The sequence below is a fragment of the Scardinius erythrophthalmus genome (genome assembly GCF_964197995.2).
Source record: "Scardinius erythrophthalmus genome assembly, chromosome: 25".
Classification (NCBI taxonomy): Eukaryota; Metazoa; Chordata; class Actinopteri; order Cypriniformes; family Leuciscidae; genus Scardinius; species Scardinius erythrophthalmus.
Genome location: NC_138245.1, coordinates 13306098 through 13378186, shown reverse-complemented (window position 1 = coordinate 13378186; position 72089 = coordinate 13306098). Strand labels below are relative to the sequence as shown.

At 38.5% G+C, this 72089-nt stretch overlaps 2 protein-coding genes across 2 annotated transcripts; one reads left to right on the top strand and one right to left on the bottom strand.

The window, feature by feature from the left end:
* Window positions 1-48440: 48440 nt before the first annotated feature.
* Window positions 48441-65576, top strand: abcb11b (ATP-binding cassette, sub-family B (MDR/TAP), member 11b; the record flags this gene model as incomplete). The annotated part of the gene is made up of 28 exons (XM_081357215.1): window positions 48441-48516; window positions 48609-48627; window positions 48728-48748; window positions 48836-48890; window positions 49958-50202; window positions 50623-50710; window positions 50856-50989; window positions 51072-51243; window positions 54558-54682; window positions 54795-54969; window positions 55106-55219; window positions 55968-56078; window positions 56166-56291; window positions 56365-56568; window positions 58091-58261; window positions 58343-58544; window positions 58985-59066; window positions 59450-59579; window positions 59657-59824; window positions 59906-60010; window positions 61957-62118; window positions 62229-62432; window positions 62518-62759; window positions 62836-62992; window positions 63961-64158; window positions 64268-64474; window positions 64851-64997; window positions 65087-65576. 28 exons carry the CDS (start codon window positions 48441-48443, stop codon window positions 65285-65287), a joined length of 4041 nt encoding a protein of 1346 aa, XP_081213341.1. The 3' UTR covers window positions 65288-65576.
* Window positions 65577-69255: 3679 nt separating this feature from the next.
* LOC308685608 (uncharacterized protein) lies at window positions 69256-71084 on the bottom strand. Its single transcript, XM_081357493.1, has one exon. The coding sequence runs from the start codon at window positions 71069-71071 to the stop codon at window positions 70106-70108; it is 966 nt and encodes a 321-aa protein (XP_081213619.1). The 5' UTR covers window positions 71072-71084; the 3' UTR covers window positions 69256-70105.
* Window positions 71085-72089: the final 1005 nt, after the last annotated feature.

Genomic DNA, 72089 nt, shown 5'->3' with positions numbered 1-72089 from the left:
GAAAGGTTTCATACTTCCTCTTAAGATTGTACATACAGAATAATACGTTTTACTGTAATCTAATACATATATATATTTCCGTGAGATCACTACGATTAGAATGATACCAGACATGGTGTACGGACATGGGAATACAGATATGCATTTCTAATGTAGGATTCTGAGCATTTTAAGAGTCAATGGATTTCTATGATAGAACATAGAAAATCTCAATCTGCCATGGAAATTATACACACATAAAAATACATATGAAAAACATGGTTCTTGGATCGCCTGTGTGGAAGTGTATGGAATGTGGGCTTGCAGGAAAAGGATGAGCTGCAGCTTTGGAACCATAAAGGTTTATGACCAGGTTGAGGTCGTATTACAAGACACTATTGAGTGATTTTCTTTCAATGAACCTTCAGAAGTAAAGATTTTACTCTAGCAAGTCGCACCTCTATTATAAATTTGTAATGAATGGTAAAATGACATTTTACTATGTGGAAGTCCATATATGGAAATGTGCTTCAGTTGCATCTCGTGGTGGGTTTCTGGTTGAAAGTCCAGGAGTGTGTGTGTGTGTGTGTGTGTGTGTCTTCTGGAATGTCCTGAGGCTGTAAAATCACAGGAAGTCAATACTGAACTAGGGGGGTTTTACAAAGGGGGTCTTAAAAACAGGGTCCTCTTTATGGCTCAAATGTCCCTCTGGGGAAATTATTAACCAGACGATGTGTTTTGACGTCACATGATTCCTTAATTTGAAAAGCAGATGCCATTGTTGCTACATAATCCCCCCCTGTTGTTAGACGAAATCCGGGATGGACTTCGTCGAACAACAAGTAGGCACAATGGATGGCAGGTGGCTCATGACGATCAAATAGCAGGTGGTTGCTAGGCTGATGATTCAGCTCAAGTGAGGTTGAGGTGGTCGATGTCGTGGGACCCCCCCCCCTTTCAGGGTTCGTAGGAAACCGCCAGACACGGCTTTGTGAGCTGGGCTGTGGATGCTCACGTCTCGTTGAGTCTGGTGCAGAATGAAAGCCAAGACGAGTGTCGGGGCGTGGTCGGTGACCGTGGAGATGCCCATCACAGTGTTAGACTTCCTGAGTGTGAGTCTTGCCTTGGTGATCAGGAGTCGGGGGTGTTCTCTCTTAATGCGATGCCGGATGCCGGACCTGGTGATGTCCGATTGTGGCTGCTTTCTCGCGGACCACCACAGCATCCTGTTGGAGGAAAAAGAGAGAGAGAGAGAGAGAGAGAAAGGGAGGAAAAATTTCAGCGATGGATGTTCTTGGTTGACTAGGGCATCTTGTTGCTTCGCTGAGGTTGGTATGCCACGTGCTTCGATGTGCCATGAGTGGCGTTGGAGCATCATTGTTGGCATAGGAAAGGTCTGTTCATCAGAGGCCCGCATGACCTTCTTTGTACACAGCGGAGGTAGTGTAAGCGGCTCTGAGGCGTGCAGTGTAGTTGGTAAAGTTTGTTCGTGCTGTGTAGTCACTGCAATCGTGATGGTGGTAGGTATGTGGCGCAGACATTGGTCTGGTTGCACAGCTGCAGGTCAGAGATGACCTTGAAGCAGCAGGTGTCAGTGTTCGTTTTCTGTGTCGGTGTCAGACGTGGCTGCACTGTCTTCATCTGTTGTGTAAGAAGACTCGGGCTCATCAGGGTTCTGGAGAGAGTGGCTATAGGTTTGACGGTCAGGGCTTGGAGTTCTGGACGGCGGGTGATGCTGGTTCCAGAATCTTTCTGAGCGCTCGGTCCGACGCTTTGGATGAGCACCGTCACAGTCGTGCTGCCACCTGCTGTCTGGCTCTGAGCAGTGCTCAGAGACGGAGTAAATTGTGTGTGTTTCGACAGTCTTTTCATCCATAGCCCTTTGCTTGGTGTAAGCCTTGTGGGCTAAGTCTCTGAGTTTTCGAGTAGACATGGTTCGTGGGCAGACGAGCACACCGAGATGTTTACTCACGCTGCTATGTAGATTTCGCAGGAATAACGTTCTAAAGTTCACATCTTCTTCCATACCTGGGGTGTCGGTTGCTCCGAAAAACGTTTGTCGGAGTCGGCCATAATAGGAGTTTGGGTGTTCAAGTCGGGCCTGTTTCACGTCGAGGGCCGTGATAAACCCTTGGTCAGATTCTGGGTCAGAGAATTCATGGATCAAAGCTTGTCGCAGTTGCTTGTAATCTGCTTTGACAGGGTTTGGTTGGCGATCCAGGAACTTACGCACATCTCTATTTGCAGTTATTCGTAGCAGATACAGTGCGTCCCAAGCGGTCACGTTGGCGACAGTTTGCAAGTGAAAATCAATGTCTTGTAAGTAAGCAAAAATGTCATGGTTTCCTTCAGGAGCTGGGTTGAACGTAGGAATGTTGCGGGCTAGCTTGTCAAGGTTTTTGGGAGGAGAGCTGTTGCTGGGGGCCCAATCCGTCTGGAGAGGATTCTGACCCTTTACAGCTCCGCCCCCTTCAGCTTTTGGTGTTTGGCTGACCGGGAGAAACTCTGTGATGTGTGTTTCTCCGTTCCAGACCCTCTGCAATCTGTAAGCATGTTTTAGTTCTGCATGAACAGTGTCAAGTTCATCTTGGAGCTCGTGTCTCTGCTGAGTGAGCTGATGGATTTTAGTCTCTGCTCTCTCAAGGAGAGCTTCAGCCTGTTGGAGCCTTTCGTTGAGTTCTTTTCTGGTTTTTCTCTCCAACTGTTCTCTTTGGTCTGTGTCGAGGTGCAGATCTTGCAGGGCATTTCGAAGTCTTTCTACTTCTTTCTGGAGCTTTGGATCTGTGGCGTTCTCTTCCTCGGTCGGGAAGAGTAGCTGGTCTAGACGGCTCTGTGTGTGTGCTCGGTCCTCCAGGGCCTCTGTGGCCTGGAGCTGTAGTGCGGCTGTCTTTTGTTGCAGGTCGGCGTTGCTCCTTTCGCTGTCCCGGGCTCTGGCGACGAGTTTGAGTGCGAGGTTTCCGAAGATTTTGGACAGCTGCTCGTGGCTGTATGTCTGGGCTGGATCATGGGACTCGAACTGGCTCAGGTCTGTGTCCCGTTGCTCTTGGCTCGAGCGATGTGGGTCCTGGGGCAGCACGGTCTTTGTTATGTCCCTCAGCCATGCCTCAAGGTCGTCCCAGCGGACTGCAGGACAGGGTGAGCTCGACATCTCGGCTTACTGTTGGCGAGAGAAGCACCGCACACACAAAAAGAGACAAAATGCAAGTTTGTTTTAGGGTCAAATGAGCTTTACTCATACGGCCTAGGCCGTTTATGAGAATTTCGGGCTAACTGATGCCGACAGTTAGCGGAGCCAATTTCGTGGGTATGGCTAAACCCACAATAGAGATTTTGACAGGCGGTAGCCTGGGAGTCGTCTAAAGACGCCCGCTTGGATTGTTTACTCTATTATTCAGCGTTCCTGGGGTCTCTCTTAGGTTCTGTATGTAATGAAATGAGAGAAACAAATCACAACAGAATAGAGAAAGACAAAGTTAGAGGTAGGGAAGAAAAGGGGAAACACAACACAAGGAAGTGAATTGATCTGCAATGAAACGTCACACACACTAACACAGGGAGTGTTATAAAATAAAAATAAAAACAAAATAAAAAGAGGCCTAAGCCTATAAACACTGACTGAGTTCTGCCAATAGATACACAATAAGGGATTAAGATGTTAGACTTAATGTAAATTAAGGCTTTCTGGTGTCATCAAATTGAGTAAATATGTATGCAGGAGTCCGAGGCAAAGGCTTTACTAAAATAGTGATACAACAAAAGGGAAATTATGATAACTGATGGTGATTTATCAGAATAACCTACCCCCCCCCCCTTTGGAGAAAAGAGGGAAGAGAAAAGAGAAAAAAAATTATCAATGAAATAAAATGTGAATAACAACACAGGCTTGAGACGCAGGCAGAGGGATAGGCCCCGGCAGTGGGTTTGTGCCACTAGGGTGAGGGCCGTATGTCTTCTCAGTGGTCTTCCCTGGCTGATTAGACACAATTTTGAATTAAAATTCAAACTAGTTTGAATTGAAATTCAACTAAGCATGCAAGGGGAGGTTCAAAATAATAAAAATAAGGAAGGAAAGAAAATTAGAATGATGACAGTGACGTATCAATACTAAAATTAATTAAACTGAAATTCAGAATGACTTCCATAATCCTTACAATAACACTGAAGTTATTAGTATTGATTATAAAAATAATCAAACGAAAAGGGTAGCAATGAGACACTTCAATTGCAGACTGGGTTAAACAGATATTGATAAGTCGACCCAAGATGGCCACACGGTGGCGTGCTTCTTCCTAGGTGGACCTATCAATGAACTGAGTGAAACAAATCTAAGTTTTTAATTCGAAAAGTTTTCTTTTTTTCGAACTTAACTTAAAGTGTGACAGTCGAAAACAGAAAAAGGAATTGTCTAACTCCAAATAATATCAGCATAAGCTAAGCTTGAATGCAGTTAAGTATTTGAGAGAGAAACTGAATGCAGAGAGGAAAAGAACTTGAAAGCAGGTGTTATCTTAGGACGCCACAAGAGGGCATAATTGCGCTCGCGCAGGCTGACGTCAGTGGGAGGCGACGCTCACGTAGGATGACGTCGGTGGGGCGCGCGTGATTTGAGCACTGCCGCACCTCTAGAGGCTGCCCTCTAGTGTCGGTGACGTGATTCAGCAATTTAGACAGCAGATTTGTCTGTGGAAGTCACGAGTATTTCGCGCTCTGTTGCATGCGGAAAATGCGAGTTTCATCACATGTGACTAATAGGAATTACACATTTATATTACACATTTACATTACACATTGAGACGGTTTTAGCATAAGAACAGGGACTATCATATTTTCTTAATTCATAAAACTGGTCTTCAATTACACATTATCTCTGAAACGGTCTACAATAAAACAGGTATTAAAACTTCTTGTTTTAATCACTAGAAACTTAAGCTGTGAGCACAACAGGCATCAAAACAGCTGTGAGCACATCTGCTCATCTCCCATAAGCATTAAATCAAAATAGCACTTTTATGATTTTTGCGTAGGTTTACGAAATTGGATCGCGAGGCCAATTTCTGACCAGGAGTTTACCGTTAACGTATTATCATAAGGCCTATTACGACTGAAACTGAGGCATTGCCCAGGTCAGATTTACGCCTTCGTCCTAAAGAGATCCTTCGTCTTCATTTAGTCGGTTTAAATCATATTACATGTACTAACTGTAAAGAGTTTTGCTTCGTCTTTACAGAGACACAATGTAATGTCATGAACTGCAGTTTTAGCTCTTAACAGTGATTAAAAATGCTTAGACATTTTTGAAACTGTTAATTTGAAGAGCTGAGCTGGCTTTGTGCCTAACGTCAGCTGAGTGAGTTCGCCTTAGCGACTTACCTCACAATTCAAAACGCGCGTGTAACGTTACAATTATTAATATCAATAATACACATTCACTGAAACTGAATTTGTTCCACCAAATAAAGTTTGAAACTGCCTAACATAACTCCACCAAAAATGTAGCGTTTACGACTCTGGGTAAATTTGAATTAGCTCAAGAACCTAGGGAATTTTGGAAATATTAATAACTATGACTCATGGTCATAATTCATAAGTCGCATGTACATTTATTTTATCAATTATCGAGATTATCTTGTTCTGTGACTGGTCTGACCGACATTTAATTCGTCCAGCGAAATAAATGTAAAATCATTACAGTCAAGAAGAGATATTCACAAACTTCAAGAGTTTCATGTCCTGGCCACGGACATCAACTTCCTGAGTTTATTAATTAAAACTACTCAAGTAGTCTATATTTCGAGCTTGTAGCTTAAGATCTTTTGTTTCATTGACTTTAGAATGGTGGATTTTCAAACACAGAGGCAGTGAAAAGTATCTATGAATTTTAATAAATGCAAAACTATGATTATATGAGCTACAAATAGAAACGTACGTAAACATGCAAACAATAAACAAACAACATATAACCAAACAATAACATAAGTGATCAGAATGAACTGAAAGAAAGAAAAAAAGGGGGAAAAGAGAAGAGGAAGAAGGGTAACTTAATTCGCAGACCTAAGAGAGAGAGAGACCAGGAAATCAACTTTTAGGTTGATAGATAGTACTTGCGAGCTGTTGTACTCTTTCAGTGCGATGCTGGAAAAGGGGACGCGCGCGTGCGCGTGTCCGGCTGGTTTGCGTCTGGCTTCGTCTTCTGGGTCGTTTCGCAAGACGATGTAAAGGCTTACTTGAATTTAAGTTACCGAGAAAATTAGATCATTTCCCTTTTTGAGGGGAAAGGCACGGATGAGCTTAGTTGCAAAGGCAAGGCAGCTACTCGAACATGTGTTGGTCCGAGGAGAAGACTAAGGCCTTCTTCAGATGATCCTTGGAGAAGCGCTGCCGGGGAGGAGAGGAGGAGGTCAGCGGGATCGAAGAGAGAAGAGCGAGAAGAGTGGGGGTCTCTTCCTTTTAACAGACAATCTGTTTACGCCTTGTTTTGTGACAGAGCGAATCAAACTTCTAATCTGTAGCGGGAAGACGTCTTCTTTGTGTGAAGAAAAACACGCCCCCTCTTACCATATGTCTTATGAGGGAAAGGTTTCATACTTCCTCTTAAGATTGTACATACAGAATAATACGTTTTACTGTAATCTAATACATATATATATTTCCGTGAGATCACTACGATTAGAATGATACCAGACATGGTGTACGGACATGGGAATACAGATATGCATTTCTAATGTAGGATTCTGAGCATTTTAAGAGTCAATGGATTTCTATGATAGAACATAGAAAATCTCAATCTGCCATGGAAATTATACACACATAAAAATACATATGAAAAACATGGTTCTTGGATCGCCTGTGTGGAAGTGTATGGAATGTGGGCTTGCAGGAAAAGGATGAGCTGCAGCTTTGGAACCATAAAGGTTTATGACCAGGTTGAGGTCGTATTACAAGACACTATTGAGTGATTTTCTTTCAATGAACCTTCAGAAGTAAAGATTTTACTCTAGCAAGTCGCACCTCTATTATAAATTTGTAATGAATGGTAAAATGACATTTTACTATGTGGAAGTCCATATATGGAAATGTGCTTCAGTTGCATCTCGTGGTGGGTTTCTGGTTGAAAGTCCACGAGTGTGTGTGTGTGTGTGTGTGTGTGTGTCTTCTGGAATGTCCTGAGGCTGTAAAATCACAGGAAGTCAATACTGAACTAGGGGGGTTTTACAAAGGGGGTCTTAAAAACAGGGTCCTCTTTATGGCTCAAATGTCCCTCTGGGGAAATTATTAACCAGACGATGTGTTTTGACGTCACATGATTCCTTAATTTGAAAAGCAGATGCCATTGTTGCTACAATACATACAAATAATTCTGAAGTTATAACTACATGACACAGAAAGTGCTTTGAGTTGTTGTTACTCAATAAAAGAGTTAAGTAATTCAGCAGCTGACTTTTTTTAATACTGCTATCACTTTGTAGTGTATTTTCGTTTACTGTTGTGAAATGGAAAATCAATAATCGCTAATCGAGAATCGTTAATAATCGAAAATCGACTGTAATCGAATCGGGACTTCAATAATCGTAATCGAATCGAATCGGGAAATCAGACAGATTAACCACCCCTACATAGCATAGCCCACTTTGTAATGATTTTAGTATCATAATGATTAATAAATGCACGCACAATTATCCGTGAACTTGATTTGAACAAATGCCTTTTTAACTTGTGCATGCAAAATTCAGAATTAAATGAATGTGCAGCAATTTGTACAAATAGAGAGTCTGTAGGCCTACTATACTGTTGTAGCCATTAAATAAGCGCATTTAGTTTCATATTTGTTAAAATATTATAATGTTATTTTTTCCATTTATGTTGATTTATGAAAAGTGAACAGCACGAATAAGATAGGATGCGCAATATGAGACATGGAGTGGTTCAGACATGATTTTGACCACTTCATTAAGTTTTGATTTGTAGAAAGCCTTTCTTTAAAGTGAATTTCGTTTTGTATAAATTGTATCTTAATTTTAATCAATTTTTCATCAACCAATTGCCTGTATTTAATGCCTGGATTCAAATATAATGGGCAATATAATCATGGAGGCGCCCGCGTGGTCACTTGCATTGCAAGTTAACTGGAGCGCTTCTCATCCTAACTTAACGAAACTCAGTGTATGCCTCACAAAGACATGAGAAATACATCAAATAATCTATGGCGTATTTCTGAGCCTTTTGGCTTGCCATACTGGGCATTCACAGATCCCTCTACACGCGTTTGCAGATCACAGGGCATTCACAGATCCCTCTGCACACGTCTACAGATCTTCCCAGCAAACACAGAACGTTCCCCTAACGTTCCCGTTTGGTTCCCATTTGGTTATTTTTTTGGGAACCAAACAAAAACGTTCTGGGAACGTTCCCTGTAGGTTATTTTTAGGATCTATGTTTATAACATTAAGGGAACGTTCCCAGAACGTTCCCTGTAGGTTATTTTTAGGTCTAAATTTATAACCTAAAGAGAACGTTCTGGGAACGTTCCCTGCAGGTTGTTATTTAATAACCTAAAGAGAACCTTCCCAGAACGTTCCCTGCAGGTTATTTTTAGGTTTAATTTTTATAACCTAAAGAGAACCTTCCCAGAACGTTTCCTGCAGGTTATTTTTAGGTTTTATTTTTATAACCTAAAGAGAACCTTCCCAGAACGTTCCCTGTAGGTTATTTTTAGGTTTATTTTTTATAACCTAAAGAGAACCTTCCCAGAACGTTCCCTGTAGGTTATCTTTAGGTTTAATTTTTATAACCTAAAGAGAACCTTCCCAGAACGTTTCCTTGCAGGTTTTAGGTTTTTATTTTTATAACCTAAAGAGAACGTTCTGAGAACGTTCTCTGCAGGTTATTATTTTAATATCACTTACTATTAACAGGCAGATTACCAACTGACAACGTCGTCAGTACGGTCCCCTAAGGTTATAAGATAACCAACAACGTTCAGATCTATTCGCAATAACTTTTTATTAATGATATTTTAAATTATGTTATATATTTTAATTCTATGTTTATTTAAATGCTGCGTGACTTTGAAGTGTTTTAATGCGCATGCGCGTGATCAAACACTAGGCTTGTTTGAGATGCGCCTCGCCTCGCCTGAAATGTAGGCGAGAGTAGGCGGCTGCAGTGAGGGGAGGAGTGAAAAAAGCGCAGGCAAGCCGGACAGTTCTCTCTTCTCGCGACAGCTGTGAGATCAAAGACGGATATCGCGGGATTCACGCTCGTGCACAGTGTTGCTAATAAACTGGATGGAATTTAAGTTTTCTGTTGCTTTTATATGAAAATAAATATAATGAACAAGACACCCAAAGTAGCCTACTTATTTAATTCCATTCCAAATACATGTTTATCAGTCTTTTTTTCTTTAATACAGACGTGTGGTTTTTTTTTTCTTTTCTTTTTATAAAAAATACATTGCATAATCCATAGAGATCGCACTGTTAGATAGTTTGGGAATATTCACACATACATAAAACATGATATCAGAGTTTTAAAATCAAACATGTTAAAAGAGAACATTTGGTAACTAAATAGAATTTTATGAAGTTTAGTGACAACATGTTACAATGTTTACATTGTACAATGACTGGTAGTAGGCTATTATTATTGCTTGACAAAAATGTCAAAATTTCAATTCCATTCTTGTGATTTGATTCCGATTTTGATTCAATATTGACTCATTTGGATACATGTTTATTTTAAATTTTATTTAAAAAAATAATCTCACCTAATGCTGTAAACATAGAAGGCCTAATCTGCTGGTATTATTAAAGGTTAAAAATAACAAATTAAATATAATGCAGTTTTTGTTATAATAACAATTATTTAATGGCATAAGTAAAAATATAATAAATATGTAATATAGTGCTCAGCAAAATCTCCTCTCTAGCTATTTTTTCTATTCAATTAACATGGTCATTAAATGGCTTTCCTGAGGTAAATGTAAGTTATGTGACATAATTGTTCTCCTGCTGTTATATATTGACCTCTTTCAGTGGTTGAAAAATCCACGAGTGGTCGATATTATGTATACTTTCGGTAAGTTGTACTGTATCTTTAAATAAAAAAGTAACAGATGATCGGTTCACGTGCACTTGAACTGAGGCGCTCAGCGATCTGTCAGTCACATTTACAAGCGCCAAACGTATTTTTGTCTGAATTTCGTAATAAAATTGACGGAATCTAAGAGCTGAGAATTAGTTTAATATTAAAAGTACCCCTTTGCTCCGCAATTTTTCTGTGCGTGAGAAAATGGATGTGTGGCGTGAGAGCGTGTGAAAAGTGTCAATTGCGTGAGTCTCACGCTCAATGCGTGAGAGTTGGCAGCCCTGGTTAAGTTGAGCTCTTATTTATGAAAGTTTGGGTTTTTAAACACATATTTATAGTGTAGATAACAGTTTTTGATAGTTTTGCTGGTAATTTGTCAATGGGAGGTAAGCTAATTGATTTAGGCTAACCTAAAAGAATGCACTGTATTGTTAACTTAATCAGTGACGTCACTTACCAATATTGCTAAAATGTGATTTCAGAATAGCGAGAGAAAAAATAAAACTCTACAACAAGGGGTGAGTTATTGTTTAATCATGATGATAATTCCATATGCATTTATTTCACAATATATTATCTTAAGATTTGTATATATTTATCTTTTATGCATTTAACCTCTGTTCTAGCTTGGTTCCTTGTAATAAACCTATCACATGTAATATTTTTGGCTCTGTGACAAACAGCATGTTATGTTCCTAGATCATCATGCTGTGATGGCCTGCTGCACTCCCTGTCCAAGAAAATCTCTATGAACCATATGACTAGTAAGCAAAACCACCTCAAACATGCAGTGCACTGCTGTTCAAAGGTTTGGGGTCTGTAAGATTTATGCTTTTGAAATAAGTCTCACATTTTAAAATCATTAACCCCAAGTTTTTTCAGTGAGATTGTCCTTGAGAAGCCTGTAAGCTAAATAATCAGCTAAATAATAGGCGACTAATACAATATTATAATGGTCATAGTTATAATAATTCATTTAACTATTATGATAACATGATATCCTGATGATTACTATATTTTATTTTATTTCTTTAGGTCTGTTTTGAATTATGTTGGCCAATGAGACTGACACCATACTGTCCAACTCAAAGGTATTTATGTATTTTTTTTATTGATCAATACTGAAATTCTTTGTACTTTTAAATGCGGTTCAGGGGGTCGACAACTTTAGGCAGTTATTTTTCACAGATTTATTTATTTAATGTTTATTTGACAGGGACAAATGCATAGAACATTGCTTTATAAAAAATACAAAGTAGATGCCATGCATACAGGTTTATAGCCATGACTAATTTGCAACCCCTTGATATCTTGGGCAGCTGTGGCTCATACTCTTAGCCTTTAAAAATTTTTGAATTGATATCCCCAATGCAATATCAGGGGGTAAATATATCAGTAGAGTTCTTAAAGTTATGGCTTTGCTCTTGTTACCAGATGAGATAAAATCCCTATTGTTTGGCCCTGTATTCTTCAGGATAAGACCTTGATGCCATCCACAGTCAGTAGATGAAGAAGGTGAGTTTAGCCGAATTCAGTTCTCTTTCACTTTTTTTTTACAGACACGTGCACGCAAAATGAAGTCAAAATGGCGAGTTTCCTCTTGTCTTGTGTTTTAAACAGAAAGAAAACGGATGCGTGTCATTTATATTAGTTCTGCGCATTCGTCTTAAAGGGACAGCAGCCTAACGTACCCGCAGCTGTTTGTGTCGCCAATGGTGATCAAACATCAAAAGAGAAAATGACTTGTAGCTTTAGCAAAGATACATTAATTTTATAGTTATTTTATTTTTACACTGAAGACTTATTTTACATTTTGATAAATCAATTTCTGTACCTGATAAGTTAGATTTACCTGAAAAACATAATGCACTGCTTATTTCAACTGTGTTTTTCTTCTATTGTATTTATCTATGCTTGTTATCTATTGTAATTTTCTATGCAGGTTCACTCCTCTACAAAATCCCCCCAATAGGGGTTATGCGGAGCGCCCAGCGGTTGAACCGGAAAGAGGTCTAAGCATTTCCGCTTTTCACTTCCGTACACATCTGCAGCGGTAGGTGATCTCTGAGTTTACTGTTAATTTTTGCTTATTACACTAAAATTCTTACTTCTGTTTTAATTAAAATGTCACGAAGGCTAAAATATCAGAAAAGGGAACATCCGAACAGCAGTTTTTGTTGTGTGCCGGTCTGCTCTATGTCGGGGAAAATGAGTAGTACAAATAGGTTCTGTACTCATAAAGTGACGTCAACATCAGCAGTAGCATTCGCCGTCAGGCAAGTGTTATTTAAATAAACTCCTGATGTACTTACAAACTTTCCAATGCCTCGTTTAATGAGTACAGAACCTATTTGTACTGTAGTAGTTTGGTACCATTCTGGGCATTATTAGTGGGGTATTTACCAGATACAAACCTGGAGCCGTTAGCGCATGCACTAAACCATACGGCTGATATCTCTAAATAAACTCTAAATTTTTCAATATCGTGCAGCACTAATATTGAGCATATCTTAAAGTGAACCTGGAATGATAATTTGTGATACCAGATGAGATGTATGTATGATAGATTTTTAACTGTACTATTTTTTTTATTTCAGGTTCCAGCGGAAGGCATCAAGGCATCAGACGTTGGCCTGGACAGATGCACCTGTAAACTACACCGACCTTTGCTTTTGCATGGATGGCTGATTATTACCATGTTCTGTGAGGGTTTCATTATAGCAAAACTGAGCACCTGTGACAGTGGAATTTGTAGGTGTAAAGTCACAGAGATTAAAAAAAAAATTGATAGCAGTTTCAAACTTTTTTTCACTTTCTTTCTCATAAACAACACAGCAGTTACAGGTTTTCAAATTCTTCATTGGAGGTGAGACTTATACATAAAAGGTAGAGCGAATTCGCAGGTCAGAGTTCACTAGACTTAAATATTATTTTCTCTGTTTTTTATTTGACTTCAGAGAGAGAGGCTTAATGGGTATCCTTACCCCTATATAAAACATTCCTTTTTTGATTTGTAGTCTGAAATAATAAATAGTGCAATATAAATAAATGCAATGTAGTTTTTTGAAATATACAAATTTTTCTATACACATTGATGCTGAAATACCTGAATAAATACATGATACCAGCAGCGCTCGTGCTCTCATATCTCCTACAGCTTGTGACACACAATCCCACCTCACTCTTTTCATTTGCTCCAGATGAATATTAATGCCATTACAGGGCTTGAATTTTGGCATGGGATTGTGTCCATGTAACACGTTGTCTTTTTATTTTCTTGTTAAATTTGCAGATGGTGTTGGGAGTTTAAAAGTTTTGAGCGGTGTGAAGATTGGCACATTCATGTATATTGTATATAAATAAATACTTTTTCAACTTTTTAGCCAAAGTTATAGGCTACAGTTTGCAAAAGATAGTTTTAATTAAAATGTTTGTGCAGTTTTATTTATTTAAATATTTTCATGTTTGAAATATTAAATGTAAATTACTGTTCCTGAATACATTTTGCTAACGCTGTTTTTAATGACTTATTTTAGGTTGATAATTAAACAATGAATCAACAAAAACATGGGTTGTGTGCTGATTTATTTATTTAATACAAACTGATTGATTTACTTATTAATGATAGTTTCTGTAAATTCAATTTATTGTAATAATATATTCATAGGATTCTTAAGTGTTTGAACAATAAACAATGTAGAATATGTTTGTAGACCTATAATTTGTGTACAGGCATATCAGGATGTGTAGACGTTAGGAGAACGTTCCGAGAACCTTCCGGGAACGTTCTGGGAACCTTTCGGCAACGTTCCGGGAACGTTCCCCTAACCTTCCGGGAACGTTACGAGAACCTTGCGGGAACGTTCTGGGAACCTTTCGGCAACGTTCCGGGAACGTTCCCCTAACCTATAGGGAACGTTCTATTAACGTAAAGAAAACTTTCCTGGCTAACCAATAGGGAACGTTCTGGGAACCAAAAACTAACGTTCCCAGAACGTTAAATTGTTAGCTGGGATATTATGTTAAAGTTTCAAACCAACAGCAGAAACAGGAATTTAGGAACATAAGTCAAATGTAAGTAACATAACATTAATACCTGGTCGAATTTCTGGCAACTTTATTATAAAATTAATTTTACATTCCTATGGCCAACATTCTTTATTAAAAAATGGTAACACTTTATAATTAGGTTTCATAATAAAGAAAAATCCATGTGCCATTGATAAATAAAATGGAATCGCCTCAGCACAATAAGGAAATTACGTAATAATAGGAAATAATACGAGAACAAAAAAGTGCTAGTTATTAATAATATACAAAAAATAAACATTTTTAATATTACCGTAGGCCTAATAGTAAACATATTTAATAGGCTTACTGTTTCAAATGACATCATTGCTGTTTGAGCGGCGCGCGCTGAAGCTGAAGAGAACGAACATTAAACTGAATCGCTTTGCTAGAAGGTTAATCAACTTAACGTTGCTGAAGAATGCAACTAAACCCAAAGAATTTACAACTTTTTATTACAATAGTGTATAGGCTACAAGTATAATGATATGACAGTCCCAATCATAGCTTTAAATGTTTTTCGTTGCTGCTTGATCCCGCGCGTTGAAGCTGAAGAGAACGAGCACCGGGAAACTGAAGAACGTTTCAGGTGGTTTAAATCAACAAAGCGCATCCTATGTCATATTATAATCAGTTATTTATATTACATCAAACTTAATATTACGACTTATATCTGCACAAAATGACGTGAATGCACAAGCGAACTCGATTGTTCTGGTCAGAATGTGTTATCCCTGTTCTGGATGCTCTTTGTCATGGTTGTAAAAAAACAACAATGGCTATCTGAACATCTTTGTCAAGCGCAAATCAGCACAGAAGTAGGCTAATCAATAAATTATCAGGGAGGGTCATGCCTTTTTTCACAATCATTTTGGAGGGTCATTGAAAAATGTATTGCTGGCGAAGGGAGGGTCAAGTCTTTTTTGACAATTTATCTCAAAACTCCTCCGGTAGCCCCTTAAAAAAACCGAACAGTCCCTAAGTAAGGGATAATGTATAGTGAGCCGGTTGTTATAGTGAATAACAACCCCGACAGGCTGAACGGGATCCCGACGCGAAGCGGAGGGATCTTGAATCAGCCTGAAGGGGTTGTTATTCACTATAACAACCGGCTCACTATACATTATCCCGCTTATTACATGGCTACCTACAAAATAAATAAATAATTTGCCGCGAATTATTGATTTAAAAAGGGGTTATTGATTTAAAAACGATTGTATTGCTTCCGCTAAAGAAAATAGTCCGTTCCGCGTCCATAGCAACGCGCTGTTTTTCATGGCAACGGTCTGTTATACTTCGCAGCGGTCTGTTATAAAGAAATAACAGACCGCATTCTATATTGGAATTCAGCCAAGCCATGTAATAAGCAATAATAAAGAATACATAATTTTACTAGTTTTACTTCTAATACACACAAAATATTTTTTAAGTTATATTGTGTTTAAAATTCAGTAGGCTACTGCAGTTGTGTTAAAAGTTCCAAGTTTCCCAATTTATGTGAATATGTTTAATTACAGATATGCATATGCAATATTCACCTTCATATTTATTAGCTAAATTATTTGAATCCACGGCATCGAGGTAAAGTACCGTGACGACGAGTTAAAGTACCAGGATTACCGTTCTTTGCTTTGAGGGGAGTGTGATTTCACCAGTCCGTATTTTAATGCTGTGAAAATCCCACTCCCCCTGCTAAACCCATCTCGTTTTTTAGCAGTTTTTTTTATTATTTAAAAAAAGGGCACCTGACCGCAAAGCAATTGCTCCAGCTATTTTAATTGTATATCCATAAGCTATGTAAGATGTAAAATTGAAAGAATGAATGAAATAAATAATGCTTTTTGGGGCAATAATGTGCTGGAAAATAACTTTTTTTTTTTTTAAATGTCTAAGGTTTCTTTACTTTCTTTTTTCAATTATCACTAATAATTTGTTTTATTTCTATTTTTAAGACGCAATTAAGCAAAAAACAAACAAACAAAAAGACAGGTCTATTTGCCTCATAGGCTACAATATGTATTTGATGAACTCTTAATATATCTTCGTGAAAAATTACATTCATGTGCAATGGGGAGAGTAGGCCTACAATATTTTCCTATGAACCACAGCGTGTTTAACACACAAACGATAAGTTCAGTTAAATTAAGTGAAATTAACAGGTTTGTTTTGATAGCTGTTGGCTTTATTCCTTACTCGTCGAAGTTTAGTTTGAATCGATCTGCCATGTTTTTTTGTTTGTTTGTGTTTGTTTTTTGCATCTTTTATCCACACTAGTTCACTTTCTGTTAATTTATTTAAGTGTAGACAAAGCTTCCATGCAGGATCTGGGTGCTTGCTGTGTGAAAAATCGATCGATAAATGGATATAGTGCATTTAATAGTGCATATAAATGGAAGTGCATTTAAACTCGCTTGCGCGTGCACGCGATGGGAAGTGCGATTTGTCCGGGGAGTCGGATTTCGGTACAACACCGGCCCACCCATCCGGGAAGTGTCAGCTCTTATTTTGAAAAGGGCTTATTGAGGGGGCGTGACATCACATTGAAGCAATACCCCTGATTGGCTGACTACACGTGTGGATCGTAGTCACAAGGTGTGTTCGACATCGGCTGCGGCTGGATGCACCCGATCTGCGAGAGTAGCCGCGTGCAGGCGGGGAGGAGCTGCAAATGGAGACGTGAAGTCGGACACTTTCTGGTTCCCGTAGTGACCGCTCACGTGGTGTTTGCATACTTTACCACAGCTGAAGTGAAATAAATGCAATATTTGCCAAATAATGTTTCAGAGACATTTTCATTCAATACTTTATATACTGCTTCTTCACACAGCGTCTGTTTGAACAAGAATAAAGTTCAACCTTCAACATAAGCTACTATCAATGAAGTGGAGTCTACGTTTTTTAATCAGTTTTATTTTGATAAACATGACACAATATAACATCGCAACTACATGAAAAGAGTGTTTACTGTTATAAAAAACTGATTTGTTGTGCGCTTTAGAGGAACTAAAGGTGTTTGAATAAACACGAAACACACGTGATCGTTGTCATGCAATGGATCTGGCCAATCGTGGAACAGCTGTGTCGTCATCAGCCCTCGTGAAGCCCAGTGCAGCCGCTCTTGAGAAGCTGCGCTGGCTGAGTTCTCCGGCTACTCTCGAATCGGTCTCGCGGTACTTTGATGGCATACGTCACAGTCACGTGGCGTCGGCGCTGTATCAAGTCGGACAAAATTTCTAACCGGCATGCACTGCTTCAAGTCAGCCGCCGATCGGTCTGCGCAGAGCTGCATGAAGTCGAACAAGCCTAAAGAGTTGCGACACTCTTTGATGTCGCCGCTATGGTTGTCACGTGGTTCATGTAAGCCCCAATAGTTCTAAAACATACGCTGGCTGTCATGTTCTTCTATGGGACAGACAGCAGCGATTGCATTATTGAACGGTAAATATAAAATAAAACACACCCCAAGTACTTTTTCAGCTATTGCATTTTGTTAATGTCAGTTTTGCATTTGGAGACAAGTTTTAGGCTATATTTTTGGAGGGAAAAGCTTAGTGTTCATGTTCGCATGTCTTTAGCGGCTCTAACTTAACTTTTCCATATCATTCATCTGATGATGGACGTCTCATGATATTTATTTTAGCACAACTGGGCTGTATTAGGCTATTGATTCCCGTGATTTTGCTTATAAATTTTGATTCAGCTATTAGCCTACCTTCGTGATCACGCAAAGAGGTCTGCCGTGGCGGTCCGTTCAGAGTTCGCTTAAGCTAGCTCACTTCTTCTGATGAAAGTGGCCACCCCAGGACCACAACGTGAAACATTATCATGTTAAGACTAAGAATATTATTTTAATATTAAGCCATACACATTATCAAAACTATAACAGATTAAAAACGAATTTAAGCATTGCTGATACAAATGAAGGTTTTCAAATAAACTATTTTTATTAAACAATGACAGACAACAAAAATGTGTGCTTGTGTGAACAAGAAAAGCAAAAATCAGGGGCAGGTGATCCATGAAACAGACAGGACTGGTGATGGCCATAACAATCCTAGAGGTCCAGCATTGTTCTCACAAGCCGCTTCACTCAAGACAATAAAACATAATGAAAAGTTAGTATATCCCAAAAAATTAAATTAAATAAAAGTTGCTATAAAGGTGGCAGCGATTCATTACCGAACTCTTAACTGACGAAGTCACGCTAGCTAACTAGCTAAGTTAGCAGGCAGTGCTTGAAAATTGGTTGAAACAACTAACATAAAATATAAATAATTACGCTGTGCATGTACAAATGAAGACCAGTATAAGCATCGCAAAGGGCCTCTGATACAAAATAGACAGTTGACAATTCAAAAGAGGTCGATATTTCAACAACTTAACTCTGGAACAACTCGACGCGCAGCAATGTAAGTGAATGGGGTCCAACGCCAAAATGACAGTGTTTAGAACTATTCCGCTCTTCAAATCCCGGAAGTGGGCGGTTAAAAGCGCCGCCATTATTTACAACGGAGGTCTATGGGAGTGTCGCAACTCTTTCTCTTTATGGCTCTGAGCCGCTCTTGAGAAGCTGCCCCTGGCTGAGTTCTCCGGCTACTCTCGAATCGCTCTCGCGGTAGCCTACTTTGATGGCATACGTCACAGTCACGTGGCGTCGGCGCTGTATCAAGTCGGACAAAATTTCTAACCGGCAGGCACTGCTTCAAGTCAGCCGCCGATCGGTCTGCGCAGAGCTGCATGAAGTCGAACAAGCCTACACACTCAGCGGAAAGTGCCAAAAAGATCTGTAGACGTGTGCAGAGGGATCTGTGAATGCCTAGTATGGCAAGCCAAAAGGCTCAGAAATACGCCATAGATTAATCGCGTTTAAAGCCAAACGCCATCAAATACGGCGTTTTAAACCGTATTGGACACCGTAAAATACGCCATTGTAATTACAAACGCCGTAAAAGACGCGCGAAATACGTCAATGACGCCGTATTTGACGGCGTTTCAGTGTGCATGGAAAGCGCCGCTTTTTACGCCGTTCATCTCGCCATATGACGCCGTAAAAAATGCCGTTTTGGTTGCACAGAGCGCGCGCTATTTTACGGCGTTTTGCTTATAGTATAATGAGACACGCCCACTGATTTACACAGCCAGTAAGTTTGAACTGTTCTCTCCCAATCAATGATAATTGATTGGGAACGTCATTGACAAAAACGTCATTGACGTATTTCGCGCGTCTTTTACGGCGTTTGTAATTACAACGGCGTCTTTTACGGCGTCCAATACGGTTTAAAACGCCGTATTTGACGGCGTTTGGCTTTAAACGCGATTAATCTATGGCGTATTTCTGAGCCTCTTGGCTTGCCATAGCCCTGTGATCTGCAAACGCATGTAGAGGGATCTGTGAATGCCCTGTGATCTGCAAACACAGATCCAACACTTGTATGCTGAGCTTTGCACAGAATGTGTAAGAATGTCTTTTTACAGTGGTTTGAAAATACAAGTTAGACTGTGTTTGTTTGCAAATTGTGAGGAGGGGATTTGTAGATTTTTAATGGAAAAAACAGCGAAACAGTTGTGCCAAAATTCTGAAAACAAATGCAACACAATCTACAAACAAATAATGACCCTCATGCGCAGACAAATCACTTTGCATTCATTCAAATTCTGGTAGTCAAGTACAAGTCACTGATTTCTATTTGTGAATCATAAAGAGTTTGTTTGCGGATTTTAAATCTATTTGTAGATTGCATTTTATATTTGTATGTCATGAAGAGTCTGTTTGTGGATTTTTTATCTATCTGTAGATATTGTTTTACATTTGCGGATCATGACGAGTTTGTTTGCAGATTTGGAATCTATTTACAGATTGTGTTTTACATTTGCAGATTATGAGGAGTTTGTTTGCAGATTTTAAATTTATTTGTAGATCTTGTTTTGTGTTTACAAATTGTATTATGCATTTTTGACTCATAGTCTCTTCATTTTCAATGATTATGGCATTATTTTGTCACAACAGCGAAACAATAGTGTCAGAATTCTGAAAACAAATGTGACACAATCTACAAACAGAACATGATCTTCACCTGCAAACAAGTCACTTTAAATTCATTTAAATTCTGGTTTTCAAGTACAAGTCACTGATTTCTATTTGTGAATCAGGATATGTTTATTTGTGGATTTTTAATCTTTTTGTAGATCATGCTTTATATTTGTGGATCACAAAGAGTTTGTTTGAGGACTTTGTATCTATTTGTAAATCTTGTATTACATTTGCAGATCATGAGGACTTTGTTTGCGGATTTTTTATCTATTTGTAGATTGTGTTTTGTGTTTACAAGTTGTAATATCTATTTGTGACTTTTAGTCTCTCCATTTTCAATGTTTTAGGCATCAATTTACCCCCATACATACCTTATCTGTGAGCTCTTAGCTTTCCAAGTTAGGCCCAGCAGCAAAAGCAAAAAAAAATTGAGCCTAGTTAGCGCCAAATTGGGTGTAATTTGGCGAGCAGGATCTAAATTGCGCGCGTTTTCATTATAGACCACAGCTGCAAACTTATCTGCAGAAATTGTATTCTGTGTTTCCCAATTCTTTCAACACTGGTAAATAATTCTTCACCGACCAAACGGCGACTTTATTATTTTCACTGTTTGGGGTGTCATTTTCATTACTTGAAATGTACAGAAAAAAATATTTTAGAGCCATCAGTAAGGGTTGACATGGTCCCTGTTTCTCCTGCTGAAAGCAGTTAGTTATTTACAATGATTTAAATAATGAGATACGTTTTGATGTAGTGAGAATAAAATCTGGAAGAGTCTTTTTACTCTGCCTGTGTGAGTGAGAAAGAGAGAGAAATAAAATCAACTTACATTGTCATATTTGTATTTGCAGCTGATGCCGACCAGCATCTATTTAATTTCAGAGACTGGCGTTGTCCTGCTACCCAGCTCAACAGGGTACATTGGGGACATCGAACTATCAGGGAGATATGAGGTTTGTGGAGAGGAAGGCCCTACAGCACCAGTGCCACTGCCAACCCAATCTCTCCCAGCACAACCTAATCTGTTCATATTTGCGACCAGGCCTGTGGCTTCTGCTGTCCGTTCAGGACCAGCGCCTGCACCAGCCGCAAGAAAGCTTTTCGAGGTTTGTTGTAACATAAACCAAATACACCCTCAGAGCATTATTACAAAGCCGTGAGGGAAAACATAAAAGCATGGTATGGTAAAAGGCTGAATGATAAAACAACTCTCTAAATGTATCTCTATCTATCTCCGTTTGTATCTATCAAAAGGAGCATTTCAATCGGAAGGGTGGAGGGTGGAGTCCTTCGTGCGGACGGAGGCACCCTTTATATAACTTTTTTGGAGCGTGAGGCAAATGTGTCCACTATATCTGAAAAAGTGAAACATGACCTGGGCTCAGAGGAAGACATTGTCCTTTGATGGTCAGGGAAACCGCCTCATCGAAGGCATTGGCACAACAGGTGTTATTGTAAAAAAATACAGACATGCTAACGTTACACTTAACTACAGTACATGACCCGATTTGAAGTGGTTTTCACCCCTTTGAACACTTTTGTTTTCATCCTTGAAAAAAGCCATCATGGCAGCCAAGGAGATCATGATTGCACTAAGTCTACCGTGCAAAAACGCAACACAGGTTTTTATTACCGGTATTATTTTTATTATTTTTTTATTTTTATTATTAATGATCTTCACGGACCTTCGCGGGGTTTAACCAGACAGTTACACAAGTTCCACCAATCAGATGCATCACTGTGGGATTGTTCAGGATTGTGGGTAATGAAGTACTTATCCAAGACATCGCGAATAAAAGGCATTTATCTAAAAACAAGATTAGTGTTGTATGAACTTATGGCGTTTATATGAGCATATACAATCGCTTAGTACAGCCGTAGCTGGTTTTAAGTCTACCATGTATGGTTACGTTTTTATGGCTTATACCCCAACTGCCAATGGAGAAATTGTATTGAATTCTTACTTCCGGCACCAGCTGTGGGCGGGAATGTGATGCTCTATTATCAAACAAAACGGAGGCTAGCTAGACCCTCCCTCCCTCCTCCTCATCCGCGCAATAACCCGCCGAACCCCACCCCACATCATTCTTGTCGGTTATTGGCTAGAACAGTCTGTTATTTTTCGTGATATGGGTCGAACTGTTTGTTGCTCAGTTTGTTTGAGCTGCGTTTGTGGAGACTAGGCTGTCTGCAGAGACTGCGTTTTTTTACAGTGTGTTCAGGGGACAGGCAGCTAGCGGATAGTGAGGAGTTGTTTGCGGTAGGTGACAAAAAAATGTTTTGGCCTAAAAAACGTGTGAGATTGCTGAATGCACCTTTAATAGTAGTTCATTATTATTATTGACATCACATATCTTGGATATCACCTATTTTTTCAATATTGTCTGATTAGCTTGTTTATTGAATGTATTTCACTTTAATTTTGTAGCCTTTGTAACGTGTTTTCATATAAGGCAAGGCAAGGCAAGGCAAGTTTATTTATATAGCACATTTCATACACAATGGCAATTCAAAGTGCTTTACATAGAAGAAATTAAAATAATAAAAGAAATAAGAATAATTAAAACAGTTTAGAAAAATAAAATAAAATACAGTACAAACAGTCGGACGAATATTGGCACAGTGCTCATTCAGTAAATGCATAGCTAAACAGAAGTGTTTTGAGTCTAGATTTGAATGTGACTATTGTAGGAGCACGTCTGATCTCCTCTGGAAGCTGGTTCCAGCTGCGGCTGGCATAATAGCTAAAAGCAGACTCGCCATGTTTAGAGTGAACCCTTGGTATTTCTAGCTGATATGATCCTAGTGATCTGAGTGATCTGTTGGGTTTATATTCAGTGAGCATATCTGCAATGTATTGAGGTCCTAGACCATTGAATGATTTATATACCAGTAATAATACTTTAAAATCAATCCTAAATTTAACTGGGAGCCAGTGTAAAGACCTGAGGACTGGTGTGATGTGTTCATATTTTCTGGTTCTGCTCAGAATCCTGGCGGCAGCGTTCTGTATGAGCTGCAACTGTCTTATGGTCTTTTTGGGAAGGCCAGTGAGGAGTCCATTACAGTAATCCACCCTGCTGGTGATGAAAGCATGCACAAGTTTCTCTAAGTCTTGTCTGGAAACAAAGCATCTAATTCTAGCAATATTTTTCAGATGATAGTATGCTGATTTAGTTATTGCTTTGACATGACTACTGAAACTAAGGTCTGACTCTAGTGTCACCAAGATTCCTAACTTGATGTTTAGTTGTTTGACCCCTAGAGTGAAGGTATGCGTTCACCTTGAGAACTTCATCTTTGTTTCCAAACGCAATGACTTCAGTTTTGTCTTTGTTTAACTGAAGAAAGTTTTGACACATCCAACTGTTGACTTCATCAATGCATTGGCACAGGGAGTCAATGGGGCTGTAATCGTTAGGCGATAGGGCTAAGTAGAGCTGTGTGTCGTCTGCATAGCTGTGGTAAGCAATTTGGTTCTTTTTCATTATTTGGCTCATTGGGAGCATATACAGGTTGAACAGGAGTGGTGCAAGAATTGAGCCTTGAGGGACTCCGCATGTCATGGATGTCCACTCAGACTTATGTTCACCTATACTCACATAATAACCTCTCCCATCTAAGTATGACCTGAACCATTTTAGGACTATCCCAGAAAGCCCCACCCAGTTTTCCAGCCTGTCAAGAAGTATGTTATGATCAACAGTGTCAAATGCAGCACTGAGGTCGAGTAACACCAGCACCGATAATTTGCCTGAATCAGTATTTAAGCGAATATCGTTTATTATCTTTATGAGCGCTGTCTCTGTGCTGTGGTGCGGTCGGAAACCAGACTGAAAATTGTCAAAGTATCCATTCAAGCTCAAGAATTTGTTCAGCTGATTGAAGACAACTTTTTCAATGATCTTGCCTATGAAAGGAAGATTTCAGATCGGTCTATAGTTGCTTAATATGGTCTTATCCAGATTGCTCTTTTTCAGGAGGGGCTTGACAACTGCAGTTTTCAGGGAGTTTGGAAAACTCCCAGAGAGAAGTGAGGCATTTACCACTTCTAGAAGATCTGCTTCTAAACTGTTTAACACACTTTTGAAAAAAGATGTGGGAAGTGTGTCAAGAGCGCATGTTGATGTTTTAAGGTGCTGTACAGTTTCTTCCAAAATTTTGCCATCAATTTCTTTGAAATCAGACATAGTAACTCCTTTCTCAGGTGGTTTGATCTGTCTGACCTCAGTGCAACTTAAGGATGTGCTGATCATTTTTCTGATATTACTGATTTTCTCAGAGAAGAACGAAGCAAACTCATTGCACTTGTTCACTGAGAGCATTTCACTGGGAATCTGGCTTGGGGGGTTTGTCAGTCTCTCTACAGTAGCAAAAAGAGTGCGTGTGTTGTTTAAATTGCTGTTTATAATATTTGAGAAGAAAGTCTGTCTAGCTTTGCCTAGTTCCATATTGAAAGCATAAAGGCTGTCTTTGTAGATGTTATAATGGACTACAAGTTTAGTCTTCCGCCACATGCGCTCTGCTTTTCTGCATTGTCTTTTTATATTTTGCACTGCTGTTGAGTTTCTCCAAGGTGCTTTTTGTCTGCCACTCTTCTTCCTGACTTTAACAGGAGCAATATCATCAATTATACCTTTAACTTTTGAGTTAAAAGAATCAAGGAGAAAATCTACAGAGTCAGCAGATATACTTGGTGTTAAGGATATAGCCTTCATAAATAGTACACTAGTGTTCTCATTTAAGCATCTCTTCTTGACAGACACAGATCTAGCTTCAGTGGCAGGAGAGATCAATATATCAAAGAAAATACAGAAATGATCAGACAGTGCTACATCCTTAATAACAATCGATGAAATGTTTAGACCCTTACTGATAAGTAAATCTAGAGTGTGTCCGCGATTGTGTGTGGGTCCATGTACATGCTGAGTCAGATCAAAAGTTTTTAAAACAGTTTTGATTTCTTTTGCCATATTGTTTTCTGCATCATCTATGTGAATGTTAAAATCTCCTGCAATGGCAAAACAGTCAAACTCTGAGGTAATTGCTGATAACATTTCTGTAAAGTCCTCAGCAAAGTCTGGAGAGTATTTTGGAGGCCTGTAAATAATGATAAGTAAAATGCGTGGAGCACCTTTCAACACAATACCCAGATATTCGAAAGAAGGGTAATTCCCAAATGATATTTGCTTACATTGATAGATATCTTTAAAAAGAGCAGCTAGACCCCCACCTCTCTTAACAGCTCTGCAGACACTCATAAAAGTAAAGTTCGGAGGGGCTGTTTCATTGAGGACTGTTGCACTGCAGCTGTCCTCTAGCCAGATTTCATTTAGAAGCATAAAATCCAGGTTGTTTGTGGTTATTAAATCGTTGACTAGAAGTGATTTATTTTTAAGTGAACGAATGTTTAAAAGTGCTAACTTAACAGTCTTACTTTTTGTCCCCACATCAATCTTACTTTGACGTGTAATAGGCACCAGATTAGTTAGGTTTGCTGCACGGCTATTGAAGGCCTTAGACTTTCTATCTTGTAATAGAACAGCAATAGAGAAAGATACAGGCACACTGGGTTCCCGCTTGTTCTGTAAACATTTGAGAAAGTTACTGTTATCAAAACGGGGACCCGACACATATCACTGAGAGCTGGTATCAGTTGTTTTTGATTCACCTCGAGCAGATGGAGGAGGGTGTGGGCCCTGGCGTTGTGGCAGAGGCCGAAGAGCTCTCACAGGAGGGGGAGGGCGAGCTGGGCCCGCAGGCTTTGGTGGTAATGGTGCCTGTCGTTTTTTGGTTGGTATCTGGGGGCTTGCAGCAAAAGAGTGGGATAGTCTGGTTCCAGCATACACCAGTTCTTCCATTTTCTGTGAGAAACACAGAAGAGGCGATGCTGGAGAGAGGGATAGCGTATCTGGTGAAAGGAGCTGTTGCTCTGGTGTTATATGAGGTTGTGATATGCTGTCCTGGCTTCCCTGGCTGTTTTCCAGGAAGTCGTCCTTGGGTGCTGAATCTTCAAGCAGTTCTGATATGTTTCTCTGTGGGCAGGGCTCAGCTAAGATTGTGTCCGTGAGCAGAGGTTGTTGTGGCGGAGTGGTGTTATCATTGTCCTTGTGTGATATGTCAACCGCATGTCCATTTTGCTGCTGAAGTGAAGTCCCGTGGTCATTCATACTGTGTCCAGGTGTGTGCCGTTCAGATTGAGTGGATTGGCACAAACTGCAGAAGGATATTTGAGGGAGAAGTAGAAATTGTCCTTTAACACTCTTAAGTGATAATTAAGTGATAATAAGCTGATAATTGTCCCACTCTTTTGCAACCTGTTGCACTCCTGGGCCCGTATTCATAAAGAATCTTAATGCAAAGAGTAGCTCCTAGTGACAAAATTCTAAGAAAATTCTTAGAAATGTGGACGTTTACTCTTAAATTTAAAGAAAAAATCCTAGTAAAGAAAAAAGTAATTCAGAAAGCATCTTAACCCTTAAAAGAGGTCTTAAGGTCAAAATTGTTAGGAGCACGGACGAGGACTTTTAAGAGGCTTAAGAGTTTCTTTAGCAGAGGAGAAAATGGCAGAAAGACGAAGAAGGAGAAGAAATGTGTTGTAGACAATGGATGACAGTGAGTTAATAAGACGCTATAGATTAGATCATGCAGGGATCATGTTTGTGACAGATCTTTTTAGAGACACGCTAATATCTCCAACACAGCGCAGAAATGCCATAGCGCCCGAAATGAAAGTAATCACTACATTACGATATTTGGCAACTGGGAAAATTCCATGTTTGATACATTAAAACCAACATTCAAACCACCATTTAAATAGACATGCCAACAATCAGTGTAATTAGAAAGAGTGGAACAATTTTTATCATTCTAAGCCAAGCAAATACCTTATAGGAAATCAACAGCATGGTTAATAAAATAAGGATTTATATATATAATGTGTGTGTGTGAGAACGGTCAAATAGGAAAAATTACGCATGTAATTTCAAAGTGAAGGCTTAGAATAGACCCTATACTTAAAATCACTTTTTTCCCCTTCTTGGACAACCAACCAATCACAGTCTTCAAAAGATTGTGTCATACATAGCAACGGGGCCTTCTTACTAAGATAAAAGTTTTTGTCTTTTCCTTACTCAGAGTTGCTCTCAGATCAGTTCCGAATTGCTCTTAAGCTAAGACTCCTACGTAAAAGTTTTTAAGCTAAATTAAGAGTTTTCTGAGAGGATTCTTAGAATCTTTATGAATACGGGCCCTGGTTGCCAGCAATGGGCTCTCTCTTACTTCCTTCATTGGGCAAGGCATAGGGAGTTAGTTGTGCCTTTCATCTAAACCACATTAAACTTGCCAAGGAGTCGGTTCAAAATCAAAAAAAGTAATGGAATTGAAATTGAAAATGTAATTTTATCCCCAACATCTTCTCTTTAGGACTCTTGTTCTGGAAGCAGAATGCTCGGAAGATTGTTGCCCTCTGTGACAGTGCCTACCAGGAGTTGATGAGAAAGAAGAGAAGGAGGACAACGTAACAAGCATACTGTTTATAGAAGCCTTCATCTATTACAGAATTCAAGACTAACTTCTTTCAACACAAAAGGCACTGCAGAGTAAATACTCCAGAGTCTCCACATGTACATTTAAATTTGAATTTCAAGTCAATAAACCCTTTTCAACATATAAGCAAATTCACAAAGACCAATAAATTCTGTCAAAAACCATCCAGCAACGGAGATGACTAAGTTGATTAGGCATTATCAAATTAAGTTATTTTAAAGTATGCTGAATACAAATAAACTGGTTAAAAGGTGTGACGGCCCCAAGAGCTCTTGGTGTTGGGCCTCTGTACTGTGTGCTGTCTGTGTGTTTCTCACTGCAGGCAATTAAGGAGATTGGGAGCACCTGGCCCGTAGCCCAACCTATTTAGGCCTGCCCGCCCAGACGCAGTGCCGGCGCTTGTGCCTGCCACGCTATTCTTTTGTGTTGTGTTGTTTTAGATACATTTATGTTAATCTTTGAAAACCTGAGTTGCATCCTCCTTCTTTGTTGCGGCCTGAGAGCCGGGGTTGTAACAAATTGGGTGCTCGTCTGTTTTTTTTTTATTCTGGTAGGTTTAATTTTAATAACTTTATTTAGTAAGTTTGTTGCGTTCTAGGATTTTTTTTTTTTTTTTTTTTTTTGGAGGATGAGCTTGAGCAGGTTTTGGATCACATTTAAAACAAATGGTAACACTTAACAAATAAGGTTCATTAGTTACCATTAGTTAACTACATTAGTTAACATTAATTAATAATGAACTGCACTTATACAGCACTTATTCATCTTTGCTAATGCTAATTTCAACATTTACTAATACTTTATTAAAATCTTGCTAACATTAGTTAATGCACTGTGAACTAACATGAACAAAAAATGAACAGCTTTATTTCTATTAACTAACATTAACAAATATTAATAAATACTGTAACAAATGTATTGCTCATTGTTATATGGAAGTAAAATAATGTCAAATGTTTTTGAAACAAAAAGCCTGTTGAATTGCACTACTTGAAAAAAAATAGGCATTGCATTAACCATGCTTGCATTTTAATGCATTGTATTTTTAGGGCTTGCATTTTTATGGGCTGAAATTCAACATGGTTGAATATTTAAGCTGTGAATATTTCAATTAAAAACATTTCAAACACATTTTCATTATTAAAAATTCAATAATCCATATTCACCTTTCATATTTCACTTCCAAAATATTCAAACTGTTTAAAAATACAACCTATAATATTCAACAGGCAATTTTCGGTCCATTTTATTTCGCTTTGCAAATTCGCTTCCACAAATTCAGTGGTTCAAATTCGACAGTAAATTCAACGGAACTGCAGGAAAAGCAATAGATTACCGAGATACTCTCCATCTGCTGTTAGTCGATCTCACCAGCAGATGGTGCAAAAGCGCGTGTTGTTGACGAAGACAGAGCAACAGTTAGAGCAAGCCATTCATTCATAAAACTCATTTAACATGCAAGTGTATTTGTGATTATTATGACGGCGGTTTTATGTTAAATTCAGTGTCTTCACGGTTACTTTCCCTGTGTAGCCTACATGCATCTTTCTCTACCGTGAACGAGATTAATGTCATTCCCGGTGCGGATATACAGATCCAATATTACATTTTTGCGGTTGACATATATTTCTCTTGGTTGTTTAGTAGCCTTAACTTTATATTGTGGCGATGTGCTGCATGCAGGCTATTAGGGTTTCCCTCAATACTTTAGGATTCTCCAGCTGGACATATAAAACGCTTAACGTTAATGGACTAATTACAGTGATATAAAAGACCAAACTCGCAGGCAAGCAGATTGAATCAGAATAACGCGCAAAGTTTAATGCTGAGCGTTTCCCAGTGATAGACTGGCATTGACGTTGGACATTCGCACATTTAGGGACCGTCTCTAAAGTGTATACGACTTTGGTAAACACGTTTCTAACTTGAATAGCATTTGAATAGAACGACTTACAGTCATAACACCAACTGTAAAGTGTTCATGTAGTGTCAGGCATAATGCGCACCCTTTGGATTTTTGATATTTATTCAAATAAATTGAAGTTTGCTATTGAAGTTAGAAACGTGTATGCCAATGTTTTATGCAACTTTTGAGACGGTCCCTAAATGTGCGAATGTCCAATGTCAAGGCAATTTTACATTTATTAGGCTTTTATTTAGCAGACGCTTTTATCCAAAGCGATTTACAGTTAAACTAACAATAGGAGGACAACAATATGCAAGTGCTATGACTCTTCCCAGTTTAAGTTAATGCAATACACGTAGGCATAGCCTATACTAGGCTATATATAGGCTATATATATATATGAGCCATTCCACCGAATGGGTGACATTTATGTCCCCAGAACATCATATGTAAAAAATTGCATGAAAATTAACTCTAAAATACATTTTATTATTAAGCAAAATGTCCTGCATATTAAGCTAACTACAAATTATAAAATTTATAATTAAAAACATTAATAAAAACTACATAGAACACAAAAAAATAGCATTTTCTGCATGTCCCCACTCTCTGTCTCTAAACTTTGCCATGAAATATAATGATTAAAATCCTTCAGAAATCTTAAGTTTTGGGGATTGTTGTATGACTTAATATCCAATGTATTTAAAATGTTTGTTTATTTTTATGAGAAAAAAATATTTTATCTAATATTTTAGATAAAATACACATTTTAGTCATGTCCCCGGGTTTTCACTCAGTCCTGTTACCCTAACACATCCCCCCCTCTGAAAAACTTGGAATATTCCACAAGACACATTTTCAACAGGAAGTTGCATCATCTTGATCTTCTAAAGGCAATGGGAAGATCATAAGTTAGTCCTCTTATTTTAATTTCTGTATATTTGATGAAATTGTAACTATGACTGAGAAGGTCAATCTCAACATACTTTCCTGTTACCTAAATAATTTCTTAGAATGTATTTGTTTATTTTAAAGATATTAACTTTTGTTAAGTCACTAGAATTTGCTCAGTGTCCTCATGCTATTAGCATGTATGCTATGTGGCCATATGTCATGTATTTGAGAACTTTTTGCTTAAAAACTCAATCCTGTTACTTTCAGTCCTGTTACTTATATGAAAAAATAACAGGAGTGAGTTAACTTAACAGGAGTGAGTAGAGTCCTCTGTTTTGATGATTTAATACTGTAAATATTATTTCTCTTTCCACCTCATTTGCTGTGAAGTACTACTAGCATATAGTACATCACTTCAACATAGAAATCTAATGCACACACAGTCATGTACACTCTCTCTCGTGCACACACATATGGACACTCATTCCTGTTACCTGTTCCTCATTCCTGTTATGAAATAGTTCATTCCTGTTACCAAGTGTTCATTCCTGTTACTATTATTTATTTATTGTCTAAAAAAATAAAGTTAAACCACTTTTTTTATCAGTTTTGTTTGGTCCATCATTTATACAATTGTTTAATAAATGAAATTATAAAAAAAAATTATAAACTTGAGGCTTCGGTCTTCTTTAAAATGAAAAAATGGCTTTGTGTTTTTTATTAAAATACACTTTGCCTTAATATAGTGATTTTTTTGTCACAAATATCAGTTATTTGAACATATAACCAACAATATCTTTAAAATAAACACTTTCTTGTGGGGAAAACAAAGGAATAATTGACATGCTTTTAAACATGCTTTTTAAATGTCGCATGAGTTTCGGTAACAGGACTGTGAAAACATGCATCCATCTTCTGCTTAGAAACCTTGTAAAAAATTAAATAAAGTAGCCTGAGATTGACCAATACACATTTTGAATAGGTAAATATTTGAGTATTAGATTCAGTGTTGAAAAAAATAAAAAAATTAAGTTTAATTTTTAAGAGTTACAACAAGCAAATGTCACCCATTCGGTGGAATGGCCCATATATATATATATATATATATATATATATATATATATATATATATATATATATATATATATATACTGTAGAGAGAGAGAGAGAGAGAGAGAAAAGAGAAGAGAAAGTGTTAGTATTGATCAAGTGTTGATTTTAACGCTCTGCATGAAACTTTGCGCGTTACGTTCATATTCTTCTAGTCCATCCAGCCTATATAGTAGCCTATAGCCTACATCCCCAATAAGGTGCGAGTTTGGTCTTTTATATCACTGTATCATAAACTACGTTAAGCGTTTTGTCCCAACGGAAGGGGAATCCTCGAGTGTGAGGTATTGAGGGAAACCGATTATAATCCTGTTCATGTAGAGAAAGCTGATGACATGCTACACAGGGAAAGTAACAATGAAGTTATTGAATGAAACATAAACACAGCTTTTGTGTCTTTATCGTCTTTATCATCTTTTCCGCATATATACTGACACAGCTCATTTTCATTTTATGAATGAATGGCTTGCTCTAACTGTTGCTCTGTCTTCGTCAACAACACGAGCTTTTACACCATCTGCTGGTGAGGTTGACTAACAGCAGATGGAGAGTATCTCGGTAATCTATTGCTTTTCCTGCAGTTCCGTTGAATTTACTGTTGAATTTGAACCACTGAATTTGTGAAAGCAAATTTTGCAAAGCGAAATAAAATGGACCGAAAATTGCCTGTTGAATATTATAGGTTGTATTTTTAAACAGTTTGAATATTTTGGAGGTGAAATATGAAAGGTGAATATGGATTATTGAATTTTTAATAATGAAAATGTGTTTGAAATGTTTTTAATTGAAATATTCACAGCTTAAATATTCAACCATGTTGAATTTCAGCCCATAAAAATGCAAGCCCTAAAAAATACAATGCATTAAAATGCAAGCATGGTTAATGCAATGCCTATTTTTTTTCAAGTAGTGCAATTCAACAAGCTTTTTGTTTCAAAAACATTTGACATTATTTTACTTCCATATTGTTAGTTCATGTTAGTTAATACATTAATTAATGTTTAATAAATAAACCTTATTGTAAAGTGTTACCAAACAAGTTTTTTGCGATTGTGGTTAAGGAGCTGGTTTTATAACCATTTCTGCGGAAAAGGGATGAGTGTGAAACCAAAAAGTCCTTATGTTAAGTTGGGTTAGGTCATGAAAACCAAAAATATAGATAACAGCAAATAATCAACGTGGCTGTTCAGCATGACTTGCTTGAATTGTGTAAACTAACTTTTTTGTACCCCACAGTGGCATTGATGACCAAACTGTCCGATGTGTCGAGGAGCTGGTGCTGGCAGCCGAATAGGGTCAGCACGGTGGCTCTGACTGGTGGACCAGGTGGCAACAGTCAGGGCCTTATATGCAGAGGTTAATCAGTTGTAAATTATCTACAAACAAGTCATATTCTGCAGTAAAATCAAGTCATAGCATTACCCTATTGAAAGTCGCCTGTCACATTAAAGGGACCTTTATTTTAGGTTTAGGTTTTAAGTTAAGTTGAATGGTTAAGTTTGGTTATGTTCATCTGTTATGTTATTTTATGCAAATTGTTCCATTTTTTTTCTATTATTCTCACTTGCAGAACTCCTTTTGTTGTATTCATTTTTATGTTATTTTATGCATATAATAAATTAATATAAACATTTTAATAAAATAAATTATGTTCACTTGCATGACATACTGCTTGTTGTCTATTATACACACTAGAACCACACACCCCGCTGGACTGAAGGCCTATATGTGAGACATGTTTTTAAATTTGTGAGTGTTACAGTCCACTCCTAAAACTGTTCACGCAGTATAATAGCACAAAGGTAAATCAGACAATCAAACATGAGGAGAAAGAGCTAATTTTGGTGAGTAGGCTAATGCCTTAAGCAGCAGTGCTAAGAAACGTGATTTGTGAAAGCACAGTTGTAATGAAAATAATGGAAAGTGTTTTAATTGCAGAACATAAATCAATATATCCATGACAGTAGCTCGCACACAGCAGACACAGTGCGACACCTACTGGTCTCTAATCGTTTTGAACTGCCCTTGATTTTAAACTTCGTTGGATTATTAACGTTACATGGAGGACTGAGAACCTTCACCTTATGTCGTTTTTGATTGTACTACTATCACTATTAGTTACCTAACTAGCCTGTTCAATACATTTCTATTAACACTGTATAACGTGAGCGAGGTAACAGCGTGTCCTTGGGCTTTTTGAAAATAGATATGATGCGTTAGGATAAAATTATATTTGAGGACCAACACAAGTTTTACGAGGGTGTCAATCGAATGGCAAAGACGAGATAGGGACTGATATTTTGATGGCGGAATCCCAATCTCCCTCATTATTAGTAACGTTATTACTATTAGGCCTACGCATGACGTCACGTGGGAATTCACCGAATTCACGTTGACAAGTATTCATTCAATCGCTGTCAGTTCGCCGTCCATTACGGTACAGGGGCGTAGTTTGTGGGGGGGATGGGGGGGGGAGATAACCCCCCCAATATTTAAATCTATGCATTACAACCCCCCCAATATTTATACCATGATCACAATATCAGGAGGCATACCCAAACTTCAACCCCCCCAATGTTCAAACCAAATCTACGCCCTTGGGTGGAAACCACATTAAATATAAATTTAATAATATAATATAGCGCTAACAGTAACAACTCTGCACACACAATAAGTTTTAGGTTAACCTATATTACCAACTGTCTGAGCCAAACAATGCGCTCATTAAACGTGACTGGTGATGTCTGGATAGGCACGATATTAAATAGCTGTAATAAACTACTGTTGCTAATATATTTATTCCGGTCCAGGTTTATATAAGGCTATTTATTAATTGATTTTTCTTCTTCTAACGTTACTCTGGTATAACGTTAGCGCTGCATATAATGACCGTTCTAAAAGCTTGGCTTTTATTTTGATAGGCCATATTTCCCATTACTTCCGGGTCACGTGGCCAACCTGTCTATAGGCTTGTTCGACTTCATGCAGTATCCACAGGGGGGCAGCGTTTCATATTATGTTGAAGCTTCCCCGGGCGCCGCCATTGGCTATCAGACCATCACCTACTGTTAGCATCCCATTGACTCCCATTCATTTTGGCGTCACTTTGACAGCGAATAACTTTACATCTGAGGCGTTTAAAGACTCCATTTGTCCATTATTTATTTCTAAAGAAACACGAAAATGTATAAAAGGCTCCATTACCTTGTATCTTACGTTATGGCCCCGTAGAAGCAGTTTTTGTAAAAATAGGCTAACGATTGCGTCATACCAACGCGACTCTCTGTCGCACAGTAGAGAGATTACCGTATGGACAGGAGGAGAAGCTCGCGCGCAATCGGGGGGACGCGGAGGCAAAATGACAAAATCATTAATCAGAATACTTAGCAAAAGTTTCTCCTGCTCCAGCTCATGGACACCTCCTACTCACACTCTCCGTCTCTGCAAGTTTCGGAAGGGAATGATTCAGATTTCGCTTGGCACAGCTACTAGAAGACAGACGGGTTGCTCACGTCACATCTACGTCGTCAAGCTCAGTGTGAGTCTGCGCAGTACGCTCGACCATCAGGAAGTTTGTGCTTCTAATTGACTTCACTTGCCTCCGTTGAATCCAATGGGGTCGCTGTGTCCAGTTTATATACTGTCTATGAGTATCCACCTTATTTTCGAACGCGGAAGTAAACATGGGTCCAATATCCGGTTTTTGTGCGGCACTTCCGTTTCCTCGCTTCCCTGGGCTAAATAACATAGGCTATCGATCGCGAAGGATTATGCAGAGTTGATAGAAAAATGTTACACATGCCGTAGCAGATGAATACTACAAAGAACTAAAGCCCCGCCTCACTCAGTTAGGGTTGCGGACCTGGTTGAATACACTCATGCATCTAGCTGGCAGAGTGACAAAACTTCACCGGCGCCTTCAGCCCCGCCCTAAACATAGTCGAGCCAACGCTGGACTAATATGGAGGTATTTTGTCATGTCAAATGTATTAATAATGCCATAAGAATGCAACCAAAGCATAGGATGGATAGCAATAAGTAGATGGCTATAAATAGTTGTAAATCATACAAAATAAATGCCATGATCATGCCATTATGCCATGATCACTAGATTTTATACAGGGGTTACTATAATGATTTTGTTTCTCCTTGGAGTTTTTATCATGGTTTTTATTGAGACTTCATAGCCCAGCCACTTTTCTGGTATCGGGTGGTCTTCTATAGGTGCTCACGAAATGAAAAGAACAAACATACGGTCGTTTCGATGGTTTCTTCAAATGTAAAGCTTTTAACCACAGGCGAAGGGATTCCTCAGGCCGGCGACACACTGCGTGTCCGTTTTTATTTCGGCTCCCATGTTAACAGGTTAGAACGTGCACACTGCCTGCGTGACATGCGCGTCTCACAGGCGCGGAAAACGCGTGCATGCTATAAATAGAATCGACGCCTATTTTTCACGCGACACGGAAGCGTTTTGGAAGCGTTTCCAGACAAAATAGAATAGGAAAAGATCTTTGTATTTAATTTTACATGAATACATATTAATAAATTACATTTTGATGTTTGAAATTTTAGGTTTTGACAAATGCAGATATAAATGCAATGAAAAAAAATCGATTTTCTAATATTGCACCTGTCAATACAGAACGAAATATTCTGTAGCCTGTTTTGCCGTCAATACTGCCGACGTTGTCTTTGCTGCTATATATATGTTTAACATTAAAGGCCTTCCACAACTCTCTCCCCATTATGTCGAATATAATCACCAATGAATGAGGATCATATGTCACCTAGCAGTGCCGCGTCAGACACGTTTCTGGTGTGCAAAGACATGTAAAACGCCACGCAACAGAAACGCCACGCAGCCAGTGTGTCTCTGGTCGTAGGGCGCCTGATTAAAATGTCAATGATTTCGATGATTAAAACACTCCTGCTCCAAGTAAACCTTTCTTTTGTATCAGTTTATGACAATCTCTAACTGCACAAACAATCCCGGTCTTCCCCGAAGCCATGACGATGAGTTAGTTGTTAGGAACACTTGTTTAATTAACCGATATGGTGAAAAGTGATCAGCGCGCCAGTGACCGGAAGTGCCTGACCGGAAGTCTCGCACAAAATACCGTCAACTGGCTGCGTCCGTATTTCCGTTAAAAATAAGGTGAATAGACAGAGCCATAGAGAGAAAGAGTTGCGACACTCTTTGATGTCGCCGCTATGGCTGTCACGTGGTTCATGTAAGCCCCAATAGTTCTAAAACATACGCTGGCTGTCATGTTCTTCTATGGGACAGACAGCAGCGATTGCATTATTGAACGGTAAATATAAAATAAAACACACCCCAAGTACTTTTTCAGCTGTTATTGCATTTTGTTAATGTCAGTTTTGCATTTGGAGACAAGTTTTAGGCTATATTTTTGGAGGGAAAAGCTTAGTGTTCATGTTCGCATGTCTTTAGCGGCTCTAACTTAACTTTTCCATATCATTCATCTGATGATGGACGTCTCATGATATTTATTTTAGCACAACTGGGCTGTATTAGGTTATTGATTCCCGTGATTTTGCTTATAAATTTTGATTCAGCCATTAGCCTACCTTCGTGATCACGCAAAGAGGTCTGCCGTGGCGGTCCGTTCAGAGTTCGCTTAAGCTAGCTCACTTCTTCTAATGAAAGTGGCCACCCCAGGACCACAACGTGAAACATTATCATGTTAAGACTAAGAATATTATTTTAATATTAAGCCATACACATTATCAAAACTATAACAGATTAAAAACGAATTTATAAGCATTGCTGATACAAATGAAGGTTTTCAAATAAACTATTTTTATTAAACAATGACAGACAACAAAAATGTGTGCTTGTGTGAACAAGAAAAGCAAAAATCAGGGGCAGGTGATCCATGAAACAGACACACTGGTGATGGCCATAACAATCCTAGAGGTCCAGCATTGTTCTCACAAGCCGCTTCACTCAAGACAATAAAACATAATGAAAAGTTAGTATATCCCCAAAAAATAAATTAAATAAAAGTTGCTATAAAGGTGGCAGCGATTCATTACCGAACTCTTAACTGACGAAGTCGCGCTAGCTAACTAGCTAAGTTAGCAGGCAGTGCTTGAAAATTGGTTGAAACAACTAACATAAAATATAAATAATCACGCTGTGCATGTACAAATGAAGACCAGTATAAGCATCGCAAAGGGCCTCTGATACAAAATAGACAGTTGACAATTCAAAAGAGGTCGATATTTCAACAACTTAACTCTGGAACAACTCGACGCGCAGCAATGTAAGTGAATGGTGTCCAACGCCAAAATGACAGTTTAGAACTATTCCGCTCTTCAAATCCCGGAAGTGGGCGGTTAAAAGCGCCGCCATTGTTTACAATGGAGGTCTATGGGAGTGTCGCAACTCTTTGGGTGCTTCTCAATATCCCTACTCGTCTCCTCTCTCCTCCGTCCTCCATCCTATGACCCGGAAACCGATCGAGCTCAGCCATCTTGAAGGACATCTCAATTCTCTAATTGCACCGCGAGGAGTCGAGGATCGAGGAGTTAGGAGGCTTCCTGAGGAGTCATGAGCGAGGATACACAGGTGTATCCTATGCGGAAGAGTTTGAACGACTTAAACGTGACGCACGTCTAAATTCTCCTCCCCCTTCACATCGGTCACAATCATTTTAATGTATACTTTACCTTTGCAGTTTATAAACCACACATCTCACATATTTCAACAGGGTATCTTGCTTTATTATTATTTATTATGAATTTCTTAAATAAACAAACTCCAACAACATAAGGGCAGATCCTTTGAGCGCTGCTGATGACGCAATGAAGTGACGCTCGAGTGATCAAGGATTCCAATGTATAAAAAAAAGTTACATTCGATTCCTCCGTCCTCACGTCTTTTCCTTGCAGCCTTCCCTCGCATCCTACAGGGGGCGGAGCTGAGACGCGAGGAAAGGAAGCGAGGAAAGGAAACAAGGATGCACAAATAAGAAATGAGAAGCACCCTTTCTCTCTATGGCTCTGATGCTGCGTTCCAGTCCACTTTTAGACACGCACTTGCGAACTTCCCTAAGCACTTCCCCTCGGGGGAATCCCTGCCGCCATTTTGAAGTGCGTTCCACTTCGTGAAGTGGACGAGGGAAGTTTATATGGACAGACCCTCGTTCCCTCGATTTTGACCGAGGGAGCGAGTCTGCTTCAAATGTACACTTCAGGCACCTATATGTCCCACAATGCAACACGATTGTGACGTCACCGCATATCTCGTGTAATCACCACCACACAAACAACTCTATGATATATTAATTATAATTTTTTTTAAATTTAAAACAACCCAAACACACCTATAAACATTTGGATGCTGCATTAAACAAATTCTTAAAGGGAAAAAAATGTAAATAATAAATCAACTCCACAGCTGATTCCAAGTGATCAAGGGCTTAGGACGTTCCAGTTCAGCCCATTGCAGTTTCCGCCAGTAGTGGGCACTCGCAATGACGTACATCCGAGTGAACGAGACGAAGGGAAGTTAGCAAGTGAAGGGCATGACAATTTTGGACTGGAACGCAGCCTGAGTATAGAGAGCCTAAGTCCCGCCCCTCCGCTTCCGGCTCATGGGACCTTACTTCGGAAAAAATATGTATGGAAGTCAATGGCGAGAGATAACTTATTCCGTCTGAACTGTGCCCTGAATTACACATATGATGTTTGTCAATTTAAAAGGTAATTATGAAAGTCAAGAAAGTCGCAGTTTGTCATAAAACAGAAGAGTAACGTTTAGTTTTATGTGAAAATCGCTCAATGAACTACATCTCTCGTCTCGCACTATGTACGTCACAAGATCCGTTGCTCGTATGTGTGTATTCTGGCTCAAAACACTCAGGCATGACGGCGTTGCGTTACGATTATAAGGTAAGACTATAGAAAAAATGACAGACGTTAGCTTCAGTAAAGTTAGCTTCATTCATTGAGAGAAAAGGCATGACGTCGCATGCGCGCCTTCTGGGTTTGTAGTCTTTCTAATTACGTATTTTCACAGTCTTATACCTCAGCAGTTTTACATCAAGCTGCGACTTTCTTGACTTTAAAATGTATCTTTTAAATTGATAAACATCATATGTGTAAATCAGGGCACAATTCAAACGAGATCAAAATATTTGTTGTCTCTCGCCATTGACTACCATACAATATTTTTCCGAAATAAGGTCCCATGGTGGTCGACCGGAAGGGGAGGGACTTAGGCTCTCTATTTGTGCCGTGGGCGGTACCATTAGCACGGGGGTGTGGCCGTGGACTAACTTAGTCTTTACTATCATTTCATTGATGTAACTGCTTTATTTACACTGCATGCACGTTTGAGGGGAAGTTTAAAAGACGGAACACAGGACAACATTTTTTCACCCGAAGTGCCATAACTTGTATTATTAGGCTAATAGTCTACGTGTAGGCTACTAAATTATAAGGCAGTCTCGGACCGGCCATCGGGAGCAGCCGGGAAAAGTGAAATCCCGGTGGCCTGGGTATGATTTGGCACATTGCCCGACCTGTTTGTATTGACCTAATAAAAAATACTACCAAGCGAAAATATAGAAAAAAAAAGTTTCTTTTTTTTGTTAGGTTTTTAGCTCTCGTTTGTAATAGTCTACAATACAATAAAGATGCAGATGTTTCACTATAGCGGGCATTGTTCGTTACCAAGGCATCCGCTTGAGCTTCTGTGTGCTTTAGCTCTACACTGCTTCTCGTTCCCGTAAAATGCCCTTAAATCTATCTAAATCTATCTTAAATCACAGTTGTAGACTATATAGTCTGTTCATTACAATAGAAGCAGTTCGCCGGGATATGAGCATGAGGCGATAGCCTATATGCTATAGCTATGTGCTGCAAATCAAAAGCAATAATATTTATTTATTTTCAATAAATAAACATAAATACCTTGGTACGTTTGGCACATTGCCCAGCTTGTTTTTTATTTTTTTATCCGAGCACATTAAATTCGCCATTCGATAATGAATCAGCACTAGACATTAAATAGCCTATTGTATTAGCCTATGCTTATGTATTAGGGAATATGCTTATTTTTTTCTATATTTTTTGCTTAGTAGGCTATAATTTTTATCTTTATTCTAGATTCTCGTGAAGTATCTTGAAAAGCGCTGCTGCTCGCGAGCCACCCCCGTTCTGCTGCACTGAAAATGAACTGTCTGGGATCTCGTGGTTGTGGCTGCCTCGGCTACTGTACCATGTAAAATGAACAACAACAAGGATATAGCTATATATTAATAAAATAAAATAAGAATGAATAGGTAAATACAAACAAGGGCAATGTGCCAAATCGTACCCAGGCCACCGGAATTTCACTTTTCCCGGCTGCTCCCGATGGCCGTTAGACTGCCTTATAATTTAGCACAGACTATTAATAATAAAAATGATGGCACTTCGGGTGAAAAATGTCGTCCCGTGTTCCGTCTTTTAAACTTCTCCTCAAACGTGCATGCAGTCAATAAAGCAGTTACATCAATGAAATGATAGTAAAGACTAAGTTAGTCCACGGCCACACCCCCGTGCTAATGGTACCGCCCACGGCACAAATTACAAGACGAAAAATGGAAAAATAGAAAATCGGTTTATTTCATTTATTCAAATGTTTGTTTCTGAAGTCACAATTTAGCAAAAGTAAAATTGAAAAAAGGGGAGAAAAAGGCAAATATCCATTGATAATGTAACTGGAAAAACAAGAAAAATGAATGTCTGGTTTCAATTTTTCATTTTTGCATTTGCATGGTATGGTCTGAAAAGTGAATTGTGAAGCGTTACACGGACCGTTTCTCAATCCGTGTATCATTCGTTCAATCGTTTTTTGATTTAATATTGAAAGTAGAAAAATGAGAAAACAGTTCCTTTTTCGATTTTTCATTTTTTCCAAAAAACGAAAAACAAGAATTCAGCTTGATTTTTCGTTTTTCGTTCTGAGGTAGCAAAATTAATAAACAGCTGGAAAATTAGATTTCTACACGTGGGCGGGAATGAAACGCCCCTTTCCTCTGATTTGTCAGCCGAAGATCAAACTGTCATCAGTTCTTCCTCAGTTCTGCACTGCAGAATAAGACTCCTCCGTTGTGTGGATTCTTAACGCGTTTATTGCAGCTTTTTCATGTTTTCCATCAACGAGACTAATGAATGGCTCGACACAACCCGTACTGGGGAATAGACTAGACGGGGCTTTCTTCTTTGTAGACCAGAGTTCTCAAGTGCCAGGGGTTTGCTATTTTCATATTTTCCGAACTGTACTTTTTTTTATCATGAACCACGCTGAGTTTTATTCCTAAGTGACTATATAATACATTTTACTTCAAATAATCTAAATGTTGACTTTGAAAAGTAGGCGCGTCCGAAGGCTATTCACTCTATTTTGGTTCATTTTTGGTGTGCGCCAGAAAGATGTTCAAGGAGACTGAGACGCACTAAAGTAGAAATCATGTTGTTTTCTTTATTTTTCAAAGGCATGACATTTTGTAGTCATTTTGAATGTACACAAATAAAAATATAATTTTTTTACTGTTTCGAATGACAGAGTAACGAATAACGAAGTTATTTCCCCTGCTGAGCAACAAATCCAAGTGATGGCGCCGACGCATCGCTCGCTCTCACAACATAGGCTATTATCAGTTCACTTCTGGCATTGCTAACTTGACATCGCAGCCTGTTCATTATTAAAATAAAACACAGTCAACCAAATATATAAAAAGTTATTCTGCTTAATTTAATTCGTCTGTTGTTGTACAATATAAAGGCTGTGCCGCACAGCAGTTATTCCAAACTCATTTCCCATGCTGTGAAGATGATGATTTAGCCTATACGTGTAGGCCTATATTGGGACTCGACTGAAGTTTAAAGCCTTCTTTACAGTTAGCATCCAAATTTTGCATTGCAAATATGGAAACTTGGGACCGAGATGCGCGAAACCAACGTCGGTACAGTTTCAGTTTCGATTCAAATAGCCTAAATTTGTTTAGGCTTGGCGTTTAAAATAGGCTAAATGTTGTTTATAATAAAGGACACAATAGGCTATTATTATAAGCTATTAGGTTATATTTTTATTATACGTGGCTACTTATTTTTTATTCTTGTTGTTTTCTGAATACCATTCATTTAAGGATTTGACATAGGCAAATGTCAAAGGGGAAGTAATGGTAAGGGGAAGTAAAATACGCATAGAAATAGCCTATATGTTATTAATAGTGTTTATAATGTTAATGTTGAATTTTATTTACCGGTCTTTTTCCGAATAGGCTAATAATAAAATGCGTTTGTTTCCCTCTCAACATGACCCAGTGCACTGCGCACAAGCGCACATCTTTGAGATATAAATTAATAAATTTTAATAAAACACAATAAGGCCTACATTATAAAACTCAGAAGAGTATGTATTTTAATATCTCTGTTGTTCTCTGTTCTCCGGTTGTTAGATAGTCAGTCTGAATGACAGTTCATGCGTTTATGTTAATATAGCCTAGGCTTAGGCTATATATAGTCAATGCATTATTCTTTTCTTTTTCTATAAGTGTTAAAATATTTAATTTACAACTAATTATATTGATTATCTATATCTACATTTATTATTTAAAAAAAATTACTGGGCGATCGAGGGCGACCATGTTAGGCTAACAGCCGTCATTTACCCTGCATACCGAGCTGATGCAAAGCATAAAGTTAGGTGAATTTAAATCTACACAGAAGAAAGCCCTGTCTAGTTTATTTCCCAGTACGGGTTGTGTCGAACCATTCGTTAGTCTGGTTGTTTGATGAAAAAAATATTAAATGTAGTTGCAATAAACGCCTTAAGAATCCACACAACGGAGGACTCTTATTCTGCAGTGCAGAACTGAGGAAGAACTGATGACGGGACAGTTTGATCTTCGGCTGACAAATCAGAGGAAAGGGGCGTTTCATTCCCGCCCACGTGTAGAAATCTAATTTTCCAGCTGTTTATTAATTTTGCTACCTCAGAACGAAAAACGAAAAATCAAGCTGAATTCTTGTTTTTCGTTTTTTGGAAAAAATGAAAAATCGAAAAAGGAACTGTTTTCTCATTTTTCTACTTTCAATATTAAATCAAAAAACGATTGAACGAATGATACACGGATTTACTCGTTATTTTGTTTTGTGTTTCAGGTTTCAAACGAAAAAACAAACATTTCCTGTTTGGAATGGAATAAGGAGAAATGAAAACCAGCTCGTTTATTTGTTTTTTCAGTTTAGTTTTAAAAAACGAAAAATTAGATTTTGCCTTGATTTTTCATTTTTCGTTTGTGGTTTACAAATCGGTTTATGGGTTCAATACAGAGAATGTCTAATATGGCTCAATATTTCATTTGCACACGTGGGCGGCGCTGAAACGCCCCTTTCATCTGATTGGTCGAAACGCTCCGCCTTCAGTAAGTTACGAGCTTTTCTTTCTGTCAGGCAGAAGCGGCACTGCCACTGACAAATGCACTGTAATAAAATAATGTCTGAAACCACCACTCACTGTTAACTACGCACAATATTTGAAGCAGAAATATGTTTCTGGTCACGTAATTCGTGCTGCTGAGACTTGCAAGCGACCCCAATAATGTGAGCCACAGTAGGCTATATGACAGATTATTTTAGCATGATTTACCATTGATAAATACAGTGCAAATAGTTCCGTTTTTTTGGATAAAAGGGAAGTGGAAATAAAAATCAATAATTGGCTGAACTGTACCATGATAATATGTTCGTAACATTTTCCACTCTTTATTTACATCAAAAGACAGGTAGACGTGTGAGACGTATAAATCACTTTGAAAACTGAACAGAAATAAAGTTAATATTAATGAATGTGTAGCCTACTCAGTTCACATGAAAATAAAGAGACAGAAAAGAGAGAAGCTAGAATAGTGAACGTAGGCTATTAATACTGACAAAATTACCAGGTTTGGGATTAATTAAAATCATGTCGGTTGAAGAGCACGGACATTACATTTTTGCCTCTTGACACAATAATAGTCAAATTTGTAAATCTTAGACATGTTGGCCACATTTAGGGACACTGCCCACACCATCTTGTGGTGATATCACAACATTACACCAATGTCAGTGAGAAGAAAATTTCACTTCTACAATAATTTGGCAAATGTCTTCTTAAAAACAAGACCAACCATATGTCTATATTCCAAAGCATTCTTGAATTACAACCATTTAAGTTTGTTTTTTGATTGCTAGTACTATGTCCTCACGAGGACATCATATGGTAAATCATAGACCCGCTGTCCTCACATGAGGACATCATTTTCTGCAAAAACTACTTCCTGTACAAAAACAAATTTTAGTTATTATACTTATTAGGTCTTACTTATCCCAAATAGCAAGAACAATTATAAAATGCACACCAGGCAAACTCTCGGGTCTCAGGAGGTTAAAATGTTATCAATAAATATATTTGTTTGACAGGGAAGCTGTGCGCAAACAGGAATATATATTATTTTTCAAAAACAGAAAAAAAGCACCCCAGAAAAAAGGGTCCTTTCTCTCCAGGAATAAAAAGGGCAGGTGCTCAAGCCCCCTTTGATGTCTATGTGTGCACGTGCCTGTTCCTCATTCACTGTGGGCAAAGTGGAAGAGACCATCGCCATTGTCCAGCCCCACCTCGCACCTGTCATGCAGCTAGAGACCAGCTAATCACCTCCCACGCTGATAACGGATCACAAACCAGAGCCCACCGCAGACTGGGAGCTTACGCTCACAACGGACCCTGAGCCAGAGCTAATGAAGAGCCCATGCAGGAGCCTAAGCCTGCAGCCACGCCTGCCCTGGAGCCTGAACCCCATCACAAGTCTGACCAGGAGTGTGAGCCGGCAACACCCATACCAGCGGCTGCCCTGCACGCTTAATAAACAAACTCCAGCTGGTCCAAAACACAGCAGCTAGAGTTCTTACTAGAAACAGGAAGTATGACTAACCCCGGTTCTGTCAACACTGAATTTGCTCCCTATTAAACATCATATACATTTTAAATCTTGCAAATTACTTTTCAAAGCATTAAATGGTTTAGCTCACCAGTACTTAAGCGAGCTCTTAACGCATTATAGTTCTTCGCGTCTATTGCGATCTCAAAATTCTGGCCAGATGATAAAACCTAGAATATCAAAATCTACTGCAGGCGGTAGATCCTTTTTTCCTATTTAGCATCTAAACTCTGGAACAGTCTTCCTAGCATTGTTCGGGAAGCAGACACACTCTGTCAGTTTAAATCTAGACTAAAAACACAATCTCTTCAACCTGGCATACACATAGCACATTATCAATTTCTATAATTCAAATCATGTAAAATGATTCTTAGGCTGCATAAATTAGGTCATCCGGGAGCACTTCCCATAACACCTGGTGTACGTGTTACATCATATGAGGAATGGCATCTACACTAATATTAGTCTCTCTGTTTATCCCGAGGTTTACCGTAGTCAGCCGGATCCGGGCTGTATCCGGATCAGATGAAGGACTTGCGCCTGGACGCGACCACAACGCAGCACTGAAGTGTCAGCAGAGACCATGTCAACTAGACTATCCCCTGCGAAGACCTCATCGACATGACAAGGTTTTTTTTCCCAGACAAAAGTTTTTCCTCTGTACAGATGAAAACTAGGGCTGGGCGATATATCGCATGACATTGTTATGCGCATCTCGTCAGTAAAGCAGGTTCCTTGATTAGTAGTAAATCGCCATCACCTGCTTTCAGATGGAGCGGCATTTACAATATAGAGCCGTAGTTCACTGACAAGCTGAGCCATATCGCATTAATTATCGTAGGCGATACGTCCGATGTCATGCGATATATCGCCCAGCCCTAATGAAAACGTTATCAAAATGATTCCCATTCACATGGATCTGTACTATCACACTGTATTATGCATGCCAGACAAATAATTCGACCCAGCCCTGAATCATCTGTGCCCTCATCACCGCTGGTCCTACCCAACATGGTTATCATCGCTGACCTCTCCCTCATCCACTGCAAAAGTCAGCCAGCACTTCAGACCCGCCTCAGCTGGTTCTGTCAGCCCCTCATCTTCTTCCCTAATTTCTATATTGATAAGCCTCTGGTCTTACGGTCGCTAGCTTCGCCCACGCAGGTGGATCCCCTAGCTCTGCCTCCAGCCACTGATCCCATCACTCCACCTCGGCCCGTCGACCTGCCGGCTCCACTTTGGCTCCTCTCTCCCTCTGCTTCACCAGAGACCTTCGGCCTTACGGCTCCACCAGGCTCCATCGTCCCTCCGGCTCCACCTTGGTCAGCCGTCACCCTGTCTGCGCAACAGACTAGTGAGCCATCCGCTGCGCTCTGTCTCTATCCGCAGCGGCATGCAAGTGCATAAGGAAAAAAGCTCATTTTATTTAGAAAAAAAAAAAAAAACATAATTCCATTTGAATTTTGACTTGAATTGACTTTCGAATGATTTAAAAGATTTTGAAAACTCATTGTTTGATTTTTATGATTGTTAAGAGTGCAGTAAAGAATAGAGTTGATCAGGTCAATCACATATAGAGTGTTGACCGTATTAATCTGAGTGGGGAATGAGGCAGAGCTACAGAAGGATCTGACCTCTGAGTTAATGATTCAGTTCTGTCTGTGTATTTGGTTTCTGTGTAGCGCGCACTCATGCTTGTTCTGCCGCAATACAACTAAATATTTTGCTCACAAAAACGAAATTTGTAATATCTCCCTGACCACAACATAGATTGGTGTTTCACTTACTTAAAATGAAATTCGTTTTATTGGTCAAGGCTATCAGAGTACTATATAAAAGTGTTTTATAAAATGGTGTAGCTTTCAAACATGTTGATTCTGCAGTGCATGATGGGTTACCCCCGTGTCCTGTGCCTGCAGAACAGAAACATGCTGAGGTGAATGACCTCGCAAGCTTTTACCTTGATTCAGAAACAGTTCTCCGAATGCATCTGAATCTTTAGACATCTCCCATATCTCAGGCATGTAAAATATTAAAGTACAGTCATTTAATCGTGGATAATTTCGTATAAAACGACTGTATGACAAATGGCCACCCTTTTGGATGCTCCTGAAATTTTTTAACAACTTAATCTTATTCTTAAAGTCCCCTGTGGTGAAAATCAAGCTTTTAATATTGTTTATATTGTCTATATGGTGTTTTTAATATGCTTTAAGACAAACCATGTGCAAATTCATAAGTCAACACCATTGCTGATTTTCTTTTTAAAACTGCAGTGAACCAAAGACAGTCTCAAAAACACGGTTTGAAATTGCTGAAATTATTGACTACAGGGTTTTTAATGAGATTTTGGGAATTAATGTCAGTATCATAATAATCATCTTGTGAAAACATGTGCCCGAATTGATTTTTTTGGGACAATTATCTCATGTCAGTGTTTGTATTCACCCTCAGTGTCATTCACCCTCCCTGACAGAACAAACCTTCCGGACAGTTACCTCACCTGAGCCAAACCGACCAAGACATTTAACTACAAACACATACTGCTGGCAACAATCGAGAGATTCACAAACGACACATTCCCGGAGCTTAGAAGGAGTCTATCCAGACACTTGCTAAGAATATGACTGGATTTTAGGAGCATCCAAGGAAGAGTTTTCACTGTAAAACTAAAAATCTCAGAAAAAGAGAGTAACTTTGGATCAGCCAGGTAAGTTTACTTTGTTGGTTTGAAATCTGAAATGATACATTATGTTTCTCTGTGATGCAATTATCCTCAAGCATCTGTTTTCCTAATGGCATTAAGACAAGAACAGGCAGAACAATGCCAGGAACCGTAAAGCTGCGCAGCATCAAGAAGTTTGGACAGGAAAATGATGGTTATGAATTTTCAGATGAGGGTAAAGGGTTTAAAAAATAATCTTTTAAAACTATTCTCAAATCTATAGCACAATCCATTCAGACACGAATGAACATATTGATTCTGTTACAGCGACAAATGGTGATTACATGTAAGTTCTGCTTTTTTTTCATCTACATTTGTTTATTTAAAATAAAGCATTGAGAATTGCTTATTTTTAATGTTTCTGAACTAAACTTGTGTTAATACAGGACAATGGGAAAGGATAAAAAGTAAGTCATCTTTCTCTCCTTTTCCTTGATGATGAAAGCTTGTTTTCTCACATTTACTTTGAGCACCACAAACTATTTCATTCACAGGTCCAAAGATGGCAAGGAAGAAGAATCGGCCATCCGCGTTGGCTTCTTTCAGCTGGTAATTCCTCTGAGATATATTATTACAATGAGAAGAATTCTGTTGTTAAGGGTAATATGTTTTTTGACTGTCCTGTTTGGGCCAACAACAACAACAACAAAAAAAGTTACACGGCACGGATGGACACCTGTTGCATAATGTATAGTTTATAATGACTGTAAGTGACATGTTAGTATTGTCCGTAAGGCCAACAGTGTTCTAAAATCAAGATTTTGTGGAGCGAAAATTTCATCCGAATATACACGGTATATCCGAATATAGATCAACAATTGATGCACCTCTTGATGGAAATAAATGTTGTGATGTTATTTCCATTAATTGGTGAATGCATTTTTGGTCAAGAACTTAAATTGACAATGCAAGAGTCCAGCACTCTGTAAAGTCTCCTCCAGCACATCCTAAAGACTTTCAATGAATTTAAGGACTGGACTCAGAGCCACTTCATATGTGAAAATGATTCTTCATGCTCCCTCACAACCATTCTTTCACAATTTAAGCCTGATGAATCTTGGCCAATCATGGAATATGGCCATGATGTGTCTACATGGTTGTTTAAGAAATAAAAAGCTACGCACTCTATCAATTAGGCTTAGAAGAACTGTTGCCAAACATATAACATGCTAGAAACATAACAATCACTGGAATAATGATCCAATCATAGACTCTAAGGCATTTGCCTATTTAAATCCAATCAGAAACTTTTTTTAGGCCGGTCAGTGTAATTTAGCTGTTCTGTACATAATTTTGCAGTAGGCCAATTTTGTACAAACTAATACAAAAGAAGAAAAGTTTTGACACTACTACATATTACCTAGGCCTACATATAAATGTGTTTTGCATTTGATGATAACATACATACTGTATATGTGAGTTCATCATTTGTGCTGTGGGGTAGGCCTACACGGTGGTAAAAATAACCACAAAACACTTCTTAGCATAATAAGAATAATGAAAATTACATGTAAATGGGAGTGAAGAGGTAAACATCTTACTGCAATTAAGTCCTTACTTTGATTATCTGAAATAATCACATTATTGATGAACATGTAAATTGATTTCCCCTACAGTTTCGCTTTGCCAGCTGCCGGGAGATCTGGATGATGATTTTTGGGAGCTTGTGCGCGATTGCTCACGGTTCGGCGCAGCCGCTGATGCTGCTCGTGTTTGGGATGCTGACGGACACCTTCATAGAGTATGACATCGAGCTCAATGAGCTTACTGACCCGGAGAAAGTATGTGTGAACAACACTATACAGTGGCGAAACCTGACACAAGAAGAAAACCTGGCACTGAACATGACCAAATCATGCGGGTGAGAATAAACAAAGCAGTGGTTTTCACTTATTTTATTCTGTCCCTTGTGAGGGATTCACTCTCTCTAAAATCAAATGCAGCTATTTATTTGAATGTATAAAGACTCATTTATATTGTGTGAGAAAATTAGTAAACGTGATGTTTCCAAAAAGAAATTATTAGTCATTTTATTAAAGCAAAAAAAAAAAAAAAAAAAAAAAAAGTGAATTTTTTTACTTTGTATCAAGGGAACTGTCTTTTTCTGCTCAATATTAGAAAAACCTATTCAGTCAAATCAAATGTATGTGTCTGGCATTAAAAAAAAAAATATATGTATATATATATAATAAAACTTTCTACTGTTGAAAATTATTTCCTATGTTTCTCTCTCAATTTTTCAAAAAAATGTATTTAATGATGGTGTGCTCTTCTGCTTCAGGCTATTAGACATTGAATATGAAATGACCAATTTCGCCTACTATTATGTGGGCATTGGAGCAGGGGTCTTCATTCTTGGATACCTCCAAGTGAGACTTTTCAACTAATTACTGTTGGTTCTTTCTTGTTTTGTAAATGTGCAATACGAAATTTGCAAAAACTTCAATAATGTGCATATTTTTTTGCATTATAGTATCCATTAAAGGCTTTTCTCTCTCATTTTGTTTCCTTCAGATCTCCCTGTGGATCACTGCGGCAGCACGGCAGATTCAGATCATCAGGCAGATGTACTTCAGGAAGGTCATGAGGATGGAGATTGGTTGGTTTGACTGCACCTCTGTGGGAGAGCTCAACACTCGCATGTCTGAGTAAGACACATTCAAACACTTTCCAGAGCACAAATGCTAAATAAACAAGAGTTACCTAACATTGTATCTCATGTAATCCTAGTGACATCAACAAGATAAATGATGCCATCGCTGATCAGGTGGGGATCTTCATCCAGCGCTTCACCACATTCGTGTGTGGTTTCCTCATGGGTTTCGCAAAGGGCTGGAAACTAACGCTGGTCATCGTCTCAGTGTCTCCTCTGATTGGGCTCGGAGCAGGTCTCATGGCTCTGGTGAGAAAAGAAAATTCATCAGGACTTTTTTTTCATACATAAGATTTCATGCATTTCACACATAAGATCACACATTTTAAACACAACAGCTCCGTTCACACCAAGAACGACAACGATAAAGATAATGATAACTATGTGGGCAAAGTGGATTTCAATTAACAGATTTATACGTCATCAGCACTTTTAATCAAAGACGAGTTTTTGAAACCTGCAGATTGCCCGGCACATTCTGTTGCTGCTTTTAAATCATTTTTTTTATATCAACATGCAACTAGACTGTCATCTTTGACCAGTGTGCCGAGTTTTTCAGTCCCATGCTATTTTAAACGACATGGCAAAGAACTTTGAAAAATGTGAGTATTTTTCATTCCACTACACTGCATTGCATCTCAAAGGGGACCTATTATGCCGCTTTTTACAAGATGTAATATAAGTCTCTGATGTCCCCAGAATGTGTCTGTGAAGTTTCAGCTCAAAATACCCAACAGATACTTTGTTGTAAATGCCCATTTTTGAGTAGAAGGGTTGTTTTCATGCATGTACCTTTAAATGCAAATTAGCTGCTGCTTTCCAGAAGAGGGCGGAGCCACTGCAGCTCAGGCATCAGATACTCTGCCAAACATGCTTTTTATAGTCAAATCAGTCTAAACTTCTGATATATGGTTTTCTGAGCGCACACACCCGGAGCGTGTGCACAGAAAGCTGGATGTCAGATGGAGTGTCCCATGAGTATTAATCTAAGTTCTCTTTCATGTCTTATTGCACTTAAACTGTCAAATACACACACGGTTATGTCAAAAACACACCGTTCACACAAACACAGTCGGTTATGTCTGTGAACATAAACAGCAAGTAAAGAAATCGCATGTGCACAGTATATTAGATCTGTGTATTAAAGTGAAAGCAGTGTAATATACAGTACCTACTGCTATGCTGTTCATATGAATCAAACAACAAAAGAAAAACAGAAAATCACTTGAATAACTTTAGTATCTTTAATAAGAATACATTTCTTGAATGCTACTCTGGCAAAGGAGATAAACATGTCAGACTGTGTACAGATCACTCAGGGCGGGGCTATGCTAATAGGGCAGAGTCCGTCAGCAGTTGTGGGCGGGGCCTAAACATTTGTGACATCACAAAAGCTACAATCTGCAAACCGCTTGTTCTGAGACACTGCTAATGATTTATGGGGATTTAAAAAAAAGAAGTGGGTGGATTTTTACCATTATAGGGTGGCTGTGTACACACACTGCCGACACACATTTATGTTCAAAGACCATGTTCAAGTGAATTTTGCACAATAGGTCCTATTTAAAAGTAAAAACAAAAAACATTCTGTGTGAACTGCATTTTGTTCTTTCCTGAACTAAAAGCTCTAAATCTATTACGGCCAGGGCAGACAGAGGCGCCACTGACTTTTGCCACCTTACTGGTTTAACATGTAACCTGCAGAAAGAGTCACTGAAAAATCCCCAACATTAAATTCAGGATGAAATGGAAGGAATGACGTCAAAACCCGGAAGACCAATTCGACCCGGTTCTCTCGAGATTTTCCAATGGGTTTTTATGATGTTTTTTTTTTCCAATTTATGAATGAAATACGGTCTGTGGTAAACATAACTTGATGATACTTCAATGTTTTACTCTATAATGTAAATTACACACACACCCAGGGCTTGACATTAACACCCGCCAACCAGCCAAGTGCTGGTGGATTTCATTGAAATTTTTCACTTGTAGTCTTTTAAAAACTTGCAATGTAGTGTTGTCAAAACTTTTCAATAATGAAATATCTGAAACGCTTCCATCACTCATTTTCCGCAGAATAGACACACGAGACTAGCTGCGCTTTCTCACTCTCTCATCTCTCCGACAGCGAGTTACACACAAACCCCCCTCCTCTCACTCACTCGTTTCATTTGCTCCGGATGAATATTGTTAGTGTTACAGGGCTTGAATTTCGGCTTGGGATTGCATGTATTGCCCATAATTGTACTCATTCCCGCAGTTTGCGCACATAAAGCCGCCTCTCAGTACTAAATTGAGTTATTTTTCGCGGCTACAAGCGTCAAGCCCTACACACCCCCGTATCAAAAATGCAAATTTTGAAGCTGTTATGTTTATTTTATAAAATGTATGTCTCTGATAAGTAACTAGATAAGACCAAGCATCTCATAAATTGAAAAAACGCATTATAAAACCCCTTAAGAAAACGGCCAACCGGCGGTTAGCGTCTCACCCAATAGGATTTTAACGTAGGCTTTTGGATTATCGCAAAAACCAAGATCTGTGATCAACAAAAGTTTATGATACTTACACATTTTGTCCATTAAGATAATTTCACAGATGAACAACTTTTATGAATTTTGAAGCCTATGCTGTCGCCTGAAGTAAAAAGCTAATAGGCTATAAAACAAACTACTTGCGACTTCAACTTCACCATCACTAAGCTTCCGACAACTCTTTCAGTTCTTACCTAAAAACATTTTCCCAGAAAGTTTGAGTTAAAATAGTTATTATAATAGTAATTATAAGCATAAAGAGGCTGTAAAAGCGAACTGAGTTTACCAGTTCAGCGTGATGACGTTTAATCTCCTCGACAGCCTCTGTAATCCCATTTAGCCGCTTGTTAGCAACCGTCTTTTTCAAGACACGCAACAGCTTCAAAAATCACGAGTGGGGTAATACTTATGTATTTTATGTCGTAGAATAAAACGTGAAAATGTCTTGAGCTTGTGTTAACCGCAAACCTTATTTAAGCCATTTAACAATAATCCCATTTAAAAAACCCGTTGACTTCGGGACGATGGAACCGAAAGTGCTAAAATGCTAACTCGTTTCTGCGTTTTGGCCTACAAAGTGATGTCATACCTGCACCAGTTTATTAGTCTTCTGGGTTTTGACTTCCTCCCCACAGCACTCTATTGATTGGACCATTGTGGTTTTCTATTGGTGGATCTCATGTGAGAGACAGGTTGTCCCGCCCTCACGCCAGTGAATGCATCCTCAGAGAAGAGATGTTGTTGCAAGTGGGAGGGGATGTTATTTTGATGAAAGATTACGAGGGCAAATGAACTAAAAATAAAACATGATGTGTATGGATAAACACTATTATACAATATTCCATAAAAATTAGGCAGTGTTCATTTTGATTTCATGGTGAATTTGATCTAGTCTCTCTGCAACAAACACTGGCTGAGTGGAGTTCCAAGATAATCCATTTGTCTATCACATCTGAGGGTTGTAACAAACTGTTGTATAAAGTTAATTACAATATATTACATTTGTTTTGATTGCTTGTGCTTGTCTAGTTTGTGGCGAAACTGACGGGAATGGAGCTGCAGGCATACGCTAAAGCAGGTGCTGTGGCAGATGAGGTATTGTCTTCTGTTCGTACTGTGGCAGCATTCGGTGGCGAGAAAAAAGAAGTGGACAGGTAACTAACCATCATCTTTACTTCACATAATGACTCCCGCACAACACTGTAATCAGAAATGTACTGACTGTGTTATTTCCTCCGAACTCTTTACACATTGTATTTTCTGCAGGTATGACCGTAATCTGATCTCTGCCCAGCGATGGGGCATCCGGAAAGGTCTGATCATGGGGTTTTTCACAGGATACTTGTGGTTCATCATCTTCCTGTGTTACGCACTAGCTTTCTGGTATGGGTCCAGTTTAGTAGTGGACACACAAGAGTACAGTCCAGGGACTTTACTACAGGTACACACACATGATCTCATGCAAGCACATGAAAAAGAACCCACACATCAAGGTTCATTTTGTTATTCACATTACAGATGTGGCAGAAAAGGCAGAACGCAGATATTGATTGGATATCACATGTTTTGTTTTGCAGGTATTTTTCGGAGTGCTTATTGCTGCGCTGAATTTGGGCCAGGCGTCTCCTTGTCTGGAGGCTTTTGCTGCTGGAAGAGGAGCCGCCACCATTATCTTTGAGACCATCGACCGCGTAAGAACCCTGCGGACAACGGACATCACTCAAATCACATGAAAAGACTAATATCTGTCTCAAATACACTATTAACATTTTTGTTAAATAAAATAAAGCTGAAATAAAATAAAATATAAATGTTAGATGAAAATGTTAGATGAAACTATTAAAATGATCTTAAAATTGCTAATTGAAATGAAATAAGTTGAAGTACTAAAATAGCTAAAACTAAAATACAGTAAATATAAATTAAAGCTATAAATAGAATTTAAACCTGTAAATAAACAGCAATTTTGAGTAAAATGATGTAAAATGAACAAGAAATTTGTTTTTGATTAATTTTCCTTCATTTGTTTTTATTTTTAAGTCAAAAAATTTTTTTTTTTTTTTTTTCATTCTGAACTCACTTTAATTGTTATGCTGAAAACAATTAGTTAAATTTAATTGAATTTAATAATTTTATTAAATGTAAAAAATCTACATTGGACCACTTGTATACAGAAAAAAATTAAATAAAAAATAAGACAGATGTCAATCCCATGAATACCGAAAATATGATCTTACACAGATGGCAGATGAGTGTTAAAGCCCTCTGTGCTGGATTTTAGTTAGTGTAGAAAAATGCACAGAATGAAAAAGCCCAGCAAGCTCAAAGCAGGTGTCAGTCAGAAGAAAACAGCTGTATTATTGCATGTCTAACATCTATCTGAGACTGTCCGACACCTTTCCGAGTGATGAATTGACAGGAATATTGTCTTATTTTCAGGAACCAGAGATCGATTGTCTCTCTGAGGCTGGATATAAGTTAGACAAAGTGAAAGGAGATCTGGAGTTTCATAACGTAACTTTTCATTACCCATCTCGACCTGAAGTGAAGGTAAAGTTGAAATGTTCACCAGTGGCGTTACCAGATGTCTCTCTGCTGTGTTCTTACTTTAGATGAACTCTACTCTCCCTCTCACAGATCCTCGATCAGCTTAATCTGCAGGTTAAGTCAGGAGAGACAACAGCGTTTGTGGGTCCCAGTGGCGCTGGGAAGAGCACCGCGATCCAGCTCATTCAACGGTTCTATGACCCCAAAGAAGGGATGGTAAAGAAACATCTCTTTTACATGCTGCAGTATTTTTGGTGAACATCATTCAGAAGGATTTCCTTCGCTCCAGGTTACGTTGGATGGTCATGACATCAGGGGCCTGAACATCCAGTGGCTGCGTTCTCTGATTGGGATTGTGGAGCAGGAGCCAGTTCTGTTTGCGACCACCATTGCTGAGAACATTCGATATGGGCGGCCTGGAGTCTCGAACGACGACATCATCACAGCAGCCAAAGAGGCCAACGCCTATAACTTCATCATGGATTTACCACAGGCAGGAGACCACCAAATATGTCCAATTACATAGACATCATAATTAATGACCATCTTGGTCTCTATATTATATTATTATCCATCCGTCCATCCATCTCCATGACACTTAAAGGGTTAGTTCACCCAAAAATGAAAATTCTGTCAGTAATTACTCACCCTCATGTTGTTCCAACCATGTAAGTCTTTCGTTCATCTTCGGAACACAAATTAAGATATTTTTGATGAAATCTGACAGAATTTTGACTCCTCCATAGGCTTCCAGTGTGACCGAAACTCACCGGCCCAGAATAGTTATTAAAACATCGTTAAAATAGTCCAAGTAACTACAGTGGCACTACATTAAGTTTATCATGCGACGACAATAATTTTTGTGCGGAAAAACAACAAAAATAACGACTTTATCCAACTATTAGTGTTCCTCAATGTGGGCCTCTGACGAGAGTTCACGGGAGCGCCAGGACGCATGCGCGAGAACTGAGCTTAAATACTCCCAAGGAGTGAGCAGTCAGTAACAAGTAGTAGTAGAAGAAGAACGCCGTAAGCTCAGTTCTCGCGCATGCGTCCTGGCAAATTAAATATCTTAATTTGTGTTCCGAAGATGAACGAAAGACTTACATGGTTGGAACAACATGAGGGTGAGTAATTACTGACATAATTTTCATTTTTGGGTGAACTAACCCTTTAACCTCTGTAGGGTCACAGGAGGCCTAAGCCTATCCCAGCTATATTATATTATATTATATTATATTATATTATATTATATTATATTATATTATATTATATTATATTATATTATATTATATTATATTATATTATATTATATTATTATCTTTTTTGTTTCAAATATTTCAAAATCCTGAAGGTTTCTGTTTATTTTTTAGGTTTAAATTACATTTGAATCCCTCCTATAAACTCTATTTTATACTACCCTTTAAAACTTTGGGGTCAGTAAGATTTGTATTTAAATAAATTAATACTTTTAATCAGGAAAGATGCATTAAATTGTTTAAAAGTGACAAAAAGACATTTAAAATGTTACAAAAGATTCCAATTTCAAGTACATTTTCAAATAAAAATGTCATTTTTTCTACTTTCTATTCATCAAAAAATCCTGAAAAAAAGATCACAATTTTCAAAAAATATTTAGCAGCACAACTGTTTTTAACATTGATACCAATAAGAAATTATTCTTATTATTATCATCACCAAATCATCATATTAGAATGATTTCTGAAGGATCACGTGACACTGAAAACTGGAGTAATGATGCTGAATATTCAGCTTTGCCATCACAGGAATAAATTTCATTTTAATATATTTACAAAAACATAAAACAGTTTTAAATTGTAATAATATTTCAGAACATTATTGTTGTTTTATTAATCAAATAAATGCAGCATTGGTTAGCATACAAGATTTCTTTCAAAAACAATTCAAAAAATTATTACTGTCCCCAAACCTTTGAAAGATAGTGTATAATATAGTAAATATGTTTCTTAAACTTTTTGATCTTTTCTTTTTAGAAATTTGACACTTCGGTAGGTGAGGGAGGTGGCCAGATGAGTGGCGGGCAGAAACAAAGAATCGCAATAGCCCGGGCACTTGTGAGGAATCCCAGAATCCTCCTGCTTGACATGGCCACATCGGCTCTGGACAACGAGAGTGAAGCTGTCGTACAGGAGGCTTTGGACAAGGTCAGTAGTTACAAAAAGTAAATAAAATAATGCACATCGAAATCACTGAAGAGTTGAACAACCGTCAATCCTCTGTTGAAGGTACGAATGGGTCGCACCACCATCTCCATCGCTCACCGTTTATCCACAATAAAGAATGCAGATGTGATCGTGGGATTCGAGCATGGCCGTGGCGTGGAACGAGGAAAACATGAGGAGCTGCTGGATAGAAAGGGCGTCTACTTCACTTTGGTCACTCTTCAGAGCCAGGGAGACAAAGCCCTCAATCAAAAAGCCCAACAGGGTAACACACTCTCTCTTTACTACTGTTAGTTCTCTGTACTGAGATCAGCTCACATGACTAGTGTCAATGTTCTCCGATGCATTGAACTCTGTAGAGCAAAGCACCCTGAATTGTCACGTGGTACTCAAAGTTCAAATTATTTTAACTTTGAACCCATTGCCACCGACCTGAAAAACATCCTATTTTTACTTGATGTCAATGACCCTCACTATTTATATTTAATTTATTTTGATTTCAATTTCGGTTTTAGTCATTTTTGTACTTTTTTATTTCAGTAAGTTGCCAAGGCAACATTTTAAATTTTCGTTGAATTTTTCATTTAAAGTTTTTCATTCAACATTTATATTTTATTTTATTTTATTTCAGCTTTATTTCAAATGAACGAAAAGGATTTGAAGTGAATATGTCATTCTAATCTTTCTGTCTCCCACTCTTCTCAGAGATGGAGGAAGCTGAGAGTATTGATCCTGATGCAGAGAGAAAGAGTCTCAACAGGGCAGGAAGCTATCGAGCTAGCTTGAGGTAAAAATTATTGCTCAAGCTTTTTTCAAACCCTAGTTAGACATGAACCCACAAGAGACTAAACTAATGATCAGTTGATTCCAGTAGAATTTGATGGTAGTATGTTGCAAAGCTAATATTAAAAAAATGTAAAGTGACCAGATTTTTGAAATGGAAACTGGGGACACTTCTTATTTCAGTGGCCAAAATGTCATAAGCTATGTTTTCATCCACCTATTTTTTTGCCGCATTATGGGATATTGCATAAAAAATGATGGGTGGAAAAACTTTCCTCAAGTAGGCAGCTCCATTGGTAATACAGTGGTAAGTGTGTATGAGAATACAATTTTAATATAGTTTTTCACTTTTTCTACCTCACTCTCTCTCTTTTACTATATCTGCAGGGCTTCTATTCACCGAAGATCTCGATCACAGCTGTCGAATGTTGTACCCGAATCCTCAGTGGCCTTTGCTGGAGAGCTAGGCCCTCGTTCATACTCTGAAACCTGCGTTCCTCAGGAGTTCATGGGAAAGGTTAGATCTCTTCACCTCCATGGGCCTGACATGTCTCTCAAACATCTCATGTATGTGCATACTGTATGTGTATACAGAGCAGCCTTATTGAGGATGATGTAGAGGAGGTGGAACCAGCTCCAGTGACTCGTATTCTTAAATATAACGCTCCTGAATGGCCCTACATGCTCTTTGGAAGCTTTGGAGCCGCTGTGAATGGAGGGGTGAACCCAGTCTACTCTCTCCTCTTCAGCCAGATCCTGGCGGTGAGTTTTCTGCCTGCTATTCTCCTCTACTTCATGTGTTTTTTGTAAGCATGGCTTTTATCTCTTTCTTTTTACTCGCAGACATTCTCGATGCCTGATCCTGTTGAGCAACGGAGGGAAATTAATGGCATCTGTCTGTTCTTTGTATTTGTTGGTTTGGTTTCGTTTTTCACACAAGTGTTACAGGTTTGTCTTCATATTAAGCCTTTTTATTATAATATATATCTTAAAGATATTGTAAACTATTACAGATAGACCAAAATTTCTATGCATTATAGCATAGTTATAGTCATTGGTGTTAACTAACCTCAAGGGGGCGATAGAATTACTTTCAAATGCCTGGGCCAGGAAACCAGTGGTTGCGTCCGGAAGCTTAAAAATCCAAGATAGGACGGCAACAAGACACGCCTGATTCTAATGTTAGCTTCACTTCCTTTCTCCTGAGATACCTTCATCTGATAGATCTGTTTTGAAAGCAGCATAGATGCATCCTTCGCTGCCTTTGATATCCCACAATCCTGTGCGTTTCATTCCATGACAGTTAAGGTATCATGTCATTGCCTGGTAGGGCAGCAAGGCAACAAGCCTGATTTTGCAGAGTTAGAAGCGTTCCTGGGTCAACATATTTTGTTGATTCTGGATCAACATTCCTGTTCGAAAATTTAATCCTAACCATATCCCTACCCCTAATCCTAACCCTACCCATAAATTATCCCTAAAATCAAAGGGAAATGATAGGTGAATAACACCTAACCCAGACTGCAACATAGTGTCGGCCCATATCCGGCCCACATCTGGTACACGTGGACTCCACACATACCAGATGTGGGCCGGATCTGGGCCGACACTATGTTGCAGTCTGGGAACCCTGGTTATAAGCCTAAACTTGACATAAACTTTAAACGTGTCCCTGAAATCTGATTGGTTGCTCGGAATGCAACAAAGATGTTGGACCAGGAACATGTTGCATTTGCAAGTTTTCGGATGCAACCAGTGTCATGTAATGAGTTAGTGCTATGCTAAGCTACTAGGATAAACTGTTAGCTTTCTAATGAAGGCTAACTGAGAACAAAGAAAGGGAAAAGGACCATTTTAGCTTCAGTAGTATAATGTGATTTTACAATTACCATATTTTAATGACTAAAGCCGAGTGCACACTGAATGATCTATGGTAGTCCTTTATAATTATTACTTGTTAGACTGTATGTAGGCTACATTATCCCTGCTGTAAGCCATGTCACACTGTAGGATCTCAGTTGTCTTCAATGTCAGACTGTACGGCAGTCAAGACTCGGTAAAATAGATTCGTTCAGAGTTTTAAATCATCAAGCCGTGACTCGTTCGGTGAACTGCATTACATGCGGGATTGAAATGTTGGCTATAGGAAACAAAAACAGTCTAGCGTTAAGTTTTTTAATCTGAGGTAAAATTTGATTGTAATCATTATTGATCGACATTAAAAGACCTACAATTTGTATCAGGCGGAATTATGTCCAACATGTACAGCTACAGTATATTCTATAATATATTCTATAGTATGCCCGCTAATTGCCCTTTTGACAACACTAACAATGCAACTCATTTCGCATTACTAATTACGTTCCGGCACATTTTGGAATTAAATGAGATGTGAAATTAGCAGCTTTTGCTGTGTTCACGCGTTTGTTTCACGAGTTCACACTTACATCAATTGAACATAGGAAAGATTATGCGTATTTGGCGTGCTGTCCGGGGGGAAGGCTCTGAGCTCGGAATTTTTGCCCGAACCCAGAGTACTCCCCCCGTTGTTGTAAGAGTATTTAGGACTAGAAGTGAGGAGATGTGGTGGTGGAGGGATGCTGTTAAACTGTCAACGAACGGAGGCAAGTTTGCTGTATACACCTCTTTACTCGTTAATTGGGTTGATTAACAGAGTGTGCTCCACTCGTGTCTAATTAGGTTTGATTATCTGAATGTGCTCCACATGTGTTTAATTAGGTTTAATTATCTGAACGTGCTCCTCCCGAACTTTGTTAATAAAACAGTGCTTTGGGTCTTTATCTAGTGGTCTAGATCTTTATTACAGCTACTTCTTTTGTTTGTTTGTTTGTTTGTTTGTTTGTTTGTTTGTTTGTTGTATCTTTCTTTTTCAGGGCTATGCATTCTCTAAATCTGGGGAACTGCTGACACGTAGACTGAGGCGTCTGGGTTTTCATGCAATGCTGGGGCAGGAGATCGGCTGGTTTGATGACCGCAGAAACAGCCCTGGTGCTTTGACCACAAGACTGGCCACTGATGCCTCACAAGTCCAGGGAGTAAGAAAAACATTTTGCTGATCCTTTTTTCATTACGACTACATGATCTGCGGCACATTTAAATAAAAAATAATGCTTAATTACAGTAAAAAAAAAAACTCTCACTCCAGGCCACAGGTTCTCAGATCGGCATGATCGTGAATTCTTTGACCAACATCGGTGTGGCCATTATCATCTCCTTCTACTTCAGCTGGAAGCTCACTATGGTTATCCTGTGTTTTCTGCCCTTCCTGGCTCTCTCTGGAGGGTTTCAGGCTAAGATGCTAACCGGATTCGCCAAGCAGGACAAAGAGGCCATGGAGACAGCAGGAAGGGTGAGCTCACGTTAGACTGGAGTATTGGTAAAATCATCTACTCATCAGGCTTTTTAAAAGTCTCTGTGTCTGTTTCTGAGCGCAGATTTCTGGAGAAGCTCTGAATAACATCCGCACCATTGCCGGCCTTGGAAAAGAGCGCAGTTTTGTGGATATGTTCAACACGCAGCTGGAGGCCCCGTACCAGGCCGCGCTGAAGAAGGCTAATGTTTACGGTGCCTGCTATGGGTTTTCCCAGTGTGTGGTCTTCATGGCGAACTCCGCCTCCTATCGATTCGGTGGATACCTGGTCTATCAAGAGGGGCTACACTTCAGTATGGTTTTCAGGTGAGATAACAATGCCACAAAGTGTATTGCTGGTTTAGTAAATGTTCATAATTTGGAGAGCTTCTATCAATAACAGGGTGATTTCAGCGATTGTAACCAGCGGCACAGCTCTCGGTCGAGCGTCCTCTTACACTCCAGACTACGCCAAAGCCAAGATCTCTGCTGCGCGATTCTTCAAGCTACTCGACCACATTCCCAAAATTAGCACCTACAGCAATGAAGGAGACAAATGGGTAATTCATTTATCAATAACAACCATGGACCGTATTATCTGGAATAAAGTCACACCAAAAGTTTCACAGGGTCAAAATTGCATTGCATTGCTGAGTGAAAAAACACAGATAAGTCGCTTCGTAATGTAAAATACCTGTTAATTAAACGAAACATTTACATATTTTCTAAACTCTATAAATATGTACTTTAGTTCCGCCTCACACTCCACAACAAATCCTCAAATTTAACAGAACAAGATTGAAAAATGTAAGCATAAATTATGGTAGCATTCATTAGCTATAAAAACGTTTATTATAAACAATAATCCTTTACAAATTTAAAGCTAAACTGAATTTCATGTGTGTGGGAAATGTGCTATTCAAATAAACTTGACATGCCTTATCTTGCAAACAAACAGACCACAGTAATCTCCAATAGTTTAATTGACTTATTGCATTGGCCAATATTTAATGTCATTGACCGAATTAGAAAAACATAAAAATAATGAATTTATTTCTGTTGTTTTGTGGAAAAGTGAACGTGAGAAGGAAAATAAATGTTTATATATGTAGATAAATCCCCTGCAAAAAAAAAAAAAAAAAAAAAAAAAAACCCTTGAAGAGAAACCAGAGATTCCATGTGTAGTCCGGTGGAATAACTCATGAAATATTGTTAAATTAGTTGACAATATAAAGCCAAATTTATGGGCTGATGTACTCATTCAGGTGATTGTGATGGTACAAAATGTGACTCATATTCCGGAAAATACAGTGTGTTTATCACAATATCTGTTATTATGACTGGAATGTATTTGTCATATTTCAAATAGAAATGTAGGCGATGTAAACAAAATGTTTCTAATATTACATTTTAGTACTGCATTATTTCTTTGCACAGCAATTTAAAAATCACCTGCCCTACACAGGAACACACAATTTGACCGTCACATAACACTTTCTCTTTCTCTTTCTCTTTCTTATTCTTTAAGGATAATTTTAAAGGGGATATTGAGTTTATAGACTGCAAGTTCACATACCCGACCCGGCCAGATATTCAGGTTCTGAATGGTCTGAATGTGAGTGTTAAGCCGGGACAGACTTTGGCCTTTGTGGGCAGCAGTGGCTGTGGCAAGAGCACTAGCGTTCAACTATTGGAGAGATTCTACGATCCTAACAATGGACGTGTGGTAAGAAGACGGTTAAGATCTTTTACCGATATTTGGAATGGGGTTTTTGCTTTAAAATCTTTATCGAAACACTGAGTTTGTGATCTAATCACTGTTCTTTATCGATTAGCTCATTGATGGCCATGACTCTACTCGGGTCAACGTTGCTTTCCTGCGCTCTAAGATTGGGATCGTCTCTCAGGAGCCAATTTTGTTTGACTGCAGTATTGCAGAAAACATCCGCTATGGAGACAATGAACGAGAGCTCAGCATGGATGATGTCATCTCCGCAGCCAAGAAGGCCCAGCTGCATGACTTTGTCATGTCACTTCCTGAGGTGTTAGTTTTGGGAATCTTCGGATTACAAGGATTTAGAATGAATGCTGCATTCACTTTGTGTCGGAATCTACTTTAATTACAAAACGACAGCTCGGAGATTCTGCTCTAAGCTGTTCACATCTTTAGATCAAAAAATGATTCATTTATGAAGTTGACCAAAAGTGTTGTACAAAATATAAATATTTTAATATTATTAAAAATAAAATAGACACATTTAAAGTACTAAGAAATTATAAGAGCAATAATAATATATAATTATTATTAATCTGTTATTATAATAACAGATACAAAATCCTATTAAAAATCTTTAATGGTTTCTTGTGAGTGTGACAAAAATGTTAATTGCTTGATTGCTTATTCCTCCCATGATGCAGAAATACGACACTAATGTCGGTTCCCAAGGTTCCCAGCTTTCCCGGGGTCAAAAGCAACGCATTGCTATAGCCAGGGCGATCATACGAGACCCCAAAATACTTCTACTGGATGAGGCCACCTCAGCACTGGACACAGAAAGTGAAAAGGTGAGCCAGAAAGCGCAAGTTTTAGAGGATTTTCACTGTTTGTTAGTTGTGCGAGAACTCTAGTCGATGTTTGTTCGTCTGTGTGCCAGACTGTACAGGAGGCTTTGGATAAAGCAAGAGAAGGCAGAACTTGTATCGTCATTGCTCACCGTCTGTCTACTATCCAGAACTCTGACATCATAGCTGTGATGTCTAGAGGATATGTTATCGAGAAGGGCGCACACGACTATCTCATGGGCCTGAAGGGGGCGTACTACAAACTCGTCACGACCGGAGCTCCAATCAGCTAATCTCACAGGAAAGGGTTTCATACATCCTTCTGGTGATACATAGACAAATATAATCATAAATCAGCTGATGTTTGGCTGATTAACACACCTTCTTGACAGAAATATTTGTACTGAGTTTTGAGTAAATATTGTATAAAAAGTTAATTTCAGTAGGCTAATACAATTACATAAATCACATATATCACACTGAATTCTGAAAACAAGAACTGTTTGTTGTATGCATTGCAAAATGAATGTATTTATGTACTATTAAATAAAAAAAGATTAAACAAAATAGCAGTCTGAGCTGAAAATTTCATGATTAATCCAGAGCCAGAGGAAATGATGTCATGACAACACTGATTTAATGGTGGTGCAACAAAAACCTGAACAATCCCAAACCTTTCTTAAGCGACTGTCGTGAGCTGTGCCTACAAATGCAGCAGACAGTGAAAACATAAAAGTTTTAGAGTCCAGTTTGTGCTTTTAATACCCCTACAAACATCTGATTGTGGTAAAACATGTATCGTATAATGTAATTCAATATTTGCAATTCATATGTTGCTGATAAAATCTTTTTAGCATATTTTTGAATGGCCATCAACAGAGAACAATTCTACCCCCATTCTAATAGGACAGATCATTCAGATCAGCCTTAAGTTCACTTAAATCTGAAATTTGATGTAGAATAACTTTAAAGTCCCCCTGTAGTCCATTTTATCCCTTAAAACTAATCTTTGATCACAAATTAAGCGTTTTTTTTCCTTGAAAAAAAATTCTTCATGCCTTAAAATAGCTTGAATGTAACTCTACACCCTTGCCTCATTTAGTATATGTGGTTCTTTGAATATGCAGATTAGCCCCGCCTCCACTCACTCACACCAGCTCAGAGATCCACTCATCGACGATCACATGTTGACATGATTGGTTACAAGGTAGTTTGTGACGTCAGAAACACCAGCGATTTCAAACCGCATTTTTGAGACAGTCTTTGGTTCACTGTTTTAAGGAGAAAATACTCCGCAATGGTGTTGACTTGTGAATTTGCACATGGTTTGTCTTAAAGCATATTAAAAACACCACATAGACATAAACAACATTAAAAGCTTTATTTCCACCACAAAACTTTAAGTAGCCATTTATGAAGGTAAAATTATGCCATAAAGTATTGCATGCGCAGGGTAAGATTTGTGAAAGTGTACATAAGTTTGCAAGCGTAAATTAAATTTGCATGCGCAAGAGAAGATTTGTAAAGGTGTAAATCGCCTTTCAAGTGTAAGAAAAAAATATTTGCAGCATTTCACTGTTACTCGTAAGTGTAATTCATGTATTGTGAAGCTGCAGCTTCATGCTAACGCAAAATAAATATGATCTGTATTCCTCTGACTTCCATTTTTCCGCGCTTACACTTTTGGCACGGTTTTTACGCTCAAATACGGCCAAAAGTATTGCAGGCCCGTGAACAGCAATTTGCGACCGAAAACAACAGAGTTAGGAACTGCAAAACAGATTCACTGCATAAAATCAAACTTTGTGTAAAAAATAAACTGTTGCAAATGTCTAAATGTGTGCATAGGGCAACAAAGTTCCCGAAATAACCCGATTTGTACAGTTACGTCTTTCTTTTACCTGCGCTTCCAGTTTTGGCACGATTCTCTCACTCACTGAGTTTTGCAAGCGCGAAGAGGAGGGCGGGACCACGTTCATCATTTAGCCAATCAGATGAGCTTCTCGCTGACTCTAGGTTTACTCTTATCTGATTGGTTCAATAAACACGCCAGTCACCAGAACACATCTTTATCTTCATTTGGCTCAGAAACCTTCTGGTTGCCGAAATGGTACTTTTAATGCACACATACATGTTAAATAAATAGATAAACAAATAAATAAACAAATAAGTCATGATTGCTTAATAAGCTGTGCACCATTAGGATGACTATATGAGTCCATAATGAATTTCGAGCTGGTGTGTTAAGAATTTTTTTTTTTTATCTGAACTACTGCATGCATAATTTCACCTGTCTACTGATTGGGAGGATTCCACTATTATTATGTTACAATTATATTTTTTTCGTGTATTTAAGAGCATCTCTAAATTATGCACCATTTATCACCTGCAATGCCATCGTGTAACCACTAGATGGCTGTATAGCCCTATATATGAACATATCAAGATGCTGTATATTCCCTGGTTGCTGGGTTTTTATTCAGACATAATTAGTTACTTTTTGTCAAAGTTGAGTTTATGTTGATTTAGTATCAGTTTTTCATTACAGTCAAATCTGGACACAGAGAAAGCATTTTGTTATTTATACTAGCTACATATAATAGCTTGATCAGACACACGAAAGTAATCACTAAGTCAGAATCAATATTGACAGTGCTACCAAGACAATATTTCAAAATATGTAATTGAGTGTTAAATGCCACGAACAGAGACATGATGTGAAAAACACTGCATCAGAATTGTATTATTACATAAAGAATGGGTATTAAATGTTTTGATTGTAAAGTTTAACATCTGCTCAGTGGTGTAACAGATTAGCCTATATAATATATCACATTTCAATCCAGTAACGTTAACACCAGCTTGAAATTCAGTATGAATGTTAGTCAGCTTTAATCAGCCTAATGATGCACAGGTTATTAAGCAATCATGACTTATTTATTTATTTATTTATTTATTTATTTATCTATTTATTTAACATGTATGTGTGCATTAAAAGTACCATTTCGGCAACCAGAAGGTTTCTGAGCCAAATGAAGATAAAGATGTGTTCTGGTGACTGGCGTGTTTATTGAACCAATCAGATAAGAGTAAACCTAGAGTCAGCGAGAAGCTCATCTGATTGGCTAAATGATGAAGGTGGTCCCGCCCTCCTCTTCGCGCTTGCAAAACTCAGTGAGTGAGAGAATCGTGCCAAAACTGGAAGCGCAGGTAAAAGAAAGACGTAACTGTACAAATCGGGTTATTTCGGTAACTTTGTTGCCCTATGCACACATTTAGACATTTGCAACAGTTTATTTTTTTACACAAAGTTTGATTTTATGCAGTGAATCTGTTTTGCAGTTCCTAACTCTGTTGTTTTCGGTCGCAAATTGCTGTTCACGGGCCTGCAATACTTTTGGCCGTATTTGAGCGTAAAAACCGTGCCAAAAGTGTAAGCGCGGAAAAATGGAAGTCAGAGGAATACAGATCATATTTATTTTGCGTTAGCATGAAGCTGCAGCTTCACAATACATGAATTACACTTACGAGTAACAGTGAAATGCTGCAAATATTTTTTTCTTACACTTGAAAGGCGATTTACACCTTTACAAATCTTCTCTTGCGCATGCAAATTTAATTTACGCTTGCAAACTTATGTACACTTTCACAAATCTTACCCTGCGCATGCAATACTTTATGGCATAATTTTACCTTCATAGCCATTTCTCTAATTTAATTTGATGCTTTGCATTCATGCTAACTTTAACCCACATGCTAAATCAGTTAGGTATGGCTGTTTGGGGGTGGGGATAGTTGTAACATTACAAATATTACAACCAACAAGTTTTTTTTTTATTGCGGATCAAGGGATTTATGTGGTAAATGTGTTTCTATCTTAGTTTATGCTCGCCTTACAGGATAAAAAAATTATACGCCTCAATTGAGCACATACATTTTTTTTTTTTTTTGTGACAACCATTTGTTTCTGACATGGGGCTTCTGTGAGGTTGAAATTTGCTAAATTGTGTAAGCAAAATGGCTAGCATCACTAACAGCACATTTTGTTGTGCTGTTTGCTTACAGTTTTTTTTATTCGCTTTGGTACTATTTTCACAAGTATGGTGTACATTTTCAAAACTATTAGTACAAAAATCCAAACTGATCACACTTGTAAACACAGCTGGTCATTCTTTCGAAACCTGATGTAATGCTTTCATTACAGTTTTACACATTTCAGTCCACATAATCGTTGTTTCAAACACAAGATTATTATAATATGTAATGAGAACATTGGTTTAATCACCGAAACACAACAATATTATCTTCTTTCAATTTAGTACTTTTAACAATCAATTAATTAAACAGCAAACAATGCAAGATGTTTCAATTCAACCTGGTTACTGAAATAATTACAGTAATACAGGCTACAGTTTCAACATTAGAAAATATACTTACATAACTTAAGTAATTGAATCCATAATGTTTGTAATAGTATCTATAGTGTGTTATCAAAAGGTGTGATGAAGTTGCATGACACTGCTATGAGGTTTTGTGCTAGAACAGAGTTTGCTGGCAATACAGTAAATGTTCTCACTGTATACCATATATGACTCTATACTGTAGTAAACCTTTACAGATGAAGGGTGAGTTACAATAGTGGCAGTCTCTACCATGGAAATCTGTTTACAGTATCACATGGCATACATACTGTAATGTAAAATGCTGTATATGATGCCGTCTGTCTCCCTTCTACTGATGCATCTCTGATCAATCTGTTATTCTCTCTATTGTACTCTATCCTTCATGTTCACAAACTGCAAATCTCTCTGCATGTGCCGTTTTACAATTGATGTGCATAATCTATATTAGCATAATTTAATGGGTTAATAGCACTTTAATAATTATATTACATCAACAGTAAAATACTGGTATCATCATTATGTATTTATTATTTGGTAAGCTGTTTCATTAAGTAATGCTAATACATCCAGCACTTACCGTAGTTAGCATATCATCGTTAGCAATGGTATCAAACTCAACAAAAATAGCATGTGGCGCAGTTTAACAATGCAGTGTGTTTAAACAACAAAGTATTTTTGGAAAAACAGCTCAAAAGTCACCACATTCAGTTAAGATTTAATCTGCCGTTGTATGTGTGGTTCAAAAGTGTCTCTCTGTTGAAGCAAGCGGTCTAAGATTTGACCAGCTTCATCAAAAAACCTTTCTATCTTTCCAATATTCTGTGCAGATAAAATTCGGGCCACTACAGCAGTGGCAATAGCCTGAGATTGGCAGTTGTTGTGGATCACACGGTGTCTAACCTTCTTACCGGGTCCAACGATTAAGAATCCCGCCTTTACCGGAGGACCTTGCATGGTGGACCGCTCTCTTACGTTCTGCCTCAAATAACCAGTATAGAGCTGAATTAACCTCGCCAAACCTGTTCGGTACGATAAACGCAGCGATTCCGCTGTACCTTTAGGGACAGAAGCCAAACGAATCCCATGAATCCTCATGTGCAGGTGGATCGCTGCTCCATTGATCCACTGCTTAATACTATACGTGTTCAGCTGCTGATCCAAAGTCATGCTCTCGTAAAGCTCGATTAGAGCGTATTTCAGCTTCTGGTCATAGAGTTCAGTTATTTCTCCCATTTCCTCGAAGTTATTGGCCCTCTTAGACACCAGTTTGAGGTATTCACTCGCAATGCTGCCGATTTCCGAAGAGTTATCTGATCCGAAAGCCTTTTTAAATGGGTCTGTGGTCACACCATCCGTCTGACCGACGATACTGGACACAAGAGCTTCAAGCAGGAAAGATAAAGCAAGCGCTACAACTCCAACACCTCCGTATGATACATAACTGCTTTGTCCGAAAATAGAGGTCAGGTTGGTGTCTAAAGCTCCCAGTTGGTCTGTAGTCAGGCTCTGCCGGACAGTCGCATACTGCAGGTTGAGCGCAATGCTGGAATTTAGGGACAGTAGATTTGCCACCGTCCCATCAAGAGTAATGTCTGGGAGGATCCCGTTGTCCTGGGCAACCCTGTAAATACTGTCTATAGTTGCTGGAGTAGGGGTGCAGGGATGATTTCCCATGTTTAAAATGTTTTATTCTGGTCTTCTTAGTTGGTCAAAACATGAAGAGATACCTGTGCAGTGGAAATGAGACCAGTTGTTTTGAAATGGGCGAAAAAGGACAGTGCCAAAGTACACGGTTTAATCCGTCCAAAAGCAAACAATGTGACAAAGTCAGGTTAAACATTAACAGAATTTCGATTGCGAATCTGGTTACTTTACCAAAAGATTCAACAATAAAGAACACCAGATAATTGGCATTTGTAGCCACTTGTGTAGGCCAGTAAAGGTTTTTCCCATGTGGGAAATGTTAAATGTGTGTATCTCTTGTTCATGAAGTACATAGGCCTATGTTTAAAAAAATGAGGTAGGCTAAGATCTGTAATGTACTGAGCCAAATTTACAGAATTTCAGCTTTTTGCAATGATAAATCAAACAAAAGTAATTGAAAAAGCTCAACACAACAAATGTTTCAAGTGGTTTCCCCAAATTCAACTGACTTCTGCAGTCTCAAAATTATTCAACCCCCTGAATAGAATCCCTCACAAAAGCACATATCTGCAAAACAGGTGTTGTCTCAAGCTCACCTGATGCAACTAATCAAGGGCTTCATTAGTTGCACAAGGTGTGCTTGAGCTAGAACACATGAGATATCTGAACTGGCTAGGTTTGTTGAGTGTCACGTTTGACTGCATGTTGTAAATATGGCTCAAAAGTCAAAAGAATGGTCCAAAAAGTTAAGAGAAGATATCATTGCCCTTTACAAACAAGGAACAGAATACAAAAAGATTGTGAAGGCACTAAATGTTCCTAGAGACACCGGTGGAAGCATAGTTCACAAGTTCAAAGTTAAAGGAACAGTGGTTACACTACCTGGACGGGACAGAAAAAGGAAGCTATTAACGGCTGCAACCGGATTCCTGAGAAAGAAGGTTCAGAAAAAAACATTGAGTGGCTGTAAAGGACCTGCAAGACTTGGTTGCAACAGGCACTGAGGTTTCAGCTGCACAGTAAGGCGCCTACTAAATGCATGCCACAA

Excerpts from the sequence above, each read along its gene's own strand:
- LOC308685608 (XM_081357493.1), bottom strand. The coding sequence starts at position 71,071 with ATGGGAAATCATCCCTGCACCCCTACTCCAGCAACTATAGACAGTATT.